Source organism: Oncorhynchus masou, chromosome 21 (genome assembly GCF_036934945.1).
Source record: "Oncorhynchus masou masou isolate Uvic2021 chromosome 21, UVic_Omas_1.1, whole genome shotgun sequence".
Classification (NCBI taxonomy): domain Eukaryota; kingdom Metazoa; phylum Chordata; class Actinopteri; order Salmoniformes; family Salmonidae; genus Oncorhynchus; species Oncorhynchus masou.
Window position 1 is genome coordinate 35,028,442 of NC_088232.1, and position 72,089 is coordinate 35,100,530.

The 72,089-nt window shown below is 43.0% G+C and overlaps 1 protein-coding gene and 1 pseudogene across 1 annotated transcript; one reads left to right on the plus strand and one right to left on the minus strand.

Annotated features, from left to right (window-relative positions):
• Positions 1–19,972: 19,972 nt before the first annotated feature.
• LOC135508227 (RAS guanyl-releasing protein 1-like) lies at positions 19,973–42,635 on the minus strand. Its single transcript, XM_064928274.1, is given in 18 exon segments — positions 19,973–20,963; positions 21,105–21,394; positions 21,397–21,459; positions 23,607–23,741; positions 24,362–24,398; positions 24,644–24,788; positions 25,162–25,271; positions 25,503–25,607; positions 25,901–25,981; positions 26,151–26,426; positions 26,554–26,670; positions 28,742–28,915; positions 29,081–29,234; positions 30,575–30,706; positions 31,212–31,272; positions 33,704–33,811; positions 41,108–41,298; positions 42,399–42,635. Coding segments are annotated over 18 exon segments (2,463 nt in total). The 5' UTR covers positions 42,539–42,635; the 3' UTR covers positions 19,973–20,819.
• Positions 42,636–48,698: 6,063 nt separating this feature from the next.
• On the plus strand, positions 48,699–52,378 carry LOC135508230 (piRNA biogenesis protein EXD1-like; annotated as a pseudogene).
• Positions 52,379–72,089: the final 19,711 nt, after the last annotated feature.

Here is a 72,089-nt window from a genome sequence, read left to right on the forward strand (position 1 = left end):
GTAGCTTATTTTCCATAGAAAAACAACCACATGCTTTACAATGTGTGTCTCTATGTCTGCCTCTACGCTGTCAGATGCGCTGGGTGAAGCAATACCATTCTGATGGGGACTTTTATGAGGGAAACATGAGGCTGCATTTACAAGCCTGTGGTCTCTGATGAGCTGTGTCTGTCACAGAGTCACCTTGTGTTTAGATGGACGAGGCGATGGGGCAAAACCAAACAAGTCTCTATGAAGGGGGGCTGGTCCAACTTGAGGCCAATTTGAGGTATCAAGCCCCCCCCCCTATGTAAAAAATATTTTCAAATTACAAACCCTTTGCACTGTAGAAAAATGCATACTCTGCCCCATAATTGAGTTAACTGAAAATAATGTTTAGGACCACAAATAACAGTAACCGTAATCGTTCATAAATGTGGACATCGACTTTGTCACTTCAGCATGCTTTTTATGGCACTGTCGATGTCACGTAGCGCTACTGGTCAGAAGGTTGGGTTCGCAGACTACCATGGACAGTTCACTCTCCCTGCCTGTTTTAATACATTATGATCAGAGCCGGCTGCACACAATGATCAGCTGTGTGTAAATCAGATGTAAATCAGATTTTAAATATGTGTTTATATTTATAATTATATTAAATATGTCCAACGTATTTTCCACCAACAGGTTTCTGTGCCAATGCACCACACAACTAATAGGCAAGGCATACCGAGTTCGGGCGCTTTAATATCATGGTTTGCGTTTTCAACACTACAATCAAGTAGACTATGTCAATCTCGACAAACAGAAAATACATTCGTCCCTGTAGGTGTACACGGTTTCAAAGGCTTGTCTTGACAATCTCCGAATGTCATTAAACTGTTTGCAACAGATGTCTCTTTCCTTTCATCAAATGTTCAGATGTTCAGACGGTTCAGATGCTGGAATTATATTTTGGACGAACGTGCGCAGGTAGTCTACAGGATACTTTTGAAGTAGCCTAATCAGATGAAAACACTTTGACTGGTTGTGTTTATGCCACATATAAAAGGTAGTGCATTTAAAAAGTTAAATGACAAATATTTGGGCGTTGTTGAAGCGTTCTAGGTGTGCGAGCCGCGAGGAATAGCCGCTACGATTGTAGAGGAGGCAGCGCGGTAAGCCTTCCTGAATAATTGGACCTGCCGGGGGCATTTGTGGCTTGTATGACGACCTGGGAGAATGATGATCTGCAACAGACAGCGCATATCCGTATCAGAAGTAGAAATACAGCCAGACTCGCCTGCTATTGAGCCTTTATAGACCTTAGAAACTGTTGAGACTAGACCCACATCTGATCCAAATGGAATGAAACATTCAAATCACAGGGCTCTTCAAATTACATTTTCACTGCAGCCTATGAATGGTGGATAGAGGGCAGGATAGGCAGTTAGACTGGTAGACTATATTGACTTGTTGTATAGTAATAGTTAGCCAGCAGAATGTATAGTGCATAAGGGAAGTACCAAACACCTTGATCTAGGGAAGGCACATGCAAGCAGATGAGGAAATGTGGCTAGGATGGAAGAAATTATATAGTAAAACCTGCAAAAGGGTGAATGTAAACCAAGGAAAAACACTGGTTTGGCAAAAATAATACATTTTTTGACAATCCTCAGCTAAATTGTAGATTTAAAAAGTTGACAATAAAAGACCCATTGCAGTAACACTTTGAAAACTACATGGCAATATTTGTCAATTTATCCATAATGTATAGTAGTAGTTCAATCTTTGCCATCTGGGTATAGCTGGACACTTGTTTGTGAAAAGGTATGGTGTTCAACCTTGGCCCCCTTCTCTGTTCCATTTTCTGGTCTACATTTATGTCCTGTGTCACCAAATGCAATTTGTCAAACCAATGTTTATGGTCTTACCTTGTTTCATAGTCTTCAAAGTAGGAAAATGGAGTTTGATTGGAACATGCTTTATAAACAGTTTTCCTAGAAATAAACAAGAAAATTCAAGAATATTTAATTGAAGCTGTGAGGCTTAGGACCTACCATATACAGTGTTTGTTTGATAGTGAGGCATTTGCCCACCTCTCTTTGATTTCCCAGCCAACACTGAGACCCTGGGCTGGAAGTCCTCCCTAACACCCATTAACGGGCTTTAATCATTTAAACACTGTTGGGAATTAATCGGCTTAATCCTCTTTGCAGAGGAAGTATTAAACCACTTAATTTGATCTGTTCTCGCCAGCTTTTGTCAAGAAAGGAGGGATTTAAGCCGCTTTCCTCAAGGATCATTCTGGGTATTATTTCCTCTGATTGAGCACTTTGACAAAGCACACCAATACCACCTCTGACCACTGAACCCACCTCAGGAATGGATAAAACAATCTAGAGTATTGAAAAGCTTCTGTCAGGACCTGTTTAAATGGCCAGAATCAAGGTTGGGTAATATTAGCAGAAGTCTAATAGCGTATTAGTGGTATAATAAATCTGTTACTGCATCTTCTATTCTAGAAACACCCTCAACTCATCTTCACTATATCAACTTCCTACCTTGGTACAAGTATCTCTGATCTATTTCTCTCCTGGTGATCACTGTGAACATTAGACACTGTCTGACTATATGATCCATTGAAGTAAAGAGGTGTCAGCCCTAAGAGAAGGTTGTGATCAGACTCAGGCCTCAGCCAGCCACTGCTGCAAGATTACGGACATTTGGCAAATGAGAAGACGTTTTGGCAGGAACAAAGTTAATCTCTCCTTCCAGAACCGGAGTCACAATACACAGCCACGCCCCCTAAAAAACACTTTCTGGTGAAGTCTATGTCATGGTCAAGCGTATCCTCAGATGCTGCATCTGTCTATTGATTGAGGTACAATGAGAGGACCAGGAAGTGAATTCGTTTTCTGTCTAGGCATAAGCAGTGGAGGTAGAGTGAGCAGATGGTGATTGGAAGAGGTGATAAGTCAATAAGGATCATGGGTTGTCCAATAAATAACCTATCCAGCTGTTTTATGGCCAAAGTGGCACTTTTCTCTTAACTAAGCAAGAAATCTTGTTTGGGCATTGGAGCTGACAAACAAACAAAAAACCAAACCATTTGGAAGTATTTCTGAATGAAGGATAAACATTTAATAACTTATGATTGTGATAGTAAAGCCAACCTGCATGTTATGAATGAAGCTGCTATATGGAGCATTTAGATGGATGGATTTATGGGCCTTATAAACATGGCAGGGAAATGAGTGTGTCTCTCCAGCTGTCATAATGAGAATGTATGAGTCAGAGAATGCCCAAGTTTATGAGAAGCAATTTCATTTAGCATCTGAAAGTTGTACTGACTCTTCAAGGTCTTCTCCGAAAATTAAATCAAAGCATTTATGGTTGCGCTGGATGGGGGCCCATGCAGGCACTTGAGAAGTATGTGAGTTAGAAAATGTGTGGGGAGCAGAGAAGGAGCGGCAGAGGCCTTTGGCAATATAATTATCTCTCGCACAAATGTATTAAGTGGTCCTGCAAGGAGAAAGCACTCAGAATTGAGGGGAAAGGTTGAGGTTTGTTATCCTGGATTTCAGAGAGGAGGACTGCTCACTAGCTCCTCTCATACAGTACCTGAGGCACATCCATATGGAGAGATGAGTCTAGACTAAGAGATAACCCCCTGCCTGAAACGAATCCGTCCATCAAGGACAATCTTGGGTTGAGTCACTGACATGATCTTCCTGTATGTATTTGAGTCCCATGGATCTCGTGCAGTGGGGAGATCTTTGTGGGGTATACTCGGCCTTGTCTCTGGGTGGTAAGTTAGTGGTTGGTCTTAAATGCTCTTAACTGCAAGTAAAACTAAATGCGTGCTCTTCAACCGATCGCTGCCCACACCTGCCTGCCCGTCCAGCATCACTACTCTGGAAAGTTCTGACTTAGAATATGTGGACAACTACAAATACCTAGGTGTCTGGTTAGACTGTAAACTCTCCTTCCAGACTCACATTAAGCATCTCCAATCCAAAATTAAATCTAGAATCGGCTTCCTATTTCGCAATAAAGCATCCTACACTCATGCTGCCAAAAATACCCTCGTAAAACTGACTATCCTACCGATCCTTGACTTCGGCGATGTCATTTACAAATAGCCTCCAACACTCTACTCAGCAAATTGGATGCAGTCTACCACAGTGCCATCCGTTTTGTCACCAAAGCCCATACGGTATACGACCCACCACTGCGACCTGTATGTTTCATATTCGTCGCCAAACCCACTGGCTCCAGGTCATCTATAAGTATTTGCTAGGTAAAGCCCCGCCTTATCTCAGCTCACTGGTCACCATAGCAGCACCCACCCATAGCACGCTCTCCAGCAGGTGTATCTCACTGGTCACCCCCAAAGCCAATTCCTCCTTTGGCAGTCTTTCCTTCCAGTTCTCTGCTGCCAATGACTGGAACGAATTGCAAAAATCCCTGAAGCTGGCGACCCATAACTCCCTCACTAACTTTAAGCACCAGCTGTCAGAGCAGCTCACAGATCACTGCACCTGTACATAGCCCACCTGTAAATAGCACATCCAACTACCTTATCCCCATACTGTTATTTTTTTGTTGCTCCTTTGCACCCCAGTATCTCTATTTGCACATTCATCTTTTGCACATCTATCACTCCGGTGATTAATTGCTAAATTGTAATTATTTTGCCACTATGGCCTATTTATTGCCTATCTCCCTTATCTTACCTCATTTGCACACACTGGTATATAGACGTTTTCTCTATTGTGTTATTGACTGTATGTTGGTTTATTCCATGTGTAACTATGTGTTGTTGTTTGTGTCACATTGCTTTGCTTTATCTTGGCCAGGTTGCAGTTGTAAATGAGAACTTGTTCTCAACTAGCCTACCTGGTTAGATAAAGGTGATTTTTTTGTTTGTTTAAATATCCCTTTAGTGGTGTGGGGGCTATGCTTTAGCAAAGTGGGTGGGGTTATAGCCTTTAGTCCCCAGTATCTATTCTGCAATAGTCTATGTGCTGGGGGTCTATGGTCAGTCTGTCCTATCTGGGGTAATTCTCCTGTCTTATCTGGTGTCCTGTGTGATTTTAGGTATGCTTCCTATAATTCTCCCATCTCTCTCCTCTCTCTCTTTATCTCCCCTCCCAGAGGACCTGAGCCCAAGGAACATGCCTCAGGACTACCTGGCCTGACAACTCCTGGCTGTCCCGATCCCCAGTCCACCTGGTCGTGCTGCTGATCCAGTTTCTGGTGTTCTGCCTGCCGCTATGGAACCCTGACCTGTTCACCGGATGTGCTACCTTGTCCCGGACCTGCTGTTTCAACTCTCTCTCTCTCGACCTCTGAATGCTCGGCTATGAAAAGCCAACTGACAACCACTGTTTATTTGACCCTTATTATTTGACCCTGCTGGTCATCTATGAACATTTGCTCTTTGGGGTTTTAGGCTGGGTATCTGTATCAGGACTTAGATATAACTGCTGATGTAAAAAGGGCTTTATAAAATACATTTCAATGATTGCTTGATCTTAATATAGGTTCATATGCAGTTTGTAGAGTTATTAGTCCAGTGAATGTAATCAAATATCTGGCTGTGGTGCAGTAGGAGTCCTGCCCTGGAGAATGGGATGACGACAGATTCATTATATTCTCTGTAGTGAGAGTTGATTGTTTCATTAAAGGTGCGCCAGTGAGAATTTATTTGGACAGCAGAGCTTTTCGGCATGAATAATGTGGTGCCCCCTGGATCATCAGTATGATAAATTCCTCTAAATACAGTAGCTAATGTCGTGTCAGCGACGCACTCGAAACACTATAACATTTCATCACATCTGATAAAATACCTAGGCCTACAGCCAAAAGTAGAATGTTATGGGTGATGTGTGAATATTTTAATGAAAGCAATTGAAGCCAGGTGTTTGACAGGGCTGTGCCCTCTTTCAGTCCAAATGTAACATGTGGGTGACCCAGGCCAAATCCTGATGCAGTGTCTCCACAGTGTGTATTCTCCTGACTAGGTCTAGTGCGTCAGACCGACAGACGGGGCCACCCCTGTCCCCCCGCTTCCACCTGGGCCTTGGTTTTATTCACAGCCCGAACTAATCAGCCTCAATAAAAACGTAAATTAAAGGTGCTCAGCCTTGTCAGAGCTGCTCTTTCTGATGTGTCATGGGGGCAGGCTGCATATATAAAAGATTGTAGACATTAATAGAACGTATTGTCATGTGTAATACTGTGTAAGATAGCTCTCAGAATACTCTGAACAAAATTATAAACGTTAAATGCAACAATTTCAAGGGTTTCAGTGAGTTACGTTCCACATAAGGAAATCAGTCAATTGGAATTCATTGATTAGGCTCTAATCTATGACTGGGAATAAAGATATGCATCTGTTGGTCACAGACACCTTAAAGAAAAGGTAGGGGCGTGGATCAGAAAACCAGTCAGTATCTGGTGTGACCACCATTTGCCTCACGCAGTGGGACACGTCTCCTTCTAATAGAATTGATCAGGATGTTGATTGTGGCCTGTGGACTATTCCCTCACTCCTCTTCAATGGCTGTGCGGATTTGCTTGATGTTGGCGGGAACTGGAACGCGCTGTCGTACAGTCGATCCAGAGCATCCCAAACATGCTCAATGGATGACATGTCTGGTGAGTATGCAGGCCATGAAAAAACTGGGACATTTTCAGTTTCCAGGAATTGTGTATAGATCGTTGTTGAAACATGAGGTGATGGTGGTGGATGAATGGCACGATAAAAGGCCATCACATAATCTCTGTGAATTCAAATTGCCATCGATAAAATGCAATTGTGTTTGTTTTCCGTAGCTTATTCCTGCCGATACCATAACCCCACCGCCACCATGGGGCACTCTGTTCACAACGTTGACATCAGCAAATCGCTCACACACATGACGCCATACACGTGGTCTGGGGTTGTGAGGCCGGTTGGACGTACTGCCAACTTCTCTAAAACGATGTTCAATTCTCTGGTGGACATTCCTGCAGTCAGCATGCCAGTTGCATGCTCCATCAAAACTTGATACAACTGTGGCATTGTGTTGTGTGACAGAACTGCACATTTTAAAATGCCTTTTATTGGTCACAGCACTTGGTGCACCTGTGCAATGATCATGCTGTTTTATCCTCTTCTTGACATGTCACATCTGTCAGATGGATGGATTATCTTGGCAAAGGAGAAATACTCACTGACAGGGATGTAAACAAATTAGTGCTCAAAATTTGGGATAAATAATTGTTTTGTTTATATGGAACATTTCTAGGATCTTTTATTTGAACTCATGAAACATGGGACCAACACTTTACATGTTGCGATTATATTTTTGTTCAGTATATATTTTCCACACACTGGACAATGGACTAAACATATTACAGTGGAAAATATTTTGGCATGAAAAGATTACATTTGAAAGAGGGTCACAGTCAGCTTGTATACGATTTGTTTTAGGGAAATCTGAATTTCGTGTCAAGTTATTTATAGAGGTCCTATGTGTTTTGGCTATCCTTAAAGGAGATTGGAGCACAAGAGCCCAGGTACATTGAGAAGGATGGCATGTCATGGGAAACTATTACTAGAGGCGGTGGAAGAGCTGGCATGGGTCATAAATAAGTGAACGTTTGGGGGGCTGCTCTGGGTCAAGCACACTGAGACACTCCCTGCAGGGGTGACTCATCACCCTGTCTATTTGAATCATGTCATGCCTGGGTCTTTGTGTTCCCATGGATGCTCACCACCTCTCTCTCTCTGACTGTGGGGGTCTGCATCTTCCCCTGTCCACCTTAGTGTTGGGTCTAGGGAATATTTTTCAGACACCCTCTCACCCACACACTCAGTCCTCTCCTGGAGTCCAAGACACATAATGCCTGTCAACTTTACGCGTGATGAAACGATCTATACGGTCAAGCAACCTGTCAGTTCCAAGTGGAAGAACACCTTTCTCCATGCACGGTAATTTACAAATTGATAAGAGTTAGGTCAATGGGTTAGCCATTTGTATAAGTGGATTGCTTTATGTCTATTTTATGTTTTAATCGCTGGAGACAAACGTAAAACCAGTCATATTGCAGCAAACTGAAGCATATCAAAATATCACCTTTTCCACAGTGAAGTTTATGAAATGGTGGCCTTATAATTTGTGAGGAAATTTGGAGTCATACGGAAATGACAATATAGTGCCAAACCTACCAAGTTGATTTATGATTTCTAGAATCATACATTTTCTGTATTTTTTTTCAACAATTTGTATCATGTTAAGTATTAGACACTATCGGCAGCCACCGTCAGTTATAATCACATACATTAATAACTGACACTGACTTGTGTTAGTTTCCTTACATTTTGCATCATTCAGATGCATCGTTAGTTTACCATACGATGGTTTGGTTGTTCCTGAGGATCGCTAGCATTATTGGATCATATTAGGCTAACGTATTACAAGTTATGCAAGGGACATGTAGCCTATTTGAATCATGATGGAACGCAGACCACATGTAGCAGTTTAAACCTGGAGCCGGGCACACCGCTATCATCAGAGTTCCATGATTAGTGAGAATTAGGGTAGATTTATAGGACTATTGTTCAACCCCTATTGTACACTTTTTTTTCTACCTTCCAATATTTCATGGATTAAACAGTTGAATATGGCAACTGTAAGGATGAATCAAACCACTGCATTTTTTAATCACCAATATATTTAATGCAGGCTCTGGGCACTATGCCTATCCCTGAGTCCCTTTACTCTTATCAGCAGCTTTGATTTGAAAGCAGTTTCAGAGACCTGAAGGATTTTCCATTTATGAAGCTTACGCAAAGTCAATGGAGGAGATGTAGAGAGTGCCATTACTTGACCAGCTGTTTTCGATCCAGACTGCCACTGTAGGTTGTGCTGTGACTAACAAATAGGGGAAGCGTCTCTCTCCATTCAAGGTTCACCATGGTGTTAGTACAGAGCAGCTACTTGTTACTCTATTTATAAATATTGCGCATTCTCCATGCCCCATGCTATAATCCATTATTCCCAGAAACATATAATGGGCAACAGAAGATTTGCCCAGTTTCCACGGTGATGCTCCATTCTTTCCATAATGTTCACGTCTAAAAATCCATGCTCTCTGTCACATGACCTTCAACTGTGTCAATACTAGCTCAGTCTCCCACGCAACCACTCAACATGATCTCTGTTTATTTGCTCAGGCTTTAAAAAAAATCTATAAACTCACATGCCCACAAATTGACCTCCAGAAAGAGATGTAAGCACTGGGGTCCCTGGTCAAAGAAGCTGGAGGCAGAGGAACATAATTCTTAACTGCTCATCCATTTCAACAGGCTGGTCAAAACTCTGTAAATTATAACCCTGCCCTTTCATGTTCACATGTTCATCTGTCTCCAGACAGCAAACACTGCAGTTTACTGACACAGTGAGAAGTACGATACCATTGTATACTTTATATCTCAGAATAGGATGACAGCCACACTACGGGTGATAGAATATAGGGCTGCTGTAGTCTTATGGCAAAATACTTATAGCCACAGTATTGGATGGAGAATTTGTAATGGAGCTGAGGGGTTCACAGACTCTTTAAGACCAACATAATAGGGAAAAATATTAATGTCATTTGGCAAAACCAAGGTATCGGTGCACGTATCAGGTCTCAAGAGACTTATTACTGGAAGTGTCTACATGGTCTGAGCAGAGATGATGCTTAACAACATGTTATTGCTGTGCTTTGACACATCTTCCTCTTGTTAAACTGAATAATACATGTATTCTATGCATAATTCATTAGCAAAGGAAGGTTTGCAAATAAATGAATGTCTATATACATTGTATAAATAGCTCAGTCATTTGTCATTCTGTTTTCTGGAGTTGAGCGGTTGAGTTGGCAAAGCATCACTATTGATTGTTTATCTTCAACCTGAGCAGAGCTACTGTCTATTGTCTGCCTGAGTGTTTAATAAGCTCACCACTTCATTTCACTGAGTGCATCCCAAATGACACCCTACTCCCTATGGAGTGTACTAGTTTTGACAAAAGCCTGGTCAGAAGTAGTACACGACAAAAGGTATAGGGTGTCACACCCTGATCAGTTTCACCTGTCCTTGTTATTGCCTCTACCCTCTCCAGGTGTCGCTTGCTTTCTCCAGTGTATTCAACCCTGTGTTTCCTGTCTCTCTGTGTCAGTTCGTCTTGTATGTTTCCAAGTCAACCAGCGGTTATCCCATTTGCCTGCTTTTTGCATTCTCCTTTTTCTAGTCCTCCCGGGTTTTGACCCTTTCCTGTTCTGAACTATGTGCCTCCCTGCCTCACCATTCTGCCTGCCTTGACCACGAGCCTGTCTGCCACTCTGTACCTCCTGGACTCTGATCTGGTTTTTACTTTTTTGCCTGTCCACGACCATTCTCTTGCCTACCCCCTTGGATTAACAAATATTGTAAGACTCCAAGCATCTGCCTCCTGTGTCTGCATTTTGGTCTCGCCTTGTGCCTTGATATAGGAAGCCACTTGGGACAGATTTGTGTTGTTGTGAAAATAATGTGACCCTGTTACGCTCAACACCTGGTGAAGTCCTCTGCAGCCAATGGTATGGTAGAGACAATACATCACTGTCCAATCACAAATGGACTGGCTTTTCATTTCAGTAGTGAGAAGTGAGATGAATACCTGTAACCAGAGTCTACGGAGGCTGATCAGGGTTTAAAAATTGTAATAACTTCCCAGCTAATCCATAAAGATACAAGACATAGCAGTCAAGTCCAGTCCAGTAGCACAGGGCCTTGTGAAAGTATACATATTTTATTGAAGTGTTCATTTTAGTGGTCAGAAAATTGAGTGATGGCTCGGCTAGAGATTTAATCAGCTCTTTTTTAAAAATCTCTCACTCACGGCATAGTGCCATATTTCCTTCTTGACATTGACTTCTGAAATCCTAGTATGCCGTTATAGAAAAGTAAGGAAAATGTACATAATGTCCCTATTGACCCCACAGTTTTCACCCTATCACTGGCAATAAAGGGGGAACAGATGTTTTATACAAGTTCTGAATCCACTGCTGTGACACCCAAGGACATTTATGTATTATTTATGGCAAGATCTCTCACCAGTTTTTAACCTCATACACACTCTGTTCATCTAACTATAGTAGAGGAGACATACTCGTGTAACTCAGGTTTCTATGTTAAAATAGTTTATTCACAATGTTAAAGAAATGTCCATCCGAATTTTGATTATAGACCCACCGTACAAATTGGTCAGAACAATTATTTGCAAAACCCTTTCCTGGTGTTAATATTAGTTACATAACGGCTGTAACAGAGCAGCACCCACACACATCCTCCTGCAGATGAAGTTGTGTGGTGCACTGTGCACTAATCTATGGGATGAAATAGTTTTCTTAAAATAGTATGACAAAGTGGGAGATGTGGTTTCCATGGTTACCCAGTCTGTGGGAGAGGCAACCAAAGCATTCAGTAGACCAACCTCGCCAGTAGAAGTTGGCCATCTGAATTACTATGGTATATCCACAATTATAGGAGACAGAATTATACTGGCTGTGTTGGCCATGTCTGTGTCCGATGTGACTAATACATGCTGTAAAATCACACAAGCTTCATCAGTAAACCAAGTAAACTAACTAAGCCAAATATGTCCTCCGATTTTCTATTTCCGAAATATCCGATGAGCAACATTCTGTGTGTATTGTCCTTCTCACCTTATGCTGGGTATTTGGAGCGTTGGAGAGTTTAAGAGTTTGTGACATGCTAGGTGAGAGGTTTCCAGGCGGTGTTATCTATAAATAAAGAGCTGGGACTGCTGTAGCCAGAGCTGTCAACTTACATTACCTGTAGATTTCTTTCTCCTCAAATGCTCTTAGCACTTCTGATGGCAGGGGGTGAAGGTCATGATTGGCTCAGGCATTCATTTTACAGACAACCTTGATCAACAACATTTAGGACTGTGACTCAGACTCATCCAATAATGATGATAGAATGTTCTATGTATCCACTGCAACTGTTTTAAAGCGTGACGATTGTCTATCAAGGCTATGATGGAAACGGTTTATTATCATGAAAATGCAGTATTTTTTCCCGTGTCTCTGTGATGTTACTGCTGGTATCATTTTCCTTGAGATCTATGCAGAGGGAGCCATCATGCCAAATTAAGGAGAACAGTTGGCATCTCCCTGTGGCTTGGAGGCTCACAGATGGCAGGGAGTTGTGTGGTGCTGTTTTAACTCCTTACTACTTGCCTCAAATAAACTTCGGTCCATCACGATGGTGACTCCAGGGATGTTTTTGACGTTCCTCAAAGATGAAGGAAAATAACAGAGAGGTGGGAAGCATATTTTTATGTCCACATGTCTGGTCGTGTTTTCTTTCTCTTTTTCTCTCAAGATAGTTTTTTTTTTAACGACATAGGTACATGTCCATCACAGACAGATATGCCATGATGAGTCCACCCACTCATGCAATTTAGATCCCATAGTCCTCAATGGCCTATAGGTATCTCCTTCCCGTTCAGGTGTGAATGTGTGGTAATGTCCTCTCCTGAGCAGTGATGGCACAGTCCTAGTGACAGTAACCCAATGTAACGCCTTGGTTATGTTCCACTGTGGGCTGCTGTATTACTGCTGTCAATGTGCATCACCTTCCCTATAAATCCAGCCCTTTGAAAAACCCATGAGTTATTGTGTTGGAATGAAGTCGAAAATTAGGTCTTTATTTGGCTGGGGCTTGTCTGGGACTAGAAGGCCACATTAAAATACTCAAATACAGCTTGTTAGGGGAGATACTGTGGGCATGATGAGCCTCCACAGTGCACTGGATTACACATGCTGAGGGGATGGAAGTGAATGTACAAAGTACAGTACAACACACAAGCTCATTTAACCCTTGTCTGTAATCATCACCTTTCTGTCACTCTCCTTACTCTTCAGTAGTTTAATGTGATATGACGCCGATCACGTTCAGTTGCTTGCTGTTTCCTTTTTACCCCTTTCAGTGAAGGACATCTGACCTTCTAGGACTAGAGATCCTATTCTGGATTCTACAACCCTACACACCCTACAGTCAAAATACCACATAGACTACTACATACCCTACATCTCATACAAACAGGCTGTGTCCTAGTTTGTGTCAGTAAAGAAGAGTAATTGCTTGCTGTATTTCATTAAAGGCCTGTGGCTATTGTAATCAGCCTCTGTGGAGAGGTGCTGTGCTGGGAAGTGAATGGCCTTCTCTCACCGTCCCCTGGAGAACTACCATGCCACTGAGACACTATGGAGGTGGAGCCTTATCTACTGGCCCAAGGTGGCACTGGGGCCAGCACTGCCCGTGGGTATAAAGAGGGCATGGGGACGTCATCAGCTGCTGCCCAGCTCGGTCATGTTCTGACCTGCATTGTCCAGTAGGTATTTTAGTAGCAATTTACATGTATATCATAGATTGGAGTGGCTTGGTCAGCATTGCAGTGTTAATCAAAGTTGTTGTTTTGTAACTAATGATAAGGGGTTGATTAATAGATTATTATCAATCACACTTTGTTTAATTTGTTTTACTTATTTGACTTTGGAAATCCATTATTGCTTGTCAATAAGTTGGCCTGGAACATTTTAGACCATGAATTGTATTAAGATACATGTATCTAAACATCTAAAGGGTTATTATGTAGGAACTAAAGTTCCAAGGGAGATATAATTCAAGATAATATGCAACTTGCTGCTGTGCAACATTTCACCTACTGTACTAAATTCAGACTTAAGTATTAAATTAACTCCAGAATCCATTTTGGTGCACATGCTACAGTTATTACAGATGATTCATTTTGTGTGGGAGCACATTATGCATAATGTATCCATATAAACACATAGTCAGGTAGTTAAGGAGTCTTGAGTTCTCCTTTTTCTATAGTTCTAAGGGACCCAGAAGCAATTACAGTGTGAGGCGGCTCTCTTGCTGTTGGAAACATGCAGATTTGGTCAAATTAAATATTAATATTTGAAATGTATGCTAGGTATGTACAGCTACTCAAACACAATTTGTCTTGATCAGCTGAACATACCATGTAAATGTGCTGACGTTAAATATCCATGGAGAATAACCATTTGAAGCCCTCAGTCTGGGTTTTTACAAGAGAAAGCGGAGGTTGGATACTTGTAGTGCACAGTACACAACAGCAAGCCCAGTAAGTATGGAATGTTACAAAATTATTTGAGGACATCTGGTTTACCAAAGGGGACTATGGCATACCTCTGTTCTGATAAACTGATCCACATAAATGTCAAATGATAAGATATGACACACAAGCCGCAGGGCCAAGCCTAACAAGGACCAATAACAATGGTCCTGGGAGGTGATTGCAGGCTGAACCAGTCCATCGATTGCTGGGAAGATAGTATATTCAGCCACTTACTTCTGACAGCTCCACTGATTGTGTGGCTTTACGACCTCTGACACTCTGGGCCCAGAGCTCACAGTGCATCAATCCAGTGATTTCACATCAGTTTATTGATACTCAATCCCCTTCAATAAACTTTAGTCTTTTATATTTTTATTTTTTATGCCTCAGCCAGGGACACACTTTAATCGCACCTGGAATCAAGCCATTTGTAAAAGGGATGGCTTCAGGATCAGATTAACACCTATTCCCATTAGCCACATCTCTTATGTGAGCTAGGCTTATTTGTAGAGTTGCTCTGCTGTCAGAACGCCAGCTACGACTAAAGCCTGTGTATGAAGTCACTCTGAGGGACTGTCATATCAGAGGAAATGTGTGAAAGACAGGGAGAGATATCCAGCTCTGACACCCTACTAGGACGTCTGATCTTTGGTTCAGAAATAATTTCAAACACAACGCATATTTCCACTATTTCCAATATAATGTTTCTGGTTGTTAACGTAGTGACACAGAAATGTTGATATTCTATCTCATAGCAGCACGAACATAAACACGATTTACCTCCCATTCCATTTGGGAGCATTCTAGTGTATAGTGGAGGAATGAGAGTGTGAAATAGAACAATGACACAAAGAATGGGTGTAACTGTGAGGAGAATGTCAAACGGCTGTTTATAGCATGGTCTGAGGGGATATATCCAATCTCCATAGCTTCATGCAGGTGTCGTGTCTTTACTATCATTAAATTGAAGACTTTTAGTTTTTATCAAAGATTCTCTGTAATTAGTATTACGCGATTAAACTGATTAATCATGTAACTGTAATTAACTAGGAAGTCGGGGCACCAATGAAAATATTCAGATTACAATGTTATAATTTCCCAATATAACTTTTCAGATATTTTATATCTGATCAATTAGTCTTCGAATTCATGAATGATTTACTTTACCTCACGTTAGTCTCATTCCAAACATTGTAAATTGTTGGTTATCTGCACGAACCCAGTCTTCACTATGAGTCATCCATACATCAATTTTCTTAAATCATTTATTTACTAACTAAGTCATTCACAGAAATGCATAAACAAACAAACAAAGTAAAAATGTTTACAAGAAATGATAGGGGAATGTGCCCTAGTGGGCTAAACCGGAATGGCGGCTTGTTGTACAAAAGGGAAGTGGGGGTCGACTGAGAAGTAAGGAATAATAATCATTCTGTCGGAGAAGACAACAGACATTTGATAATTATAACAATTGAAATGCTAATTCTTTGCACATGAAAGCTCACTCATTTGGGAACATTTGCAATCAATATTTATATTTACTCTCAGTGTGTCGTCTTGATCGCTGTTGAAAAGTTAGTTTCTGTTGGAGAGTTCTCTCTCTCTCTCTCTCTCTCTCTCTCTCTCTCTCTCTCTCTCTCTCTCTCTCTCTCTCTCTGTTGTGGTTAGGATGGACCGGTTCGTAACTGGATTCTTCACCGATCTCTTATACCTTCTCCAGAACATAAAGGTTGTTCGGACCTCAAGTTCTGTGAGGTGGAAGAAATAGTTGCGAGGCTATATACAGTAGCGAGGCTATATACAGTAGGAGCACTGGGTGGTCGGGCAAATTGAGGTAGTATGTACATGAATGTATAGTTAAAGTGACTATGCATATATGATAAACCGAGAGTAGCAGCAGCGTAAAAGAGGGGTGGGTGGGGGGGCATGCAATGCAAATAGTCTGTCTAGCCATTTGATTACCTGTTCAGGAGTCTTATGGCTTGGGGGTAAAAACTGCTGAGAAGCACAGAGCCACATCTAGTTAATCAGTTGGTCTTTAGGTACTGCTTTTATGTTCTCAACATACTTACAGCTGGACTTTTGATCTGGACATCGTGGATATTATGGACATTTGACAACCCTGTTCTGGCCTGTTTAACTGCAAGAAATGAGGAAAATAAGAGTCCTCTAAGACTGTATAAGAGGGCTTTCGCGCAGACATTAGGAAATGAGAGGGAAAGGCCAGAAAGATCATGGGAGTGATGAGTTTCTGCTCACTACCATCCACAAATCCCAATCTTCAATTAGAAAGACCTACGGGGCTTCACATTTCCTCTCAGACGCCTCCATATAGATGAATTTCCACATGCATTCAACGCTCTGCTCCTACACAGGGCTCCTTTGACCATCATTAGAACTTAATACGGTACTCTATATCCTAAGAATATTGTGGCATCCATCGTTTAAAATGTACCTTGATTGGGTGTGTTAATTCTTATGCTTTGATTTGGTTCTCAGTTTCCCACTCTTCTATAGGGACAATAATGAGATATTCCCACATCTTGTCCTAATTAGTTTCAGCCCCTGTTCGTTAGATCCATCTTGCATGGATCAATTCCCTGTAGTCCAATGATACCAGTGCCGTAAATCATCAGTGTCTCCTCGCCTGCTTGCCCGCCTGCCATGCCTCAACATATAATAAATCCTACCTCCTCCGTAGTTCAACTCTCATGCTTCTTTTCTTTTTGACTATACCATCTCATGGATGGAAGGATCATACTGTGTATGAATATGTGTTATAGTTCATATTCAGTCTGAATTAGGTGGATGACACCAGAATAATAAACAACCCACTTTCCTTTTTTTTGTAGATTCTGTTGTTATGGCTGTCTTTGGGCTTCAACATTTCAATGTAATTAAAAATGCCTTTAACACTCTTAGAAAAAAGGTATTATCTAGAACCAAAAAGTGTTCTTCGGCTGTCCCCATAGGAGAACCCTTTAAAGAATCCCTTTGGTTCCAGGCTGAACCCTTTTGGGTTCCATGTAGAACCCTTTCCACATGGAACCCAAAAGAGTTCTACCTGGAACCAAAAATAGTTCTACCTGGAACCAAAAATGGTTCTCCTATGGGGACAGCCGCAGAACCCTTTTGAAACCCTTTTTTCTAAGAGTGTCGGCTACATGTTTTATTTTATTTGTCATCAGTGACTTAAATACATTAAAAACATCCCATTTCCAGACACGCTGTCCTCTGAGTTTAATGAACTGTCTGTTAACTGTCCCTCTTTTTCCTTACTCAGCCATGTTATTGGATATGATCGTGTGAGGAACCTGGGTGGGAGAATGACTGTGACTTTCTGTGAGCTGGGTATCAAATATAAGAAAATGAACTGTCAGCAATGCTGCACTGTCTCAGACTGCTTTCTCCACACAAAGCAGCTGTAGTCAGGATTGGAACTCCTCTGCATGTGTTTGTGCAAAGGAGTTATGAACAAACGTGGAAGCTGACGCCACAGCGAGCTCAGGCTTCCACTGGGGCACAGTGACACTGAGACTGGGGATACATAACTTTTTCTATGAACTCCAAAGACATTTGAGAGAAATGAATGCATCCTATTTGCTATGAACAGATAGAAGATATTTTCTTATTTTTAAGAGACATAATAGTCTGTGTTGTACTGTCTGTCCTCAGTAAAGGTGAAGCCAGATGATTTGGTCTGAGATATGCAGTCGAAGTTGGAAGTTTACATACACTTAGGTTAGAGTCATTAAAACTAGTTTTTTAACCACTCCACAAATTTCTTGTTAACAAACTAAAGCTTTGGCAAGTTGTTTAGGACATCTACATTGTGCATGCCAAAAGTAATTTTTACAACAATTGTTTACAGACAGATTATTTCACTTATTATTCACTGTATCACAATTCCAGTGGGTCAGAAGTTTACATACACGAAGTTGACTGTGCATTTAAACAGCTTGGAAAATTCCAGAAAATGAAGTCATGGCTTTAGAAGCTTCTGATAGGCTAATTGACATCATTTGAGTCAATTGGAGGTGTACCTGTGGATATATTTCAAGACCTACCTTCAATCTCAGTGCCTCTATGCTTGACGTCATGGGAAAATCTAAAGAAATCAGCCGAGACCTCAGAAAATAAATTGTAGACCTCCACAAGTCTGGTTCAGCCTTGGGAGCAATTTCCAAACGCCTGAATGTACCCCGTTCATCTGTACAAACAATAGTATGCAAGTATAAACACCATGGGATCACGCAGCCGTTATATCGCTTAGGAAGGAGACGTGCTCTGTCTCCTAGAGATTAACGTACTTTGGTGTGAAAAGTGCAAATCAATCCCATGGCTCCAAAACCACAATAAAAAAACAGACTATGGTTTGCAACTGCACATGGGGACAAAGATTGGACTTTTTGGAGAAATGTCCTCTGGTCTGATGAAACAAAAATAGAACTGTTTGGCCATAATGACCATCGTTATGTTTGGAGGAAAAAGGGGGAGGCTTGCAAGCCAAAAACACCATCCCAACCGTGAAGCACGGGGGTGGAAGCATAATGTTGTGAGGGTGATTTGCTGCAGGAGGGACTGGTGCACTTTACAAAATAGATGGCATCATGAGACAGGAAAATGATGTGGATATATTGAAGCAACATCTCAAGACATCAGTGAGGAAGTTAAATCTTGGTCGCAAATGGGTCTTCCAAATGGACAATGACTCCAAGCATACTTCCAAAGTTGTGGCAAAATGGCTTAAGGACAACAAAGTCAAGGTATTGGAGTGGTCATCACAAAGCCCTGACCTCAATCCCATAGAAAATGGGCAGAACTGAAAAAGCGTTTGCGAGCAAGGAGGCCAAGAATACCTGACTCAGTTACACCAGCTCTGTCATTAGGAATGGACCAAAATTCTCCTAAGACAGGGAATTTTACTAGGATTAAATGTCAGGAATTGTGAAAAACTGAGTTTAAATGTATTTGGCTAAGGTGTAGAAACCACATTTGGCTAAGATAGGAACCACATTCACACTGCTCTATTGTTCCCTTGCAAATGCAATTTATTTCACTGATTGAGCCACCACCATCAGTGTTTGCTTTGTGGTGTGTTTCCTGTTTTAGCTTGATGTTGGAGGTTGATGTTTAGAAAAGCTACATAGCTAGAGATTGACTATAGCTCTAAATAGAATATCAATTTCCATCAATACTTTGTTTCTAACTGGCTTTTCAGTCTGTTAAGTCTGGTTAAAATAAGAGATTCATGCCATATAGGTAGTCACAACCTCACCTGTTTACTGTGGAGGCGGAGCCTTATTGTTCTTAACCTCTGATGGCGAGGGTGTCTATAGCTTTAAGAGCAGAACCAACCGGTCCAGGCTGATTTCTACAATCAACTACCCTGCTCACGTTCCCTGACATTATGGCAGGATTTTCTTATTTTCCTATTAGACTCCCCATTCATCTCCAACTGAGAGGTAATGGCACTGTTTCCACTGGTTCACAGCTATTGTGATGAGGTTGAATAGAGAAAGTGGAATACATTTATCCAGCAAATAGTAGTCACTGTGAGAAGCTATTTTCAATTATTTTAGCAAAGTTGGACAAAACAAAATGAAAACCGTCAAGCAATTATGAAAGCAGGCAGAGTGGTAGGCATAGATATAAAACAGTTATGTATTGGTGGTTGGCTATGCCAACATTCTAGAGGGATTCAGTGACACCTAGTGGAACTTATCGCACAGCTACTGTCAGTTCCATAGCAACAAAGACAAATTAGAACCCATTGAATTAGAAAACTCACCCAACATGACTAATAGAGAATATGTCTTTATTTTAACATTCATTATGACAGCAATACTGAGAGAGGACATCTTGAGAGAAATACTGGTACAATGGCACCACAATATATCATGCACTTAGGGTATTTACATGGTATGTCATTGGTGAAACATCTAATATTATGTTCATTGCTACTATGGACAACCCTGAGCTGATGAAATATACATGAGAAAACTGTGGTTGAATGTATTCTTTTGATAAAATGTCTTACACATACATTAAAACTATTATTTGTCTATATCTACCTGTATAAAAAAATGGAACAGCTTATCTTTTTCTAGAGTTTGTAGTGTTTTAACAATAAATATGGACAGTAACATTGAAATCACGAGGATTTACATGTTGTATACAATATGCATTCTTGTTATTACCTAAGGCAGGACAATAACTACACAGTCCACCTGAATGACCTTCTCCAGTTTCCTGGCCTTTCTGCCATACTGTGTGGTTTTCTGATTGTCAAAGTCCCAAAGCCGATGGCACACTGATTGGATATGTTTTGGCTATGTTCCATGATGGCTGGTACTGTACTTTGATTGTCTGTGTCCTATTCAGGACGGTACTTTCATTGGTTTTGCCTCATAACCCCGTTTTGGCTGTGATTGGCTGCAACTGGTGTTAAGACTGGCTGTATATACCATACTGTGAGTAACAGCGTCTCCTCACAGGGAGTTTTTGGTCCCTCTGTGTATCTTCTCGACTGTGTGGCACTAGGGTCCTCCAAGACGTACAGTACTGTCAGTGGCTCTGGAGACAGATGGCTGAGCATCACCTGTGATGTCATAGAGTGGGTGTGTCTGACCGGCTGAGGGGCGTTCCTGGCTAGGAGGAGGAGGAGGAGGAGTCCTCCACCACGGAGTGAAGGGCGTGCCTCTTTAGGAGTGTCTGCAGGACCTCTACCTCGCGCTGCGTCTCCCTCAGCTTCTTACGCAGCGTCTCGTTGTTCTTCTGAAGCTTCTGGTTCTCCTGAGAACAACATCATTCACTGTCATTGTTTATTTGTTTGAATTGTCAACCTTATGTTCAAAACTCTAGAAATTAGAATGTAGTACATTCAATGTACACAATTGAACACGTATCAGTAACCCAGTGGTGTCTGAATCTCACCATTTCTAGAGTATCATAGGTGGGTTTGTTGTCTTCATCCGGCTCCTTGGGCTGTAGCACTGTAGAGGCTCTGTTCTCCCACTTGGCGTAGGCCCGTCGTTTGCGTTGGGGCACCGGGCTGGGGCATGGGGTGAGGGAGTTGGGTACGGGGGCCAAGAGAGAGGACTGTACTGGCTGCAGCCGACTAGGCTCTGGAGGGGGGGCAGGGGCATGGGGGCCCTCTGTCTGGGTGCTGCGGTGGACTCCCACAGGAATGGCCAGCTCAGGGGGGAGCCTCAGATGGGAGGGGGCGGTGAGTCAAGGCTCCAGTCCCTACATTCCTCTGAGGGGTACGGGAAAGGCCCCTCTTCTGAGCCTAACACAAACAACATCATGAAGATAGTCAGTCAAATCTGATCTGTTCAACCCATTTCAATCAGTTTTGGGGTTTTGAAGTGATGTGTTTGCATACAGTCTGCATCCCATAAGGTTAAGAAAAAGTCAACAGAGTGATTATCTGACCACAGAATGTTATTTTTAGTAGTTCCTGAAAGCAAATCCAGTGTTACGGTAAGTGAGGCAGGTCCTTGACTTTAGCGAGCAGTATGACATTTTGAATCCACCTACACAGGGAAACTACCCAGGATGCTGTGCTACTTTTCCATAAAGTAGCTTAAACCTGCACTATCATCTGCAAAACAAACTGTATTTTTCAAGTAATGATTTGGCATTTTAAAGTTCCTGTGTATTTGCACTCTATATGACCAGTGTCAACAATGGTTGCAACATTGAATGGTACAGTTTAGGCCTATCTGAAACAAAATAGGTTTTAGTTTATATAACTGTAGTAAGCACAATGAGGATGTTATATTACTTATAGGCCAACAGATGGCGACCTTCTGTGGCCTTAGATTTCTAACACAAAGCTGCTCTGGCTGGTTACTACACTACATGTGGTTACCGCTATTTTAGATAAAGAACCTATTAAGTATGCGTGTACAGTGCAGTCATAAAGTATTCAGACCCCTTCACTTTTACACATTTTGTTACGTTACAGCCTTATTCTAAAAGTGAATAAATAAATAAAAATCCTAATCAATCTACACACAATAACCTATAACGGCAAAGAGAAAACAGGTTTTTAGAACTTTTTGTAAATGTATTTAAAAAAGAAGAAGATATATATCACATGTACATAAATATTCAGACCGTTTGCTATGAGACTCAAAATTGAGCTCAGGTGCATACTGTTTCCATTGATCGACCTTGAGATGTTTCTACAACTTGACTGGAGTCCACTTGTGGTAAATTTGGAAAGGCACACACTTGGCTATATAAGGTCTCACAATTGACAGCAAATGTCAGAGCAAAAATCAAACCATAAGGTTGAAGGAATTGTCCATAGAGCTTTGAGACAGGATTGTGTCGAGGCACAGATCTGGGGAAGGGTACCAAAACATGTCTACAACATTTTTTTATTTACCTTTATTTAACTAGGCAAGTCAGTTAAGAACAAATTCTTATTTTCAATGACGGCCTAAGAAGAGTGGGTTAACTGCCTTGTTCAGGGGCAGAACGACAGATTTTTACCTTGTCAGCTTGGGGATTCAATCTTGCAACCTTTCGGTTACGAGTCCAAAATTGAAGGTCCCTAACAACACAGCGGCCTCTATCATTCTAAAATGGAAGAAGTTTGGAACCACCAAGACTCTTCAAGATTCTCTGGTTTGATGAAACCAAGATTGAACTCTTTGGTCTGAATAGCAAGCATCATGTCTGGAAGAAACCTGGCACCATCCCTACGGTGAAGGTTGGTGGTGGCGGCATCATGCTGTAGGGATGTTTTTCAGCGGCAGGGTCTGAGAGACTAGTCAGGATCGAGGGAAAGATGAACGGAGCAAGGTACAGAGAGATCCTTTATGAAAACCTGCTCCAGAGCAGTCAGGACCTCAGACTGGGGCGAAGGTTCACCTTCCAACAGGACAATGCACACAACCAAGACAACGCAGGAGCGGCTTTGGGAAGGATCGGAATGTCCTTGAGTGGCCCAGCCAGAGCCCTGACCTGAATCCGATCGAACATTTCTAGAGAGACCTGAAAATAGCTGTGCAGCGACGCTCCCCATCCAACCTGACAGAGCTTGAGAGGATCTGCAGAGAAGAATGGGAGAAACTCCCCAAATACAGGTGTGCCAAGCTTGTAGCCTCATACCCAAGAAGACTCGAGGCTGTAATCGCTGCTAAAAGTGCTTCAACAAAGTACAGAGTAAACGGTCTGAATATTTATGTAAATATGATATTTCTGTATTAAAAAAACAAAAAAACATTCGCAACATTTCTTTCTAAAAAACTGTTTTTGCTTTGTCATTATGGGGTGTTGTGCGTAGATTGATGAGGGAAAAAAACAATTTAATCAATTTTAGAATAAGGCTGTAATGTAACAAAATGTGGAAAAAGTCAAGTGGTCTGAATACTTTCCGAATAAACTGTATGTTTGTGTGTTTGTGTGTGTGTCCCTCCTCACCTTCCGGGCCACATGTGGTGCCGGGTGTGGAGTCTGGCGTTAGTGGACCTGCAGAGGTGCTACTGCCTTTGGCATTCTTCTTACACTCAAACGCCACCTGATCCTTACACAGCCTATGGCAGTTCATACCACAGTCTGTGACCAGGCCAGAAGAATACAGACAATGTGTTAGAGCAAGCAGAGGTGGAAAGGAGGTAGTTAAACATGTATTCTTGCATGGTCTTGCTGGGTTGCACAGAGAATGCATGTTTATGTTTTGTTGTGATTTACTAACGGAACACTTCAGCACCCGACTAGCTAATGGAGCATCCATTCCCCCTCAGTAGCCTAATGCTGCTCCTCAGCCTGTGGAACAAAACAGTTCTCAGACCTTTACGTGCATGTTGCTATGAAAACTGTGTGTTTCTGACTGTTTCAAGGGGAAGAGGGTAAAAAGCAATGCTGTGGTTGTGACTCTGCAGACTCAAGTCTTTTATCTGTTGCAAGGTTCAGCAAGCAGTCTGCATGACAGAAACCACACAGCGCAGCTTCTTCTCAAGATAGCTACACTTCACTTGCTCCTCACAGCCTCCCCATTATCAAGAACATTGGCCTCCCCATTATCAACAACATCTGCTCACATTGTATTCTATCAACAATACAAAGTACTGAATACAACGTACTGAACTCTAAGCTACATACAGTATGACACGTATAGAAACACTATGGAATATTCCAGTCTAAACTCAGTGACAGTAAAAAAAAAAAAGAATCACCTCTGCATCTGTAGCCTTGTTTTATGACGCCCCACAACTGTAATGGAGAAGAGGAAGTTGCTAAGATTATTAATAGATAATACAGCTGATGCATATTTAAAAATGAGCATGTTTAAATATTGTAATTTATAGTCGTAACTGCATTGCTATTGTTGATGAGTAGTCTATAACTAAGGCCCACAGTTTTTCCTGTTCCAGTTACATGGTCTGGAAAACCTCCTGGCCCTATTAATGAGAACTACAGTCTAGCTGAAGACAGGCCAATATAGAGTAGTGAATTACAAATCCGGAGCAGTTGTCACAGAATGTGGGCTTCATGTAGGTGGTCTCCTGAAAGTTGTGGACAAAGCCAAGACCCAGTTTGGAACAGATGACACTAGCACGCATGAAATAGGCTGTGATCTCCTCTCTGCTGATGAGGCCTTCCCTGGAGCAGGACAACACAAAGCATATCTCATGTAAACAAACTGTCTGATAAGAAATGTTTGCAATGTGCTGTGTAGGCATTGGGAACCATTTCATAGGTCTTCATTGAAATAGGAGCAACCAAAACTAGCAGTTTTTTTTCACTTCAACAGTTAAAAAGTTTGTGGTTTCACCTGTTAGTTGACCACAGTGAGAATGGCTAGCTCATTGTTCTGATGCTATTTCTGTTTCCTGTTGCTACAGACCCTGCTAACAGATTCCACTTTAGTTTCCTTTCTCTGCAGTCACAAATGAACCCATGCAGTTACAATGAACTGTCAAATGTGCCAAAGGAGAGCCCATTCACCCACAAAGAAACCATACACTCCACTTACTTCTCTTTGTCCATGACACAGAAGGAGAATGGAAAGCTAGCAGCAATTTCCTCAAAGTCCCCTTGAGAGATGAAGCCATTCTCATCATGGTCATAGTTTTTAAACACGGACTGTTGAGGGCGAGAGACAAGAAATTGTAGTGGGATACATGAAGCACAATAGATCAACTAGGAGAGGTGGCGTAAAACCACAACTTCTAGAGAAATAATGTACATAGTAAACAATAATAGTCATTACATAACAGTCATGACATAACAATAATCATAACACAATTACTTTTTTTCATGAAACAGAATACAATGTGTGTAAGAATACAGTGTGATAGGTCATGGATAACTCACATCCACCATTCTTTGCACATGTTTGCTGATGGTTTTTGGGTCAGGTTTTGGGGGCACTCCTGAAGCCCAGTTCACAACCACTGGAGGTCTAGAGGGGGTGGTGGGCTGATGTCAAACAAAACAGATGATCAGAACACTGTCAGAAGATGTAGAATAGACCATACTGATGTTAAATGGGCCAATTTAAAAAAAGTGTCAGTGCTTATTCTCTTTCAATAGGTTTGTTCATGAGATATACAACATCCAATTTCCAGACATTCAGAAATGATTCAGTAAAGCTAACTGGGTCTTAATGAGTATTATTTTATGTTTTAAATTGAAAATACCCGTAGCCATAACACAGTGAACGTGATTTGGCTAGGGGTATTTTCAGTTTTTCATGTCCCTTTTTTACTCACGGGTGCTTTGCTGTTCTTGGGCTCCCTGGTGTAAGACAGCTCATAAATCTCATCCTCTGTGTAGTAGAGGTCCAGGGACAGCTGAGCAGTAGAGGACACCAGGGTCAACAGCTGATATATTCCAACGAACACAGTAGTGTGTACTAGCCTATGAATTTGATATTTTGCACTGATATTACGATTACATGTTTGTGTCATTTTTGCATTGCAGGTATAAACGTGTCAGTGGCATTTTTGAGTGTGTACTCACCGTGAGAAGGTGGACCAGGTCTTTGTTGGCATCGAGCTGTGGGGTGATCTGCTGTAGCTGGATCAGCTCGTTGATGTGGTTGTACAGAGCCTGGAGCTTCTGAACATTCACCTTGTTGTCCTCTACGTAGTCCGACATGGCCTCGTTGACTGAGATCAGGTCCTTGAGGTGGACCCCCAGGATGGGGATCTTAAAGCCTGCACACCTGCTGTACGCCTGACGGTAGTTGTCATAGTTCCTACAGGACGACAGGAGGTCTGTCATCTCATTCAGCACCTGCGGAGAGAAGAGACAGCAGAGAAGATATTGTAGATGATCACCTTGTACAGTATGCATATATTGGAGACAGTTGTCAACATACTGATCAATAGATCAAGTTATGATAATGTTATAGATAATGTACCTTGGTGACCTCGTGGGATACATGTGAACTGGTCTCTTTAAGTCTGGAGATAGAGCTGTGGCACAGGCCCCCCACCACAGCCATTAGTGTGTTGAAGTTGTGCATAAGATGAAGGCTCTGGTTAACACATACACAAACAATTAAATGAACCCCGGAGTTAACCAATAGTACACCCCACAAGTAGCACTCCAATATTGATTGCATAATGCACTCATAATACTGCCACACTTTTCTCAGTTCCTAATTGATGCTATATCCCTGCTGTGGGACACTGGAACCCATTGATGTGGAATACATTAAGAGAAGGTAGAGGAGCAGCATCTGACTAGAGCATTAAAGGGATACTTCAGGATTTTGGCAATGAGGATCTCTATCTACTTCCACAGAGTCAGATTCACTCGTGGATACCATTTTTATGTCTCTGCGTGCAGTTTCAAGGAAGTTGCTAACTAGCGCTAGCACAAATGCTACCTTGCGTTAGCACAATGACTGGAAGTCTATGGTATCTTCTAGCATACTAGCAGATACCATAGACTTCATGTCATTGCGCTAACGCTATGTAGCATTGGCTTACGAAACTACCTGTAACTTCTTTCATACTGGACACAGAAATCTAAAACTGATATCCACGAGTTCATCTGACTCATTGCCAAAATCCTGAAGTATCCATTTAAAGTAACCTAGAGATATTCTCCATACAACTCGGTCTCTCCATCCAACTCTCTCAGCTCGTCATCGCTTTTCAGGACACAGCTTTGCATGTGAATAAAGTGGTGAAGAGCCATAATAAATCTCAGAGAGAAATCAGAAATCCCAGAGACCAATTGGTAAACTCTGATTTACCACCCAAAGATATTCCTGAACAACGTCTATTTACGCCCCTACTGGATGGAAATTACAAATGTAATGGCTGTGCTCAATGCAATGGCACTTATAAATGTAGATCCTTCAAACACCCACGAACAGGGAAATCGATCCCAATGAAAGGTGTTATTACATGCTCCACTAAGGCAGTTATTTATCTTATCCTTTATCCTTGTGGTAAACATGATGTAGGTAAAACAAAGCGCTAATTAAAAGTACGTATCTCAGAGCATCGTAGCACCATTAGGTGTAAAAACTTTACTTATCCAGTTGCGGCCCACTTCTTGGAGGCAGGGCACTCGATTTCATCTCTGCGTTATATTGGCATCGAACATGTCACCCTCCCTAGGAGAGGGGGTGACCTTGATAATTTATTGTTAAAACGAGAGGCTGCCTGGATCTTTAATTTAAAGACCCTTGCACCCTTCGGTCTCAACGTAGACTTTGATCTGAAGCCATTCTTGTGATTATTGGGACTTTGCCATTTTAATTGTTTGTAAGCTTGTGTAGTCAAATTCATCTATGATTGTATGCTATCCATTTGTTGTTTGTATGCTGTTCTTTGTATGACATTTTATATTTGATTACTAACCAATGATATTAGGCCACTCTTGGCCATGATTACAGACACCTGTGTCTTTTGACACTATATAAACGAGTCATCCCGCAGTGTTTGTGATTATACCCTGATGAAGACAGCTTGGCTGTCGAAACATTGGTAATTACATTTTTGCATCTGAGCTCCTAGAGTGTGCGGCTCTCTTTTATTTTCAAGTTTTCTACTCCGCTATCCAGCACCTCATCTTAATAGGTGTGCGTTTCTTTTTCTTCTAGAAGAGCCATAATAAACCAGATTTCATCAACTAGAGCCACTAGTTATGTTTTCCATGGTACACTTGCTAGCACTTGAGTGTCAGTGTTTCACCTGATAAATCTATTAGTGCGGATGGCCTGTACTTTGTTAATATTCAGAGCACACATTCTCTGTTAGCAAGCATCTTTGACGCACTAAAAGCCCATCATGGAACTCTTGAGAGTCATTAGCAGCCCTCTTTTAATATGCATTATGTAACTACAAATGATGGTGCTTCTGCAGCTCAGCAGTAGGTAGGTCTCACTGCTGTATGAGATGGTAGACATGTATTCGCTTAAGCCGAGGAAAAGGCACTGGATATACACTATGAACAAACACTCTTTGAGAGGGTACAAAACATGGAACCTAAATACCTTGTATGTGGATATTTTGTTCTTTTTTACACATAAACTGTAGAGAGATTGTTAGTCTATGATAGATCTGGAGGAGCAGGAATAGTTAGGGCCATACCTGAGCCACATGGATGAACTTGGTGAAAACCTCTGCTCTCAGCTGAGCTGTAGGCCGACTCAGAACCATGAGCTGCACCCACTGTGAGATACCATTACACAATGTAATGGAACGTTCCATCATGGGGTTGTCCTTCATGCAGCAACTGCGGATGTAGTTCTGGTAGTCTGCAAACTGTCAGAAATAATAAAGCATATGCTGACTCATTTTGCTAAAAGGACAGAGGTTGGGGAACACATTTGGAATGCATTGCGATACCTAAAGTAGAACGCATGTGCTATGAGATTTTTCCCAATGTCATAGTGTTAATAGCGATCACATTCAGGTGAATTTACTCACTGATATTCTACAGAAGGACTTGAACTCCAGGTAGGTGAGGTGCTCAGCCAGCTCGATGGGCTCCAGGTGATCAAACAGCAGAGACACTTTCCTCTTCTTACTGCTGTTAGCCTTGATTTTCTGACTGGGCTTCTGAGACCAGTGCCTGTCATTTCTGTGACACAACATGGTGAACAACATCGACAGCAAATTTACATCTACACTACATTACCAAAAGTATGTGGACACCTGCTCGTCAAGCATCTCATTCCAAAATCATTGGCATTAATATGTAGTTGGTCCCACCTTTGCTGCTATAACAGCCTCCACTCTTCTGGGAAGGCTTTCCACTAGGTGTTGGAACATTTCTGCGGGGACTTGCTTACATTCAGCCACAAAAGCATTAGTGACGTCGGGCACTGATGTTGGCCGATTAGGCTTGACTTGCAATCGGCGTACCAATTCACCCAAATGGTGTTTGATCGGGTTAAAGTAAGGGCTCTGTGCAGGCCTGTCAAGATCTTCCACACCAATCTCAACAAAATCATTTTTGTTTCAACCACGCTTTGTGCACAGGGACATTGTCATGCTGAAACAGGAAAGGGCCTTCCCCAAACTGTTGCCACAAAGTTGGAAGCACAGAATCGTCTAGAATGTCATTTTGTATGATGTAGCCTTAAGATTTCCCTTCACTGGATATAATGGGCCTAGCCCGTATCATGAAAAACAGCCCCAGACCATTATTCTTAATCCACCAAACTTTACAGTTGGCACTATGCATTTGGGCAGGTAGCGTTCTCCTAGCATCCGCCAAACCGAGATTCGTCAGTCAGACTGACAGATGGTGAAGCGTGATTCATCACTCCAAAGAATGCGTTTCCACTGCTCCAGAACCCAATGGTGGCGAGCTTTACACCACTCCAGCCGACGCTTGGCATTGCACATGGTGATCTTAAGCTTGTGTGAGGCTGCTCGGCCAAGGAAATCCATTTCATTATGTTCCTGATAAACAGTTATTGTGCTGACGATGCTTCCAGAGGCAGTTTGGACTTGGTAGTGAGTGTTGCAAACAAGAACAGGCAATTTTTACGCACTATGCGCTTCAGCACTCAACGTTCCCGTTCTGCGAGCTTGTGTGGCCTACCACTTCGCGGCTATGCCATTGTAGCTTCTAGACATTTCCACTTCAGAAATAAAAGCATTTACAGGGTAGAAATTTGATGAACTAACTTGTCGGAAAGGTGGCATCCTATGACAATGCCATGTTGAAAGTCATTGAGCTCTTCAATAAGGCCGTTCTACTGCCAATGTTTGTCTATGGAGATTGCATGGCTGTGTGCTTGATTTTATACCCCTGGCAGCAAAGGGTTTGGCTGAAATAGCCAAACCCACCAACTTGAATCCTTATACTTTTGTACATATATTGTAATACACAGGCATGAAACCATTACATCAGCATGAATGTTAAGCCAGAGACATATTAATTCTGTTCAGTAATATACTGGGGATACTTACATCCATTGAGTCTGCAACAGAGGGCACAGCCTCTCCTGGCCCTGATCTCTGATAAGATCCTGGAACTGTTCCATGGAGTCAGACAGGCTGCTGTGCAACCGGAACATTGTCCAGAACTCCTGGATCCAATACCTGAAATAGATAGAAAATAGATTGTTCACTGCAATTAAATACTATACTTCTAACTCTAAACCTCAGTTGTTTAGTTATCTAATAAGAAATCAACACTGTAGTTTAATGCAAATGTAATAATAGCATGACCTAAACCAGTGTTGCCCAACCCTGGTCCTTGAGTAACTCTAACAGAACACATTTTGATTGTAGCCCTGGACAAACACACCTCATTCAGCTCTTTGAGGCTTGATCATTAGATTACAAGTTGAATCAGGTGTACTTGTCCAGGGTTACAATAAAAATGTGTACTGTTGGGGGTACTCGAGGACCAGGTTTGGGAAACACTCACCTAAACCATTAACCTCATTTCAGAATATTGTATAATTAGGTGACAAGTGGATTTCATAAGCTCTTTCATAAGAATGATTGGACAGTGAGGTATTGTGTGAAAGCTTTAGTGGACCCCAGCAGGCCCTGTGGTAGTGACAGGATCAGGACACCTGCACGGGGAACACACTGTTACCTGATGAAGTAGCAGATCCTCTCACATTCTGTGGACTGCTCATTCTCCACGGCGCTTTTAAATGTAACAACTCCAGTTAAGGATACATTATGATTCACTGGTATAGTAAAATGTGTGCACATTGTTTAGAGTCAGGGAAGAGACCAGGAACTGTATGCAGGATTTATTAGTGAATAAACGACCTGGATCACTATGCAGGACAAAGTGTCTATTCATTTCTGTTCATCTAAGTCACATGTGTCAAACTCATTCCACGGAGGGGCCGAGTGTCCACCTTTGTACTTGATCGATGAATTAAGGTCACTGATGTCACGTTCTGACCTTTATTTCCTTTGTTTTGTCATTATTTAGTATGGTCAGGGCGTGAGTTGGGGTGGGCAGTCTATGTTTGTTTTTCTATGATTTGGGTATTTCTATGTTTCGGCCTAGTATGGTTCTCAATCAGAGGCAGGTGTCATTAGTTGTCTCTGATTGAGAATCATACTTAGGTAGCCTGGGTTTCACTGTGTGTTTGTGGGTGATTGTTCCTGTCTCTGTGTTTGTGTTCACCAGATAGGCAGTTTAGGTTTTCTCACATTTATTGTTTTTTGTTAGTTTATTCATGTATAGTGTCTTTATTAAAGTACCATGAATAACCACCACGCTGCGTTTTGGTCCGCCTCTCCTTCAAGTAAAGAAAACCGTTACACTGATTAGTAAGGAACTCACCTCACCTGGTTGTCTAGGCCTTAATTGAAAGGATAAACCAAAAACCAGCAGACACGAGGCCCTCCATGGAATGAGTCTGACACCCCTGATCTAAGTAAACAATTCCAAATAGGTGTTTTTATATTTAGTGCAGGAAACAGATGTGATTATTTGGTGGTTTGGGAGGAGGCGATCACAAATGGTTCAAACTGGTTAGGAGCATCAGCAAATGAATCATTCTGGTGGTGTGTGGTTCCAATAGCTCATTTGGTTGAAACAGGGTTTTTATAGTGCTATGGGTTGGATTGCTTGGTTGCTTTGGATAAAAGTGTCTTAAATGTGCCCAACACACATTCACTATTCCTTCCAAAACAGACTGTGTATTACATTTGCTGGCAGAGGACCCTTTTAGTTAGTAAAAACATGTTCTCTCAACCAGCTAAAAACACAGCTTACATAATGTTACTTTTACCCCTCAATGGCTTTGAGTGTGAGAACAGTTTATTACCTAAGCTGCTGTGCCATATGCTCAGTAGGTACAGAGTGACCAGAATCCCTGGGGGATCGTATTAATCAAAATAAAAAAACATTTCCATTCTTCTTAGTATATAAAACGGGGCTAAAAATAGCCAGCACTGTAAGCCTCGCCACAGCACTCTATTGGCAGAAATCAGCTTGAAGTGATGCACATAAAAAGCCTAATTCCATCATGGGAGCTCGAGAGCCACCTCCACCATTCCAAAGCCAGATTGTGTTTACAATAAATGGCATTAATGGCTTCAGGGCTTTCCCTTGTTCCTAACCTGCTCTTAACAATATTTGATGCATGCTTCTGAGACCTTGGCTCAGAACGAGCCCAGGGGTTCAAAATAGAGGGCAGGACACATTGTGCATCTTGAGGTGTGATGTAGGTTTTTGGTGAGCAAGCCTCCTTGGTCAGTTGAGAGGCAGTGCTTATATCTGAAGAGGACTTCAGTCTGGGAAGATGTCATTAATACCTGAAGCCCCTAGCCTTATTGCCCTCCTCACTGGGCCAGGACTGCTGCTCCTCTAGACTTTGTGATGTCAGAGCTCTTTGTTGAATGGAGGCTTAGATTACACACCGCTCATTTGGTCATTTTGTAAATATATATTATGTTCTGGAACCATTACATGCACCCATCTCATTAGTATTTAATTATTAGAGATATACAAATGTTTTTGCACCCACCATGAGTCATGTCCGCAATGGTCATGTGAGGTGAACTGTGTATGTTTTGTTTGTGACCTGATGAAGATCCGTTTCGGATCGAAACGTTGTCAATAAATCGGTGAATTGGGAGCTTTAACAGTGTGCGGGCCTTCTTGTTGTATACAACTCATTTTAAACAGAAAATAGGCTTTGAGAGTGACCTTTAGAATCATGCTTTTGGAATGGTCCTGTGTAGCTAAGATGGTCATAGAAAAAAAAGTGTAAGGTACCCGGAAGACACTGAATTTGAAACAGAACATGGTGATGTGTACTGGAGCTAACAAAGACATGTAAAGAATCTACAGTAATAGGAAATTGGGGTGCACACATATTGGCACTGATAGTCACATTGATTGGAGGAGTGAGGCGTCGATGACATGGGACCTTGTCAGCCAAGTTGGATCTTAATTGGTCGTTGCTACTGACAACCAAATCACAAAGCAGTGCTGCACAGCCGGTAAAGATCCGGTGTTATGTTTGGCACAACAGATTGGTCAGGTCCTTGTGCCAACTCAATAATAGTTCTGACTGTAGTGGAGCAGCCGCAGAGCATTGGGTCTGCTTGGTAAAGGATATAGGGAGGTGAGTTTCTCCAGGAGGTCACTGGAGGACATGAGGAGTCGGTGCATGGTCAGGGTGATGTTCATCAGGTGGCTGCTCCCACATACAGAGCCCTCCACGTCTGGAAGAGAGCACACAACACATGGAGCACGTCAGCAGACATTCTGTTGCACATCACAATGCCAATACTGTACTGCAGATGGTTGAGAGTTCATATGGACAAGAAAATGATTTCTGAATATCAATGTCCAATGCTAATGTAGCTCTTGGATAACAAAATCTAGCAGTCATGTCATGCAAAGAATCAATGTCAACAAAACAAGGGGATGTAGCTATTAAAACTACCTAGATTCTTTCAGCCACAAGTCTGCAAAGGCATGCAATGACAGAAAAAGAATGATAGTAATCAACCACAAACACAATAATGTGCCAGTTATGTGTCAAATACAAAGTGTATCTAGTCACTGGGTAACAGACATGTATAAAAAGAAATGGCATGTATGATAGCATTGTCATCTAAGTACAACTACCATTACCAATTCCCCTACTATCTGAGGTCATGCTTGATATGCTGGTATACACCACACCTGGACGTCTCTGCCTTTCCTGTGGTTTACTTTTCTCTGTTGTGTCTCACTTCCTGTCTTTGTGACCACCACCCCTACCTCTGCTAACGCTACAGACATCACAGAGAACTGCAGCCACTAACACTGTCATCTACTCTAACAGCTTTGTCCCTAGAGGCACTGGAGATAAAAAAAAGGATATGACAATGTGGAAACCCACTGGGCAAAAACTGATTGAATCAATGTTGTTTCCACGTCATTTTAACAACAAAAAATCTATTTGATGATGTTAAATGAACATAGAAAATTGATTGGATTTGGAAAAAAATCATCAACGTAATGGAATTTTGTCTTTTTTTCCCACCCGATGTTTAACCTAAATCAAATGACATGATGACATTTTTTATTTAATTTCATGTTGAATTCTAGTTAGTTAGACAACTCAACCAAAACCAGATGACGTTGAAATTACGTCTGTGCCCAGTGGGAAAGATCTCAAGGAATACATTGTTACCTGTATCCACAAAGTAGCAATGGTGGAAAAAGTACACAATTGTCATACTTAAGTAAAAGTAAAGATACCTTAATAGAAAATGAGTCAAGTAAAAGTGAAAGTCACCCAGTGAAATACTACTTGGGCATCAAAAGTGAACGTAATTGTTAAACTATACGTAAGTGTCAAAAGTAAATGTAATTGCTAAAATATACTTAAGTATCAAAAGTAAAAGTATGAATAATTTCAAATTCTTTATATTATGCAAACCAGACAGCACAACTTTCTTGTTTTTACTTATTTACGGATAGCCATGGGCACACTCCAACACCGAGACATAATTTACAAACAAATCATGTGTGTTTAGTGAGTCTGACGGATCATAGGCAGTATGGATGACCAAGGATGTTCTCTTGATAAGTGCGTGAATTGGACAATTTTTGGTCCTGCTAAGTTAAAATGTAATGAGTACTTTTGGTAGTCAGGGAAAATGTGTTGAGTCAAAAGTACATTATTTTCTTTAGGAATGTAGTGAATTAAAAGTATAAGTCAAAAATATAAATAGTATAGTAAAGAACAGATAGCCAAAAACTACTTAAGTAGTCCTTTAAAGTATTTTTAATTAAGTACTTTACACCACTCCAAAGTAAAAATTGCAGACTCCATTCCTAACGACATTAGCCTTTCTTTTACAAACGATCTGACCTGAGAAAAGCTTTTGTTGGTCCGCTGTAACACGTTGTGCATCAAAGTTGAGACCGAGAGACTGAAAAACAGCTTCTATCTCAAGGCCATCAGACTGTTAAACAGCCGTCACTAACACAGAGAGGCTGCTGCCGACATACAGACTTGAAATCATTGGCCACTTTAATAAATGGAAAACTAGTCACTTTATTAATGTTTACATATCTTGCATTACTCATCTCATATGTATATACTGTATTTTATATTACCTATTGCATCTTGACTATGCCGCTCTGTCATTGCTCATCCATATATTTACATGTACAGTTGAAGTCGGAAGTTTACATACACTTACGTTGGAGTCATTAAAGCTCGTTTTCAAGCACTCCACAAATTTCTTGTTAACAAACTATAGTTTTGGCAAGTCGGTTAGGACATCTACTTTGTGCATGACAGAAGTAATTTTTCCAACAATTGTTTACAGACAGATTATTTCACTTATAATTCACTGTATCACAATTCCAGTGGGTCAGAGGTTTGCATATACTGTACTAAGTTGGCTGTGCCTTCAAACAGCTTGGAACATTTCCCAAAATGATGTCATGGCTTTAGAAGCTTCTGATAAGCTAATTGACATCATTTGAGTCAATTGGAGGTGTCCCTGTGGATGTATTTCAAGGCCTACGTCAAACCCAGTGCCTCTATGCTTGACATCATGGGAAAATCTAAAGAAATCAGCCAAGACCTCAGAAAAAAAATTGTAGACCTCCACAAGTCTGGTTCATCCTTGGGAGCCGTTTCCAAACGCCTGAATGTACCCCGTTCATCTGTACAAACAATAGTATGCAAGTATAAACACCATGGGACCACGCAGCCGTTATATCGCTTAGGAAGGAGACGTGTTCTGTTTCCTAGAGATGAATGTACTTTGGTGCGAAAAGTGCAAATCAAACCCAGAACAACAGCAAAGGACCTTGTGAAGATGCTGGAGGAAACAGGTACAAAAGTATCTATATCCACAGTAAAACGAGTCCTATATCAACATAACCTGAAAGGCCGCTCAGCAAGGAAGAAGCCACCGCTCCAAAAACGCCATAAACCTTTATTTAACCAGGTAGGCAAGTTGAGAACAAGTTCTCATTTACAGTTGCGACATGGCCAAGATAAAGTAAAGCAGTTCGGCACATACAACAACACAGAGTTACACAATGACCATAATGACCATCGTTATGTTTGGAGGAAAAAGGGGGAGGCTTGCAAGCCGAAGAACTCCTTCCCAACCTTGAAGCACGGGGGTGGCAAGGTGGCAACATAATGTTGTGGGGGTGCTTTGCTGCAGGAGGGACTGGTGCACTTCACAGAATAGATGGCATCATGAGACAGGAAAATGATGTGGATATATTGAAGCAACATCTCAAGACATCAGTCAGGAAGTTAAAGTGTGGTTGCAAATGGGTCTTCCAAATGGACAATGAACACAAGCATACTTACAAAGTTGTGGCAAAATGGCTTAAGGACAACAAAGTCAAGGTATTGGAGTGGCCATTACAAAGCCCTGACCTCAGTCCTATAGACAATTTGTGGGCAGAACTGAAAAAACGTGTGCGAGCAAGGAGGCCTTACAATCCTGACTCAGTTACACCAGCTCTGTCACGAGGAATGGGCCAAAATTCACCCAACTTATTGTTGGAAGCTTGTGGAAGGCTACCCGAAATGTTTGACCCAAGTTAAACAATTTAAAGGCAATACTACCAAGTACTAATTGAGTGTTTGTAAACTTCTGACCCACTGGGAATGTGATGAAATAAATAAAAGCTGAAATAAATCATTCTCTCTACTATTATTGTGACATTTCACATTTTTTAAATAAAGTGGTGATCCTAACTGACCTAAGACAGGGACATTTTTACTAGGATTAAATGTCAGGAATTGTGAAAAACTGAGTTTAAATGTATTTGGCTAAGATGTATGTAAACTTCCGACTTCAACAATATATCCTTATTCCATTCCTTTACTTAGATTTGTGTGTATTAGGTAGTTGTTGTGCAATTGTTAGTTTACATGTTAGATATTGCTGCACAGACAGAACTAGAAGCACAAGCACTCCCAATAACATCTGCTAACCACGTGTATATAACCAATAACATTTGATTTGATTATAAGTAGGTGGTTCACTATCATGCTTGTCTATTGGATAGGAATAGGAAACATCTTTGCTTCACTCTTAGGAAAAAAAGGTGCTATCTAGAACCTAAAAGTGTTCTTCGACTGCCCCCATAGGAGAACCCTTTGAAGAACCCTTTCCACAGAGGGTTCTACCTGGAACCAAAAAGGGTTATCCTATGTGGTCAGCCAAAGAATCTCGTTTGAACCCTTTTTCTAAGAGTGTAGACTTCCGATCTTTTCCAGTCCAGGTACTATTAAACAATTTGCCAGTAACTTTCTGGAAATCGAATCCTGGCTAAGAGGGAACCTTGACGAAACCATTAAAATGGTGTTTAACTTTGAACCTAAACAGCTGGCATTGTCTTGATGCCACACAAGGACTCCAGTTTCCATGGGTCCCCACTTATCCCATATCGCCTTGAAATACCACAGACACCATGGCAACATGTTCATTTCTAATCTTTGTTATCTATCTTACTGGGCCACTTCAGCAGGCAGCTAATCCTGTCCTCATATATCCTGCACCGCTGGTATGGGAGTGTTCTGTTTACTCGTTCAAACAATGGCTACAACACCCCAATGGTCAATGAAAAGTTACCTTCCCAGCTACAATATGACACACAGGCAATGTTACTGGATAAAAAACTGGCAAGAGTAAAAACGAAACATCTAGAAGATCAATAGGTTTGAAGCTTTATACTGTCACTGTACAGTATGTAAAAGGACTGTGATGCAAAACAAGCAAACTATCCTTCGTCTACTATAATAAACTGAACAGTGCTGTTTTTATGGCTGTAACAATTGCAAGCAAGTCATGCTCTAAAACAGGTGTGTCGAACTCATTCCAAGGAGGGCAGAGTGTCTTTTATTTTCTCCCTTTTAATTAAGACCTAGACAACCAGGTGAGGGGAGTTAATTAATTAGTGACCTTAATTCATCAATCAAGTACAAGGGTGGAGTTTGACACATGCTATAAAATGACCTAAAATAACAAGGAAGCGGTTTTGATTCACTACTAGGTAAACAATTGCTTCATCATTTGACAACACCTCCCTGCCAACCCAGACTTGGCTAATTGCTAAGGAAATCCCCTCCGTCTTACTCACTGTGGAAAGTTAGGAAAGCAGCAGCAGGCGGCACTGGGATAGGAGGAGGGATATGATGACAAATACAGCAAAGAGCTGGGAGTGTTGCCCTACTTTGAGTGTTTTTATTATCATAGGCATCATCAGCAAAGCCTCGGTGCAAGGAGTCTTTCCTTGTTTTGACAGAGAGGTACAGAAACTGGGCTGGATGATCCTTTTGTTTTGCCTCCGTCAGCCTTATGCTTATCTCTACTGTACACATGAAAGGACCGGTAAGGAACGGTCTAAGAGACCCCAGAGATTTCAATTTCATTATTAGTTGCACACTTTCAATAGTTCTCTTTCTACTGAATGTACCAGCAAGCTGTAGGTTTACATGTCGAACAATACATTCCTCAGTACAGGAACTTACTTCAATACCCCCAGACAGCCATGATGCCCCGTAAGTGTACATATATTGATTGCAATAGGCACATAAAGGTTTTTCACATTAGTGTCTACAGTACATCCGAGTCTGCAGTGGATCCTCTGACTCGTGGTTTATCTCTTTGTGACATTCACAGGTTCTGTGCCTGCATCATACATGATTTACATGCAATATGCATTTCATTAAAAATGTCTTCTACGATTGAGGCATTCAAATATATACACTGCCTATTGCTGTCCATCAACATTATGATTGCGTAGAGACTTCGGGCAATGTGGGTGAGTGGAATTGTGGAGCGTGAACTTGAGGTTGAATGATGATGTCAAACATTATTGATCCACGCCCCTTGGTCCTCTGCATTTCAAAGAGTGGTCAGCATCTGAGGAGGGCCGTTTGGAGAGCTGACCTTTGGGCTAGCAGCCGCCAGCTAATCCTTCAAATAGCTTGTGCGTATGCTCTCACATTTGAAAAAGGTGCCTGAGCCACAGGACCTGGGGGGTCAGCCTCTGATGTGAGACAGCAGCTGCTGGGAAACGTTCAGCCCTCTTAAACCCCTCTGGACTAGGTTCCTCCATTATGTCCCTTATAATAACCTGGATTTAAAAACCCTGCCTGTTTATTGGCAGACCAGACTCCGATGAGAGGATTTGAATTTCTTGCTCTCAATTGATTAACTTGGCTGATCTTTTTTTAAATCGGAATCCTAAATGAACAGCCAGCCATTATTCTGCTATTGTTCCCCCTGACAGATAGTGTAACTGTAAGTAGGGGATGCCACTTTCTGTATTCAGTCCATTGTACCTCCTCATCACTCTCACATCACTCCATTTGTGTCTCCAAGCAACGGTAATCTGAATGCTTGCCTCTTCATAGACATAATCACCATAACTTTGAGAGCACTCCAGACAACTTCGAGAACACATGATTCTAATTTGACAGGGTTTTTGACAGCATTGATAGTGCAGCCAACAGGGACGTCCTTAGCCTTTTGGGGCCCCTAGGCGAGATTTTCATGTTAAGTTAATGTATTACTAAGGTGATATTCCTAAATCAAATTCCACATCTACTGAATCAGTACTTCAGTTGTTGCATGATTGTGTTATCTCATATTCAGAGCAGGCATAGTTGGATACACATACAATTATACAGCCTTACAGTGATTGGTATAAAGGTTTGCACTATTGCCCGGGGCAAGTGACCTGAGCAGTCGCAAACATTGAACCTACAACCAAAATTGCAGTAGTCTGGTATTTCTGGTTCCTCCCGTATGTAGGTGAAAATAGGTACTTTAAATGTTTGGGCAAGTGATCATAATCTTCGGGCAACCAAAAATATTCCTGATTAGCGAGTGCCTTTCATACCTTAATGTCAATCCCTGACTTATCTCAAAAGCAAAGATTGATGACCATGTTTTTAGACAACAAATAGAGGCTAGTTCATATAAGTCTTCAAATATGGTCTGTTTGTGTCAACCGAGCACGATATGCGAATTAGAGATACCTTGTAAATGGTGACAGTTTAACGGAGACAGGGTCTCTTAACATCAAACAGCTGGACGCAGAGAAAAACAGGTGCTTCCAGGAAACACTCACCGTACTGATTTAAAATAAATTGAGGTTCAGCGACATTTAAAAATGATCAAATGAAGCGGATGCTTTAACCTAACAAGCAGAACTAATGACAATGATCCTGACCTGCACAACCATTTTGTACAGCTCAACAAACTAAAATATTAAACGTGTTTCTAATTTTACATGCAACAAAAACAAAAACATATTATATTGTGATTTAACAGATGCTTTTATCCAAAGTGACTTACAGTCATGCATGCATCAATTTTATGTAACGTGGTCCCAGCAGAAATGCAATCCTAGTGCCGTGCTCTACCGACTGAGCCAGAAATCATTTTAAATAACAGAGAGAAATATGCAGCACATTAGCTACCAATAGCATTGCTGGCAGAAACTCAAAAGCAACCCAGAGCACATAGACTCACCAAAGGACTGGATACAGGCCTGGATCACCTCCTCCCAGCTGGCCCCCTTTGTGAAGTTTCCTGGCAGAGACATTGTGACCTTGCCCTGGGTCATCTGGGCCTGGTTGGGCCTGTTGAACCGCTGAGGCCGGGCAGGCACCGGTGGACAGACCTTAGATCTGGAGCCACTACCCGGTCCCGGAGAGAGACGTCTGGAGGGGCAGTGGTGGAGAGAGGGAGTGAGATAGAGGGAGGTGTAGAAAGCACAGCTTTGTGTGTGTGTGTGTGTGTGTGTGTGTGTGTGTGTGTGTGTGTGTGTGTGTGTGTGTGTGTGTGTGTGTGTGTGTGTGTGTGTGTTTCTAGGGGACTTTCACACCATGCAGTGAACATTAAACTATTGAAGTATACAGAACCTTCACAGCATGCAGTGAACATTAACATATTGAAGTATACAAAACAATGAAGTCACACACTCAAATATAATGTAGGTTAAAGTGTACCAAAAATATTGCAACTAACACAATACTTGTCATGTTCATTACACAATAATAAACGTGTTTAATACCAGGTATCCTACAGTTACAGTAGCTGTGCTATTTTTTATTGTTCTCATTCAATTCCCTTTGGGGAAATCATTGATTACCGACTTCCATTATGGGAACCACTATATCAGTGTTTGTCCAACCCTGGTCCTCCAATCCCCCAACCGTACACATTGTTGTTATAGCCCTGGACAAACACACCTCACTCAGCTCATTGAGGGCTTGATGATTAGTTGACAAGTTGAGTCAGGTGTGTTTGCCAGGGGGTTACAATAAAAATGTGTACTGTTGGGGGTACACGAGGACCAGGGTTGGGAAACTGCACTAGATGAAGAGTTAGATGGCTGATAAACAGAGAGGATGCCATGCACTTGTTCTATACACTTTCCACACTATAGGCTACATTTGTAATTAAAAACACTCAACTATGCCATACAATTCGAAGGAGAGAACACATAGGCTAAAGGGAAGCTGTTTTGAGAGTGCACATTATGTGCGCTCTGGCCGATGCTTTTAAAAATCGCACTGAATTGTTGCACTCAAGTTACTTTACGACCAAGGACCACCAAACGTGTCTGATTTAAATTAGGACGACATTGGAAAAGTGTACAAGATTCAAATATATATTCAATAAAGGTTTTATAACTGCGTATGTTGCAAATTGACAACCATATTCGCTGTATTTAAACTGTGCACGTAACGCACTCCATAAACCTATTTAGTTTATTTTACAAACACAGGAAGGAGTTCGTTATAAAATAAAAACTTACGATTGTTCTTTTTCCTTTCCAATCGAGGCCACATTTTCATTTTGTCCATTTTCTTTGGATTGGCAGCCCATAGCGAGATACTGGGCAACAAGTGGTTGAACGAGACTATCCATCTGTGTCCGTTTCGATGAGAGCAACATTGCATGCTTGGTTCAGTGTGCGGCGATGCGCCGGCGGGGAGCTCACCATCGTCCTGACTTGTCAAAGAGAACGGCACAAATTATGCATCGTGCTGTGGCTGTGTGGGCGTCAACGCACTTGAACAAAAGTTATTTTGGTGATGCGCCCAATGTCACTCCTCAGTAATTTATGCATAGGGGCACATCCGAGCTCAAATGAGTAGAATGAGTAGGCCGCCTGACCTATTTCTTTATTAGTCTATTGCCATTGTATAGTGATTTGACATTAAAGCATGAGTCACGATTAAATTGCCATTTTTTGATATGACCAATTAACTATCAGAAAATGTGTGGTTTCATAGATTATTAGAACTACAAATGGATAGAGTTTTAAATACATTTTATCACATTTAAGTGTGCAATAACTAAATGGATTGCAGCACAGGTTTGTGTTAGTCTGCTAATAAGAGTTGTCAGGTTAATTCACAGTTACAGGTTAATACTACGCTGTATGCCAATCAAACCATGACTAGTGTCTTCAGGTTCCCTGGAATTACACTGCCACCATGACCACAGCTCCATGTGATGCTGTATTGCTGTGCCTGCAGAAAAGTAAAGGTGGGGCCTTCTTCTCCGTCAGAGCTCTCTACTATACAGTAGACTTTAGACCCCGATAAAGATGTTTCTGTGAGCCTGTTGAATTCCCCTAAGAGCTACACTATATATACAAAAGTCTGTGGACACACCTTCAAATTAGTGGATTCAACCGGTCAACTATAAGTGTTGTTATTGTGAAGTGGAAACATCTAGGAGCAACAACGGCTCAGCCGCGAAGTGGTAGGCCACACAAGCTCACAGAACAGGACCGCTGAGTGCTGAAGCGCGTAGTGCATAAAAAACGTCTGTCCTTGGTTGCAGCACTCACTACGGGGGCAATGGAAGCAATGTCAGCACAATAACTGTTCGTAGGGAGCTCAATTAAATGGATTTCCATAGCCGAGCAGCCACACACAAGACTAAGATCGCAATGCGCAATGTCAAGCGTCGGCTGGTGTAGTGTAAATCTCGCCACCATTGGACTCTGGAGCAGTGGAAATGCGTTCTCTAGAGTGATGAATCACGCTTCACCATCTGGCAGTCCAATGGACAAATCTGGGTTTGTTGAATGCCAGGAGAACACTACCTGCACAAATTTATAGTGCCAACTATAAAGGAGGAATAATGGTCTGGGGGTGTTTTCATAGGTTGGGCTCGACCCCTTAGTTCCAGTGAAGGGGAAATCTTAATGCTACAGCATACAATGACATTCTAGATGATCCTGTGCTTCTAACTTTGTGGCAACAATTTGGGGAAGGCCCTTTCCGGTTTCAGCATGACAATTTCCCCGTGCACAAAGCGAGGTACATACAGAAACGGTCAAAGATCGGTGTGGAAGAACTTGACTGGCCTACAAAGAGCCATGACCTCAACTCCGTCGAACACCTTTGGGATGAATTGGAACTCCCACTGCGAGCCAGTGCCTGACCTCACTAATGCTCATGTGGCTGAATGGAAGCAAGTCCCTGCAGCAATGTTCCAACACCTAGTGGAAAGCCTTCCCAAAAGAGTGGAGGCTGCTATAGCACCAAAGGGTGGACCCACTTCATATTAATGCCTAAGATTTTGGAATGAGAAGTTCGACGAACAGGAGTCCACATACTTTTGATCATGTAGTGTATGTTAGGACTAATCACACATGCCCAGACAGGGGGATAAGTAAACTGTTAATCAAAATATACATGTTGATATTAGTTGTCAGGGGTTTTACTTCAACATTATTCTGTTTGTATTTCTAATACCTTTTAAAACTTTTTATGCTAAATGTTTTTCTAAGGCGTCTTTTCCATCTGTTTGACCAGAAATCAAAGCCTTTGCTTATGATTGGTCCAGATTTGGTCCGTTCCAGACTGGACTGGACGTTGAAATCAAGGCCAGGGTGGACTGACCAAATTTCAACTAGTTTTCGACTTCCATAGACATCCTGTGTCGTTCAGTGCTCAGTGGGTAAGGAGAGAGAGAGGGAGGGGTTGTCTAGACTGTTTTCACACTTGCTTTGACCACCAGAGGACAGTAACATGAAGAAAACAGGATCTTCATTTGAGCCAGTTTGCCACAGCAGTTAAATAATCCTGCAGCAACAGGAAATGTGAATTATTATGTGGATTATAATTAATGAAATACGCAATATCTTCCTTTGCATATTTCCATTACTGATTTTAATTTACAGATTTGGTAAGAGAATTTGAGTTTTAATCACTTCATATTTCATAAACCAATTAGCAAAATCAGTGAAAACACTATAACTAATTGGTAGGTCTACCTTTGTTACTTTTGTGAACTTGTATTATCCCCCACCTCATGAGAGAAATAAACACATTTTCGGTTTCAGTAATTGCTTTCAAAGACATTGGGAAGTAGCCTAAGTATTTGGATTTTTTTTTTTTTAAACACAAGTAGTTTAATGTTGGAATGTATTTGGAGATACACTTGGAAAGTATTGGCATGCACTGTATATGAAAATACTCAACACTCATGCATTTGAACCCATGTCTGTTTGGTATTTAATATATTGTATTTGGAATATTTTTTTAAATAGTAGGCTTTTTATAGGAAATTATTTGAAATACTTACAACAGAAGTAGTTGATTCTGTACATATTATTTGAAAAAATGGAAATACACAGTAATAAAATACACATGTATTTGGACCCTGGTTTGCATCTAATATAGAACTATGCATGTGTTATCCAATACTTTATTTTTTTATCTTCATGGAGACATTGGTTGAGTCGGTTCTGGGGAAGCAGTCAAACATGACACAACCCAGTCCTCATGTTGACAAGCACTAGTCATAGCATCGTGTGGTCATAGACTGATACAAAAAAAAAAAAACGAAACTCAGGTTCTCTGTGTGCACTCCCCTGGCCTACTCCCATTACTCAGACTTCTCTCCCCCCATCCACCCTTAACTGTGTGATATGGAGTCTACCAGGCTGATATGGATGGAAATACTATACTCCCTTGTCTTTCTGCATTAGGCAAGATGGACTAAGGGTTGTTATCTAGTATAATTGCTAACACTGTAGGGCTTGCACTTCCTTGAAATCAGTTATTTTTTATGACTGAGAACATCATTCAACCATTTGCTCTCTGACTTTTGACAATGGGTTAGATTCACTGTTTACTTTTCTCACAGGGCTACATTCTGTAATATAATAAAAGGCCCAAAATGTCTCAGATCTGCCACCATGTGGTTGTAGTCAGCACACATGAAAGTATTTACCAGAATCTTTGTCATACATTCTAAACACTACTGAGCATGTTCCATCTATAGAAGAAATATTTGACATGTCAGCAAGTTGCTCAAACCTAAAGGAATGTTCTCCACATTATACAGATAATCAATATTCAAAAAACACATAACCATTACAGGTTGTTTTTTCTGGGGAAAGAGAGGCAGACCAAAATGTAGCGTGGTTAGTTTTGTGCATCTTTAATAAAGATGAAAGTACAACAATATACAAAACAAGAAACGTGAAAAACCAAAACAGTCCTATCTGGTGCCACAAACACAGGAACAATCACCCACAAAACAGGCTACCTAAATATGGTTCCCAATCAGAGACAATGACTAACACCTGCCTCTGAGAACCATTTCAGGCCAAACATAGAAATAGACAAACCAGACACACAACAGAATGCCCAACCAGCTCACGTCCTGACCAACAGTAAAAGGAAAACACACACGAATAATGGTCAGAACGTGACAGTAACCACCCCCCCCAAGGTGCGGACTCCGAACGGACAACCTAAACCTATAGGGGAGGGTCTGGGTGGGCATCTGTCCGCGGTGGCGGCTCTGGCGCTGGACGTGGACCCCACTCCATAATTGTCTTAGTCCCCCTCCTTAGCGTCCCTTGAGTGGTGACCCTCGCCGCTAACCTTGGCCTAGGAACCCTAACAACGGGCCCCACTGGACTGAGGGGCAGCTCGGGACTGAGAGGAAGCTCAGGCAGGTTGATGAATCTAGCAGATCCTGGCTGGCTGGCGGATGCTGGCAGACTGGCGGATGCTGGCAGACTGGCGGATGCTGGCAGACTGGCGGATGCTGGCAGACTGGCGGATGCTGGCAGACTGGCGGATCCTGGCTGTTCTGGCAGATCCTGGCAGACGGGCGGCGCTGGGCAGATGGGCGGCGCTGGGCAGACGGGCGGCGCTGGGCAGACGGGCGGCGCTGGGCAGACGGGCGGCGCTGGGCAGACGGGCGGCGCTGGGCAGACGGGCGGCGCTGGGCAGACGGGCGGCGCTGGGCAGACGGGCAGCTCAGGCGGCGCTGGGCAGACGGGCAGCTCAGGCGGCACTGGGCAGACGGGCAGCTCAGGCGGCGCTGGGCAGACGGGCAGCTCAGGCGGCGCTGGGCAGACGGGCAGCTCAGGCGGCGCTGGGCAGACGGGCAGCTCAGGCGGCGCTGGAAACTCTGGTAGCGCTGGACACCTGTGTTGATGGGACGGAGAGACAGCCTGGTGCGGGGAGCCGGCACTGGTGGTACCGGGCCGGGGACACGCACCTCCGGGTGAGTGCAAGGAACAGGACACACCGGGTTGTGAAGGTGTACTGGAGACCTGGTGTGTATAGCCGGCATCAAATCCCCCGGAACTCCAATACACGTTTCAGGCTGAGTACGAGGAACTGACACAGGTGGCATCAGACAGCTAACGCTCCTCAGGGCGAATGGCGTGCATACTATGCCAAACCAACAGCTTTCTCTCTACTCTGTCCAATACATCCTCAACACTCTCAGACTCAGCTTCGCCGACAGCTCCATGTCCATCCATGGCTCCTTACGGTAAACAGGGGGAGTTGGCTCAGGTTTGACTCATGACTCTGCCACACTCTCCCTGTGCCCCCCCCCCCAAGAAATGTTTTGGGCTGCCTCAGGCTTCCAGCCGCTCTGCCGTGCTAGCTCCTCATAATGCCGCCTCTCTGCTTTCGCTGCCTCCAGCTCGGCTTTGGGGCGGCAATATTCCCCTGGCTCTGCCCAGGGTCCTTTCCCGTCAAGGATCTCCTCCCAAGTCCATTCTTCCAAATAGTGCAGCCTCTCCCACTGCTGTTGCTGCTGCTGCTGCTCCTGCTGCTGCACCTGTTGCTTCTCCTGCTGCTGCTGTTGCTGCTGCCTCTGTTTACCACGCCGCTTGGTCCTTGGTTGGTGGGTGATTCTGTAATGGTTTTCTTCTGGGGAAAGAGAGGCGGACCAAAATGCAGCGTGGTTAGTTTTGTGCATCTTTAATAAAGCTGAAAGTACAATACTCTACAAAACAAGCATCGTGAAAAACCAAACCAGTCCTATCTGGTGCCACAAAGACAGGAACAATCACCCACAAAACCCAACACAAAACAGGCTACCTAAATATGGTTCCCAATCAGAGACAATGACTAACACCTGCCTCTGATTGAGAACCATATCAGGCAAAACATAGAAATAGACATCTGTTTGACTTACTTACTCAAGTAGTGTTTTACTGGTTGACTTTCAATTTTGCTTGAGTCATTTTCTATTAAGGTATCTTTACTTGTTTTTGTTTACTTTGCTCACATTGAAATTAATGTCCTATTAGTATTGCATGTAATAATGCAAGAAACTGACCCTGTATTCAATTTGTGGCAACAGATAACTCTAGTGACCACAGACCTGAAGGTGACCTGACTGTGGCAGTTTCAGCCATACAGAAAGAATCTCCTACTGAGTTAGTAACCTCATGTTTTATACTCTATTGTACACATTTAGCTAATTGAAGCCAAAGGTTTGCATCATTAGCTTTTTTCATTAGGTAGCTAGCTATATGATCGATGTAGCTCAACAAATAGATGTCTCCCTTCCTCAGATGATAATGAAATTGATGACAGCCATGTCAACATTGTGGTCATTGATGAGCTCCATGAGAAGCTTGGTCCTGCTGTGAGTACCTAACCCTCACAATCACTGTTTCATTTCACTTCGCCCCCTGTGCGTAAGCTTCACTTTACATAGCCTATTAGCATACAGACATGGATAACATCTCTGAAGAAAATGAAGCTGTAATGAGTCTAAGGAGGTGTGTGCCCTTTGTCCTGTGGGTGTACAGAGTGATCTCTAGTACCTTGCTTTATCATGCTCTCTCCACCTAGATGATGCACATCCGGAAGCAGCAGGTGATCGAGATAGGAGCAGACGGGGTTGGGACGTTCCAGCAGGAGAGAGTCTGTTGGCTGCAGGTGAGGAAAGAGAGACAGAGCTCTTAAGTAATCCTACCTAGGCTTTTGGATATGAATATGTTCATAATTTTCTATTTCACGTTATCTATTACTTGTCTTGAATGGAAATTTGAACTGCTGAACTATATCCAATCTCCTTTGTAGATTGCCACTAAGAACAATGTGTACCTCTTTGACATCCTGATGCTTGAAGCCTGGGCCTTCAAGAACAGCCTGTCCATGATCCTGGAAAATAACCACATTTTAAAGGTGAGTAATATATACATGATATTATTATATTAATCCATTTGACTTCTACCTTATGTAATTTCACCTCTGTCTGTGTATTTATCTTATTCAGGTCACCTATAGCTGCCAGAGGATTGCCGAATGTCTGAGGGCTCAGTTTGGAGTGAATCTCACCAATGTCTTTGACACGCAGGTACTGTATTGTAGAAAATGTATGATCCTAGAGTGTGCAGCCGAAGCTTTGTTTTTGTTCTATGAGTGTATTCTTACTGCCCTGTAGGCATAGACTGAGTGTTACCCTCCCAGCCTTATCACTGTGATGTGTTTGGGTTATTTCTCCATAGGTGGCAGGTATCCTGTGCTTCTATACAGAGACAGGTGGCTTCCTGCTAGGAGGTGGTGAGCCTACATCTGAAGATGCCCTCATCACGACTCTCCTCTCTCAAGATCAAGTCTCTGCTCACCAAGGTACATAAAGCAGGGAACATAGCACAAAAGTATGGATGTGGTCTGTGTGTGTCTGCATTGTAAGACTTGATTTTGTGTGTCTGTACTAGAGGTTGACCGATTAATCGGAATGGCCGATTAATTAGGGCCGATTTCAAGTTTTCATAACAATCTGTAATCGGCATTTGGAGACTGTGTGGCAGGCTGACTACCTGTTATGAGGAGACTGTGTGGCAGGCTGACCACCTGTTACTCCACGAGGAGACTGCGTGGCAGGCTGACTACCTGTTATGCGAGTGCAGCAAGGAGCCAAGGTAAGGTGCTAGCTAGCATTAAACTTATCTTATAAAAAACAATCAATCTTAACATAATCACTAGTTAACTACACATGGTTGATGATATATATTTTTTAAACCTGCATATTTAGTTAATATTGCCTGCTGACATGAATTTCTTTTAACTAGGGAAATGTTGTCACTTCTCTTGTGTTCTGTACAAGCAGAGTCAAGGTATATGCAGCAGTTTGGGCCGCCTGGCTCGTTGCGAACTGTGTGAAGACCATTTCTTCCTAACAAAGACCATAATTAATTTGCCAGAATTGTACATAATTATGACAAAACATTGAAGGTTGTGCAATGTAACAGCAATATTTAGACTTATGGATGCCAGCCATTTCATAAAATACGTAACGGTTCCGTACTTCACTGAAAGAATAAACGTTTAGTTTTCGAAATGATAGTTTCCGGATTGGACCATATTAATGACCATTTTGTGTGTTGTGTTATTATATTATAATTAAGTCTATGATTTGATAGAGCAGTCTGACTGAGGGGTGGTAGGCAGCAGCAGGCTCGTAAGCATTCATTCAAACAGCACTTTCCTGCTTTTGCCAGCAGCTCTTCCCTGTGCTTCAAACATTGAGCTGTTTATGACTTCAAGCCTATCAACTCCCGAGATTAGGCTGGCAATACTAAAGTACCTATTAGAAGTATATGAATAGTCAAAGGTATATGAAATACAAATGGTATAGAGAGAAATAGTCCTATAATAACTACAACCTACAATTTTCCACCTGGGAATATTGAAGTCTCCTGTTTAAAGGAACCACCAGCTTTCATATGTTCTCATGTTCTGAGCAAGGAACTTAAACGTTAGCTTTTTTTACATGGCACATATTGCACTTTTTCTTCTCCAACACTTTGTTTTTGCAGTATTTAAACCAAATTGAACATGTTTCATCATTTACTTGAGACTAAATTGATTTTATTGATATATTATATTATGTTTAAAGAAGTGTTCATTCAGTATTGTTGTAATTGTCATTATTACAAATATATCTAAAAAAAATTGGCCGATTTAAATCGGTATCGGCCTTTTTTGGTCCTCCAATAATCGCTATCGGCGTTGAAAAATCAGTCTGTCGACCTTTAGTCTGTACTATCCCTGTAGGAGGACAAAGAGGTATGGTACATGCGTCCCTGCCATGCGTCCCTGCTGAAGGTCATGGCCCTGTCGGTGATCCATCTGCAGCCTCTGAGGCTGGCTGACAACACAGACCTGGTGGACTCCTACCTTAGCAGCAGTCATGAGGAACCTGTCCACACCAAGTCAATGAGCTACACACACATGACCCAACACACAACCGCCCAGAGAAATAAAGGACTTACATCCTCAAACATCCAGACTCACTTACTCATTACTGTGCACATGTCAAATGGCAATATTGACGGAAAACATTGTAATAGAGTTAGTGACATAAAAAGAATAGATCTCAATGACAGTTATTATCTGAGATATACATGTCCCAGTGTGTTGAGATGATATAGATGCGTATGTGCTGCTTTGTGTATCTGTCTACAGAGCAGTGTTCTGGAGCTGCCTAGGGAGCTGCGGGAGTTGAAGCACATGCGGCAGGTGTGGGCCATCGACCGTTACCCTGTCTCTGAGCAGGGCCTGCTGGAGCGCTCCAACCCCAGACCCCTACCCCCATCACAGGATGGGCAGGGCCAGAACACCCAAAGACAACCTGACCCCCCTGTCCCCACAGCAGAGGAGCCTGTAGTCCCAGGACCAGTACCAGGGCTGCAGGCCCCAGCAGAGCAGAGACCCCCTGTCCCAGCAATACCCCGTGGGCATCTGACCTCCATGCTATGCCCAGTGCCCTGACCCCAGAGGTCAAGCAGAGCTCCAGGAAACAGCCATCTGGAGATGTCAGCCCAGCGGCTCCATCAGGTTCAGGAGAACCAGGACTCATGGAGATAGTGATGGTCACAATGGCAGGCAGAGGGAGGTCTCTGATGAAAGATGTAACACCAACAACCCTCCCTGCCTTCCCTCCCTGCCTTCCTCTTCCTAGGAAGAGGCCTGGTTTTCCCGATACCAGCGGCCCAGGTCCCTAAGGAGAGCCCCAGGGTTCTAAAGACCCAGGCCCCAGTGGGGAGGGTAGAGGTGCCTGTCCACCCAGGCCCAAGACTCAGCCCAGTACAGTGAGCTGTGCCCCAGCAGGCTGCCCTTTGTCCTGCCATGCCTGAAAACATCCTTAAGAGGACCACCTATGGTTGTGAAGGGTTGGTTGAAAATTACTTATGTAATTGTTTATTCTACAAAGACCACTAGATGGCAGTAAATTGTCCATTTTGTTTGCAAATGTAAATTGCATCAATGTTTGGGGGGGAAACAGTCATGTTTCAGTTAAATGGTTTTCTATTTCAAATGGAAAAACAACAGTAGATTCACATCAAATTAAAATTGGATGAGAGATATTTTGATAATTCTGTATCATGGCGACTAGTTTACGTTGGGTACATGGTTTAATTTGAGTACATTTTTTTGTTTATTCAAATTGCTGTTCACACTTGTTACAAATGTAAATTAAACACCAGTTCAGTACTCTGCTTATTGTGATTCTGTGTTTCTCTCTTTCTGGCCTGATTTGCGTGAGTAATGGTACATTCTGAATATGTTAATTGCAGTCATTTCACTTGGTAATAGGGTCCTCGGCGTACAGTGATATTCTGCTGGGTTACAGCCCAATAATGTCCAACTAATTCCTTTGATATGACTACATGCAGTGGTACTTCACCCATCAATGCATTGCAGCCGTCTAGGAAGACCATGTATGCAGCACTGGCAGAAGTATTCTAAATGTTTCTTCAAAGGAAACCTCATTATCAGTTAATTGTGGAAATAAAACTCATTTTTATGGTGTTAATCACACATTTTGTTTCTCCTGAAAAGTCCAATGGGAAGTTGTGTTGGGACATGTTAGAACAAAACACCCAAAAGCTAAATGCATTTAGCCTGTGATGATTAATTACCTAGAAACTTGGCTTCTTGGCTGCTATTAATTGAGGCTGAAAGCTAAGGAAAGCATTGATGGATTTGCTGTTAATTGAGGGAAAACATTGTTTATGGAAGGTTCCTTTGATTACAGATGACTGGAAAACCATTAGAGTTGGCACGGAATGAATGCAGGACGTTGACATTATTAAATTGATATTGCCTGTCTGCAGCACTAATCACTCAAAAAGTTCAGATGGTGATGATCACAAGTACCCAACACCTGCCATGTTTTACACAGCAAACAAAGCCTTGTCTTATCAATCTACTATCGGTTTCCTGAATAAGGATCCTGCAATGCGGATATTACACAGATGTTCCACAAACAGCCTCTTTGAATTAATTTTCAGAGGTACGGTTTGGGAACAAAACAGGATATTAAGACAAAACAATGTGTTCAAACAGCAGCAGGGTGCGCGGTACAAATGGGGCCCTCATTAATCACATCTTATTGCCATGGCTATCTAGATATAGCAGCTTGGGCCTGTGCCAGGACCCCTTATTGAAAGCATGAAACAGATAAAGTAGGCTTTTAATTAACTAGGAGGGAGCAGAGCACAAAGACCCATCTCGCTTAGCAACCTCAGCTCCTGCTGGCGACTGGATGAATAGATCCTGTAGCAACCTCAGCTCCTGCTGGTGACTGGATGGATAGATCCTGTAGCAACCTCAGCTCCTGCTGGCGACTGGATGGATAGATCCTGTAGCAACCTCAGCTCCTGCTGGTGACTGGATGGATAGATCCTGTAGCAACCTCAGCTCCTGCTGGTGACTGGATGGATGACCTGGATGGATAGATGGATGTAGCAACCTCAGCTCCTGCTGGTGACTGGATGGATAGATCCTGTAGCAACCTCAGCTCCTGCTGGTGACTGGATGGATAGATCCTGTAGCAACCTCAGCTCCTGCTGGCGACTGGATGGATAGATCCTGTAGCAACCTCAGCTCCTGCAACCTCAGCTCCTGCTGGTGACTGGATGGATAGATCCTGTAGCAACCTCAGCTCCTGCTGGCGACTGGATGGATAGATCCTGTAGCAACCTCAGCTCCTGCTGGTGACTGGATGGATAGATCCTGGCAACCTCAGCTCCTGCTGGCATGGATGGATAGATCCTGTAGCAACCTCAGCTCCTGCTGGCGACTGGATGGATAGATCCTGTAGCAACCTCAGCTCCTGCTGGCGACTGGATGGATAGATCCTGTAGCAACCTCAGCTCCTGCTGGCGACTGGATGGATAGATCCTGTAGCAACCTCAGCTCCTGCTGGCGACTGGATGGATAGATCCTGTAGCAACCTCAGCTCCTGCTCTCGACTGGATGGATAGATCCTGGAGCAACCTCAGCTCCTGCTGGCGACTGGATGGATAGATCCTGTAGCAACCTCAGCTCCTGCTCTCGACTGGATGGATAGATCCTGGAGCAACCTCAGCTCCTGCTGGTGACTGGATGGATAGATCCTGTATCCTTCTCATATGCTTCACCTCCTAGGCCTTTAAATCTTATTTTAGATATCAGAATCATCTTTATTCACCAACTACAATTTTCCTTAGTGAGAAAGAGCTGCCAGCAAGCAATAAACAATATACAGAATACTTAGTCTTCTTAGACATCATACAGAATATACACTATCACAACAGTCTTGTTTCAAGTGATGCAAATGAAAATACAAATCCAATCAATTTACCATTGAAACACTGACAGGGGCTGTAAATGCAGGAGCGTCCTCTAAGGGTTTCTCGAGGCTCTCTTCCCTGTTGGGTTGTGTCAGTCAGTCAGTATATATGAAGTGTACTGTATTTGGTTGGCAGAAATCACATGGCCCAGTCCATTGTGTGCCATACTCGTCCTGTTCCTGAAATTGCCAGTCTGTCATTGCCTTTGGTCATAAAACACTCAACATTCCCATTGTTTATCCATCATTTTATATAATACATGATGATGGGGATGTAGATTTGCAGGTTATGACTAAACACTCTGGTTCTAGTTGTTCTGTAGGCTATATTGTTACAGTAATGGACGTGCTCACCCCAGTCTCTGCTTCTTGCTGACGTGAAGAAAGAAAGAGGTGCGATAGGAGAGAGGTCTGCCACAGGGATATAGAGGGAAGGGACCTGTCATTGACAGGTAGAGAGGGACCTTATTTTAGAGGACACTGCATTTCCTGTCCGTCACAATAATGCATTATGAGCTCCGCTTCCTGTTTCTCAGGCCTGGGAGGAAGGAACAGGGCGCTTGTCACACGGTAGTCATGGCTTCCTACCTCCTCCCCCCTGGCCCCTAACTTCAGACAGTCTCTTTGCTTTTGAGGGGAGATGACTACACCTTGAACATCGCAGCAGGATGTGTATGGTTACTTTTAGTGTTAGGTCGCGAAGGTAGGACACAGACATAAACATAAACTTTAGAAATACCCGCTGTGTTTATTGGTTACAAGAAATTGTTGTTTCAATGTTGTGCCTCTTCTCCGGAGGAACGTGGAGTGGTCTACTGTTTGCTCATCGTGTCTAAATGTGGGTCAGAACAAACAATTCCTTCCACAGTTAAATAAACAACAACCACACAATGAACTCCTTCATACAGTTACTGTATGCTTTACCTAAACTATAAACTCCATACACAACCTTCAAAACAACTAATCATAATATAATGTGAAGTGATTACATACAGATGAAGTCGGAAGTTTACATACACCTTAGCCAAATACATTTAAACTCAGTTTTTCACAATTCCTGACATTTAATCCTAGTTAAAATTCCCATACACTCAATATAGTATTTGGTAGCATTGCCTTTAAATTGTTTAACTTGGGTCAAATGTTTCGGGTAGCCTTCCACAAGTTTCCCACAATAAGTTGGGTGACTTTTGGTCCATTCCTCCTGACAGAGCTGGTGTAACTGAGTCAGGTTTGTAGGCCTCCTTGCTCACACATGCTTTTTCAGTTCTGCCCACACATTTTCTATAGGATTGAGGTCAGGGCTTTGTGATGGCCACTCCAATTCCATCTATTTTGTGAAGTTCACCAGTCCCTCTTGCAGCAAAGCACCCCCATAACATGATGCTGCCACCCCTGTGCTTCACGGTTGGGATGGTGTTCTTCGGCTTGCAAGCCTCCCCTTTTTCCTCCACACATAACGATGGTCATTATGGCCAAACTGTTCCATTTTTGTTTCATCAGACCAGAGGACGTTTCTCCAAAAAAGTATGATCTATGTCCCCATGTGCAGTTGCAAACCGTAGTCAGGCTTTGTTATGGTGGTTTTGGAGCAGTGGCTTCTTCCTTGCTGAGCGGCCTTTCAGGTTATGTCGATATAGGACTTGTTTTACTGTGGATATAGATACTTTTGTACCCGTTTTCTCTAGCATCTTCACAAGGTCCTTTGCTGTTGTTCTGGAATTGATTTGCACTTTTCGCACCAAAGTACGTTCATCTCTAGGAGACAGAACACATCTCCTTCCTGAGCGGTATGGCGGCTGGGTGGTCCCGTTGTGTTTATACTTGTGTACTATTGTTTGTACAGATGGACGTGGTATCTTCAAAATTGTCATGTTCAAGTTCCATCCATGAAATATTGGAAGGTGGAAAAAAGTGTACAATAGGGGTGGAACAATAGTCCTTTAAATCTACCCTAATTCTCACTAATCATGGAACTGTCATCTTGAACCATATGCCAGGATCCAGTTTTAACCTGTGTGTGTGGTCTGACTTCCATAATGACTCAAATAGACTACATGTCCCAAAGATTGCACAACCGTAGCCTAATATGATCCAGTAAAGCAAGCGACCCTCTGGAACTACTTCAAGGACCTGACAGAGGAAAGAAAGGTAAATGGAATGGAATGATGCAAAATGGAGGCTACAAATTGAAGAAAACGAACACTAAAGAGACAATTATAAATGTATGTGGGTATTACTGATGGTGGCTCCAGATAGTGGCTAATATTTAACATGATACAAATTGTAAAATAAAAATGAGAAAAGTCCGGGCATAGGCTATAATTAAAACATTCTAAAGTGCATAGATTAACTCTGCAGGTACAGCCCCACAGAAGCCTATAGTTTGGGTGTCCAAATTTCATCCACCCAAAAATATGAGGGAACACTATTCAATTTCAGAATAATGGCACCTGTGGATAAGGGGCTGCAATACATGTGTCACGACTCCCACCGAAGTTGGCTCCCCCGCCTGTTCAGGTGATGCTTGGCGGCCTGCTAGCCGCCACCGATCCCTTTTTCTTTTCGGTTAGTTTTGTCTGATTTGTTACACCTGTTCCCATTTTATGAGGGCTTGATTTGCTTCCCTATGTAGCGTGTGGAACCCGCCCCTTTGTTGTGTGGAATTATTTTGATGTTCACGTTGTGCCGTTGGTGTTGTTTGTGCTCTGGACCGTGTTACCCGTTGTTTTGGGTTGGTCAGTGTTTTGCGCCCTGCGTGTTTGGGCATTTACTTTTGGTGCCGCATTAAAGTGCATCTTTCCCCTGGACCGCTCTGCTCTCTGTTCCTGATTCCTCTCTACACACCTAGCCAGCCGTGACAGAATCCCGCACCTGTACAATGGAATCAGCAGGAGCAGCCACACCTCCTCTCTCATCGTTGGAGGAGAGGGTCCTCCATCACACCACTGTTCTTCACCGGATTGAGTCCACCATGGATCAGATGATGAAGAGGATGGACCGATGGGAGAGGAGTGGCCTTCCCACCTCATCTCCAGTGCCCCCTCCACCAGCACCAGCTACCCCTGCTTCAGCATCCGGCTCCGGGACCCTGCGTTCCAGGGAGTATGATGGGACAGCGGCTGGGTGTCAGGGGTTCCTCCTCCAACTGGAATTATACCTAGCTACCGTCCGTCCGACTCCCTCAGGGGAGGAGAGCGTGAGCGTCCTCGTCTCCTGTCAGACGGGGCGAGCCCTGGAGTGGGCCAATGCAGTGTGGAATGGCCCAGACTCGGCGAGGGATCGCTACCCTGAGTTCCACAATGGCTGTTCCACCTGCGACAGGAGATGTGGAGGGCACAGGACTTTGCCCTGGAGTTCCGGCCCTTGGCCGCAGGGGCGGGGTGGAACGACAGGGCTTTGATGGACCACTTACGTTGTAGCCTCAGGGAGGAGGTCTGCAGAGAGGTACTTTGTCGGGACACTACTATCTCATTGGATGAACTGATAGACATGTCCATTCGTCTGTACAACCTCCTGGCTGCCTGGCGTCCGGAACGGGCCCTGTTGATTCCACCCGCAGGCCCTCCTGCTCCCATCCCCATGGAGTTAGGGGGGGCTGCATCGAGGGGGACCGGAGGAGGAGTTTCCTCCTGCACCAGTTGTGGTCAGCGAGGACACACGGCCGACCGGTGCTGGGGGAGCTCGTCTGGGAGTCGCGACTCACCCAGAGCTTCCTGTCGGCCATATGTTTGTGCTAACCTCTTTCCCTGGGTTTTCTCCCTCTCTACAGTATAAGGCGCTAGTCGATTCAGGCGCAGCTGGGAACTTTATGGATCATGGGCTCGCACTAAGGCTAGGGATTCCCTTGGTGTAGTTAGACCTACTTTTCCCCGTGCACTCCTTAGATAGCCGGCCATTAGGGTCAGGGCTGGTCAGGGAGGCCACTGTGCCACTGGACATGGTAACGCAGGGGGGTCATAAGGAACGGATTAGTCTATTCCTTATTGATTCACCTGCGTTTCCGGTGGTGCTGGGAATTCCGTGGCTAGCTCATCACAACCCGGTGATTTCATGGAAACAGGGGGCTCTTTGAGGCTGGTCAGGGGAGTGTTCAGGCAGGTGTATAGGAGTTTCCTTAGGTGCAACTACGGGGGAGAGCCCAGACCAGGTTTCCACCGTGCGCATTCCCTCTGAATATGCCGATTTGGCTATCGCCTTCTGTAAGAAAAAGGCAACCCAATTACCACCCCATCCTCGAGGGGACTGCGCGATAAACCTCCTGGAGAACGCTGCACTTCCGAGGAGTTACGTGTACCCATTGTCCCAGGAGGAGACAGTGGCTATGGAGACATATGTCACTGAATCTCTGGGGCAGGGGTACATTTGGCCCTCCACGTTACCCGTCTCATCGAGCTTCTTTTTTGTGAAGAAGAAGGAGGGAGGTCTGCGTCCGTACATTGATTATAGAGGTCTAAATTCAATCACTGTGGGGTTTAGTTATCCACTACTGGACCTGAGGAGTGTGTATAACCTGGTGCGTATCCGGGAGGAGATGAGTGGAAAACCGCATTTAGTACCACATCTGGCCATTATGAGTACCTCGTCATGCCATATGGGTTGAAGAATGCTCCAGCCGTCTTCCAATCTTTCGTAGTCGGAATTCTCCGAGACCTGCATGAACAGGGAGTGGTAGTGTACATCATTGACATATTGATCTATTCTGCCACGTGTCTCTGGTGCATAAGGTACTTGGGCGACTGCTGGAGCATGACCTGTATGTCAAGGCTGAGAAATGTGTGTTCTCCATACAAGCCGTTTCCTTCCTGGATTATCGCATTTCCACCTCCTGGGTGGTGATGGAGTGTGACTGCGTGAAAGCCATGCGTAATTGTCCGACTCCGACCACGGTAAAAGAGATGCAGCGATTTGTAGGGTTTACCAATTACTACCGGAGGTTTATCCAGGGTTTTGGTCAGGTGGCTGCTCCCATTACCTCACTGCTGAAGGGAGGACCGGCGCGCTTGCGCTGGTCAGCAGAGGCGGGCAGAGCTTTCAGTCGTCTGAAGGAGCTGTTCACCAATGCGCCAGCGCATCCGGACCCCTCTTTAGCGTTCATAGTGGAGGTGGACGCGTCTGAGGCTGAGGTAGGGGTTGTGCTGTACCAGTGCTCGGGCGTGCCACCAAAGCTCTGCCCTTGTTCTTTTTTTTCGAAGAAGCTCGGTCCGGCGGAGCAAACCTATGACGTGGGGGACAGGGAGTTGTTAGCTATAGTCAAGGCTCTGAAGGTGTGGAGACATTGGCTTGAGGGGGCTAAGCACCCTTTCCTCATCTGGACTGACCATTGTAATCTCGAGTATATCCGGACAGCGAGGAGAATGAATCCGCGTCAGGTTAGATGGGCCATGTTCTTTACCCGGTTCCGTTTCACCATCTCGTACCGGCCAGGCTTCCAGAACACGAAGGTCGACGCGCTGTCCCGCCTATATGATACCGAGGAGCGGGCCATCGAGCCGACCCCAATCTTTCCACCTTCATGTCTCATGGCAACGGTGGTATGGGAGGTGGACGCGGAGATTAAGAGGGCATCACGGTTGGAGCCTTCCCCCCCTCAGTGTCCAGCGGGGGCTCAGTACGTGCTGCGGGGTGTCCGTGACAGGCTGATTCGTTGGGCTCATACTCTACCCTGGCATCCTGGCATCGGGAGGACAGTGCAGAGTCTTAGGGGGAGATACTGGTGGCCCACGTTTGCGAAGGACGTGAGGTTTTACGTCTCCTCCTGCTTGGTGTGCGCTCAGAGCAAGGCTCCTCGACACCTGCCCAGAGGGAAGTTACAGCCCCACCCCGTTCCACAACGGCCGTGGTCACACTTGTCAGTGGACTTCCTCACCGACCTTCCCCTGTCCCAGGGAAGTACCGCGATCCTGTCATTGTGGATCGGTTTTCTAAGTCCTGCCGTCTCATCCTGTTGCTCAGTCTCCCTACGGCCCTGCAGACCACGGAGGCTCTGTTTACCCATGTCTTCCAGCAGGAATTGTTGAGACTGGCTTTGGAACGGCAGAAGAAGAGCGCTGACCAGCACCGCAGTGAGGCCCCCGTGTTCACACTGGGGGACCGGGTCTGGCTCTGACCTGAAACCTGTCCCTCTGCCTGCTTTTGGTGCCGCATTAAAGTGCATCTTTCCCCTGGACCGCTCTGCTCTCTGCTCCTGATTCCTCTCTACACACCTAGCCAGCCGTGACAACATGTCATGTTTATATGAGTTTCAGTTTGTTTCCATATGGCTGTTTTCACATTCATCTCCAGGGATCATAAGGAAATATAATCTAAAGCAATTGCGATGTGTATTTACAATCCCCTTCTCCAAACGGCTTACTCATTTACCTAGTTCTTATCAGCTCTTATCGATTTAGAAATTACAGTGCATGGAGAATGCTGTTATTTCTTTTGGAAAAAATAAACTTGATGCTTTTCCCACTTTGAACCGGCAGGTTTGCGTGACCTTATTCATGGTTTCCTCGCGCGTAAAGGTGTTGGTATTATCAGGGTGTTTAGACAAGGTCAGAATACGGCTTATCTTTAGACACACCTCTGCCACAGCTTCATTTCTTAGATCTCCACCCTGAACAAATAGTAGGTGAATAGCACGCTATTCACATGCTTAAGTTCAAGGTCAGAATACGCATAGAGAGACAAGTGCATAAAAAGGGAATAATGTTGCGTTTACAATTGGGGCCTATCTCTATACACATGCTCAAGCAGGTTCAGTGGAGGAATGCCTCAGATCCCAGAGGCATCCTGACACAACAGACACAACTGCATTATTGATCACCGAGGCTTGTATCCAGTTTGTGACAGGAGCCATCACAACTGTTATTGTTGTGGCCTGCTTTATTTACTTTCTACTGTATTACCACTATCCTGGGGAGGGTCTCATTAACAGCAACATTAAGGTGTAGTATTTAAAATGGGTCAATGTTCCTAGGCAACTAGCATCCCTCATGACTAGTGTTTGGTTACAGATTGGTTCATATTTAATAGGTTTTCATGAATTATTGACCATAGAGGGGGGATAAATTATCCCACCCTCTCCTTTTCTTTTCCTCTCCTTAGAACTGTCATTCCATTTGTTGATTGGCTACAATCTGCACACCTTGGCCAAAACCATCATTAATATTCACACTTGACTTAAGCTCTCCTGGGCAAGCTCTTATCTTGTCCACAGCTCGCCTGTCATTATGTAGATTAAGCAGAAAGGAGAGAGGAGCTGAGAGCGGTGTTCGGGTCATTCCCTGGATCATCGCTTTCCCTGTGTGTGTCAGGTCTTGATCATCAGGCCTGAGTGATTGTGACTCCCCAAGCAAGCACTTCTCTACTGTCAGATGTGATGACTGGCATAAGGTGTCAGCGAGAGCTTTGCTGTTGGCAGCCATCATCTCTCCCATGGGTGTCTGTGCTTTTGCCTGAGTGGCAGAGTCAGTCAGAGGTGGGTGATTTAATTGCCGTAGTGTTGGGGAGTTTTGATTTGTCAATCTTACCTGAGCACTGAGGCAAATAAGAGGAGATGAGCATTAGCTGGCATTTCTGGTCTGTGCTTCTCAAATGTGAAAACACAAGTCAACTAATAGTCTGAACTGCATTATCCCTGTCTATAGAGACATACACATCATCAATCATCAGCTTCTACATTCTACAGTATTTGTCTTCCATCTGTTCGTACAAAACAAATACACTAATCTGTTATCATAAGACCCATGTCATTCATCCTACATATAGTCCCTCTCTTTCTCTCCCTCATTCTCTCTCTCTAGAGTAACACAATTAGCTCCCACTATGCAGCACTGGTCGTATTCAACAGGGGAATGAATAGTTAACGTGAGAACAGCCAAGCTGCCCAGATGGCCACTCAGGTTGGCAATTTATTTTTACAAAACACCGCATTAATATTTCAGTATGTTCTCCTGAAGGAATGCTGTGTTTCCCTGTGATCACTAGTCAGGCTCCACATGGACAAGATGAGAGCTGTGACCAAACCTAATGACCAGCTCTCAGACATAAGGGCCTTAGAGGCAAAAGCAGCTTAATCTTGTAAATTTGGCATTTGATTGCTTCAGCCCTAACCTAAATGCTGATTCTATATCATGCCAGGGACCTTGAATGTTAATATCTGCACATGTTTCTCTGTAGGGCTCTCTCCCTCTCCTCTCCTGTGTACACAGGGAGGCAGCAGGCTGGAGACTAGGCTACGCTGGCTGGGGCCTTTGGTGGGTTCTCTCTCCACCAGAAGCCCACCGCCATATTGTGACCTTCAGCCAGAGCAGACTGAATCAGCAACAGTAGGAACAGATTGAGTGACAGGTGAGTAAACAGATGAGGCGTGTGTAACCGGGCAGAGGGCAGGCCCGCGGAATACCACACAAATGCCCCTGTGCCAATCTGTACAACTGGCATCAAATGGACTGTTTGAGGGCACATTCGCACCCAGGCCTTTAAGCTCCAGCAGTATGTTGTCCTGGCTTCGGTTCTGTGCAGCACTGTGCAACACGCTCTCCCTGGCTGCATTTACAGAATGCATTACATCCATTTATTGAGTGATAAAAATAACTTAAGAGACTTTGTGACTTGGCTTCATGTACGTATGTACATGGTGAGAGAATGAGGAGAGGTGGCTCTAGCCTTAGGGGATGTGAGAGGACAAGAGAGGAACCACCCATGTCTGTCACCTTGCCTGCTCTGGAGGGTTGGAGCGTGGGGTTTCACTGAGCCTTGATGATGAACCCCATGGCATAGCACAAAGACACTCCAGCACTGGAGGACTAGTGGAAGCCTTCCCAGCTCATCCTGTGCCCAGGGTAAAGGCCAGGGACACAGTGGGACGTCAACAGAGAAGATCTAGAACAATCAGAATGCCGGATTAACGCTTCAGAGCATTTTGAACATGAGTTTACCAACCGCTGACTAACTGGCCTCATTGCAGTCCCTTGGGTTCAGAGTCGTGTTCTTAACCACATGGGGGATAATGACAAAACGAGCAGGACATTCATTATTCACAAAGATGAACATGGACATGTGTCAAAGAGATCCATGAAAATGAAGGGAAACTCCACTTGCTGTTCCACACATCTTCAGTACAGCAACCAGAGACAGCACACAAATTCATCTCAGCATCAATGAAGATGCAAAGGCACATTTCTTAGTGAGGTTTTGTCCCTTGCTGCCTTTGAGAGCCTCATTGGCTTTGCCGTATCGAGAAGAGGGTAGTGCTGGCCAACAGAAGAAAATATGTTTATTCTCCAGATTCTCTGGTAATAAGACATCTGGATATTGGCACCATCATCTGTTACAACTGTATTTGATTTAAAAAATGGGAGATTAGGTTCTGGCAAGTTTGGCATAATTAAGGCTGATGTTGGGGGATGTGAGTCAGTTAGGTGTGTAAGTGTTTTTGTGTGGGAGGGTTGGTTATAGCCACAGGGAAGGGCTTAGGGGTGGGAGAAGGGCTCCCTGTGGCTGGCTGAATTAGTGCCTGCTGGTTTGGCCTGGCAGCTGGGCTCTGGTCCTGGCACACTGACAACCTGCCTGGCAGGATGATGCCATGTTGCCAGGGCCAACCAGCAGTCTGCCTGGTAGGCACCAACACTAGGCACACCAAACACAAACTCCTTCAGTCCCTCCGCCAAGCTTTTACTTCAAACCTACTCACCATTATATTTTACTTGTGGCAATATTATTGGATTAGTGGTGGATCATGTTTGGCAATTAAAAATATCAAATTTGATTGATCTCATGTGGGACATTGTCAGTGCCACTTTAAGCCTATCTGCCATTCAGCAGTAATGAACAATTTCACCATACTGTATTCTTCACACCACATTAATTTGTTCCAAGACAGATTGGTGCCAAGATATACCAATTAGTTATGCTCTGTCCTTCACACCACGTACAGCTGAATGTAATCCTAATGAACATGTCCTTATGATTCAATAAAAATGTACGTTTAATTCAATGTTAGATGCTTTCCTTTGTCAGGAATGCTTAACAAAAGCTCTAAATGGGAACTCAAATGTGATACAGAAAGGAATGCCATCTGTTTTAAAAGCTGTTTATAACACAGTTGTATTAATTACCAGCCATCTGTACCTACTGTTTCATTGAAAAGAAATGAGAGAATGGAAAATTGTCCTTTCACTTTATGGCAGGATTCAAGATTGCTACCAGCTAGTGAAACAAACACACAACATTTCTGTGTACAGTAGTGTCACAAGTGACTTCCTGTGTCAGCTGACTGGCCCCTAGAAGTGTCTGATTGAGTCTTTGACCTGCTGCGTGTAAAAGTTGTCAGCTATGGGGTTTGGGGAGCCTGGGCCAGGCAGGCTGGCTGGCCGTACCATTGGCCCAGATGCAGGGGCTCCTGTCCAGGGATGGCACTGGGATATCAGCAAAGACCAAACGCACCAGCTGCTATCTCCCTGTCACAGACAGCTGTGTCTGAATATTCATAAAAAGCACAGATTAATGTGTGTTTGTTTGGCCCCACCTGGTGTGCCTTCAAACAGGCCGGTGGACACTGTGTGCGGGTTCCCAGTTCCAGAGTAGACAGCCATAGTACACCACATACTGCATGGGCACCGCAAGCATAGATGTCGTCAGATCAACCCATAACACTTCTGAGATGGAGGGACAGTTACTGTGTTGCAGGAAGAACCAGAATGAAGCCTTGAACAAAGTGGCAGTGTCTAACTGTCTATACCAGGCACTGGCACAGTTAGAGTGGTTGTTCACCATCTGAAAGCTACGACAGTTCACCATATGAGCCCAGCTCATCAACTAAAAGTTTGTATTCCATTGAAGGCCAGTTCTAAAGCTGAACAATACATCCCAAGCCCAGCCTGCCCATTAGCTGTGTAAATGTTACTGCCCATTCCAAGCCTGGCGATGGGAAGAGAAGAGCAGCTGCCTGTCATGGCTGGTCCAGTGACACTGATGGCTGTGACCGTGCGCTGTCCAACTCTCTCTGCTGATGCCTTTCATTCTGCGCCAGTAGGAGATGAGGCATCAGAGACTCCCTGGCTCTCTCTCTCACACACACACACACACACACACACACACACACACACACACACACACACACACACACACACACACACACACACACACACAGAAATCCCCAATAACAGTCGCTTGACCAACCTTGGCTCCCATTAGGATAAATGGTTCCTGTGAGAGAGGGGGTATTTGGTCAAGCAATCTACTGGCCAATGGTAATGAAAGCGGTAAATGTGACTTGGGCAAAGGGAGGATTTTGAGGTGGGGTTGCTGTCTGAAAAGAGCAGATGGTCTTTACTTTCCTGCCTGAACAAGTTGAATGAACTAGTGAGCACACCAAGACAGATTTGTGGGTAAACTGTTTTACCTCCCCTCTCTTTTCTTTGTATTTGTATTTATTACGGATCTCCATTAGCTGCTGCCAAGCTGCTTCATGGGGTCCAAACAAGATTATGGCACTTACATACAAAATAAAACAGTACATTGCACAACACATTATTACACACTACTTTACCACAACATATCTACAATACAACATCCATAATACAGCAATGCAACAATATTACAATGTACGTATGTGTAGAGTGCGTGTGTTAGCATATGTGTGCGTATGCGTGTGTGTGCCTGTGTGTGTCTCTTCACAGTCCACACTATTCCATAAGGTGTAGTTTTATCTGTTTTCTTTATTAGATTTTACTGCTTGTATGAGTTATTTGATGTGGAATAGAGTTCCATGTAGTCATGGCTCTATGTAATGTAGTACTGTGCATTTCCCATAGTCTGTTCTGGACTTGAGGACTGTGAAGAGACCTCTGGTGGCATGTCTTGTGGGGTATGCGTGGGTGTCTGAGCTGTGTGCTAGTTGTTTATACAGATAACTTGGTGCTTTCAACATGTCAATACCTCTCACAAAGACAAGTAGTGATGCAGTCAATCTCTGCTCCACTTTAAGGAGAGATTGACATGCATGTTATTGATGTTAGCTCTCTGTGTTCATTTAAGGGCCAGCTGTGCTGCTCTGTTCTGGGCCAAATGAAATAAAAATACAAATAAAATGATTTGGGGGGGTAGATCAGTTTTAATATTGCTGATAGATTGTAGCTTCCATCAATGTAATTGTCTGCATCACTTCCAATCCACCATATATGTTTTTGCAAAAATAAAAATAAATAATAAGAAATATTTTATTTATTTATTTCACCTTAATTTAAACAGGTAGGCTAGTTGAGAACAAGTTCTCATTTACAACTGCAACCTGGCCAAGATAAAGCAAAGCCGTTCGACACATACATCAACACAGAGTTACACATGGAATAAACAAAAATATAGTCAATAATACAGTCGAAAAAAAGTCTATATACAGTGTGTGCAAATGAGGTAAGAAGAGGGAGGTAAAGGCAATAAATAGGTCATAATGGCGAAGTAATTATAATTTAGCAATTAAACACTGGAATGGTAGATGTGTAGAAGATGAATGTGCAAGTAGAGATATGGGGTGCAAAGGAGCAAGATAAATAAGTAAATACAGTATGGGGATGAAGTAGTTGGATGGGCAATTTACAGATGGGCTATGTACAGGTGCAGTGATCTGTGAGCTGCTCTGACAGCTGGTGCTTAAAGCTAGTGAGGGAGATATGAGTCTCCAGCTTCAGTGATTGTTGCAGTTTGTTCCAGTCATTGGCAGCAGAGAACAGGAAGGAATGGCAGAGAACAGGAAGGAATGGCAGCCCAAGAGGAATTGGCTCTGGGGTGACCAGTGAGATATACCTGCTAAGTGCGTGCTACGGGTGGGTGCTGCTATGGTGAGCAGTGAGCTGAGATAAGGAGCCAGTGGGTTTGGCGACGAGTAGGAAGCGAGGGGCAGCCAACGAGAGCGTACATGTTGCAGTGGTGGGTATAATATGGGGCTTTGGTGACAAAATGTATGGAATTGTCATAGATTGCATCCAATTTGTTGAGTAGAGTGTTGGAGGCTATTTTGTAAATGACATTGCCGAAGTCGCGGATCGGTAGGATAGTCAGTTTTACTTTACGAGGGTATGTTTGGCAGCATGAGTGAAGGATGCTTCGTTGCGAAATAGGAAGCCGTGGATCAGAGAATCACCAGCAGCAAGAGCGACATCATTGATGTTTACAGAGAAGAGAACCTTGTGAAGACTTACAGAAAACGTTTGACCTCTGTCATCGCCAACAAAGGGTATATAACAAACTATTGAGATAAACTTTGGTTATTGACCAAATACTTATTTTCCACCATAATTTGCAAATAAATTCATAAAAAAAATGTGATTTTCTGGAGAAAAAAAATCTAATTTTGTCTGTCATAGTTGAAGTGTACCTATGTCGAAAATTGCAGGCCTCTCTCATCTTTTTAAGTGGGAGAACTTGCACAATTGGTAGCTGGCGAAATACTTTTTTGCCCCACTGTATATATAAATATAAATACATTTTTACTACATTCTACATTGTAGAATTATAGTGAAGATGTCAACATTTTGAAATAACACATATGAAGTCATGTAGTAACCAAAAAAGTGTTAAACAAATATATTTTAGATTCTTCAAAGTAGCCACCCATTGGCTTGATGACAGCTTTTCACACTCTTGGCATTCTCTGAACCAGCTTCACCTGGAATGCTTTTCCAACCGTCTTGAAGAAGTTTCCACATATGCTGAGCACATGTTGGCTGCTTTTCCTTCACTCTGCAGTCCAACTCATCCCAAACCATCTCAATTGGGTTGTAGTTGGGTGATTGTGAAGGCCAGGTCATCTGATGTAGCACGCCATCACTCTCCTTCTTGGTCAAATAGCCCTTACAAAGCCTGGAGGTGTGTTGGGTCATTGTCCTGTTGAAAAACAAATGATAGTCCCACTAAGCGCAAACCAAATGGGATGTTGTATTGTTGCAGAATGCTGTGGTAGCCGTGCTGGTTAAGTGTGCTTTGAATTCTAAAAAAAATGACTGACAGTGTCATCAGCAAAACACCCCACACCATCACACCTCCTCCTCCATGCTTCACGTTGGGAACTACACATGCAGAGATCATCCATTCACCTACCCTGTGTCTCACAAAGACATGTGGTTGGAACCAAAAATCTAAAATTTGGACTCATCAGACCAAAGGACATATTTCCACCGCTCTAATGTCTATTGATTGTGTTTCTTGGCCCAAGCAAGTCTCTTCTTATTATTGTTGTCCTTTAGTAGTGGTTTCTTTGCAGCAATTCGACCATGAAGGCCTGATTCACGCAGTCTCCTCTGAACAGTTGATGTTGAGATGTGTCTGTTGCTTGAACTCTGTGAAGCATTTATGTGTGCTGCAATTTCGGAGGCTGGTAACTCTTCCCAACTCTTTTGAAATCTAAATTGCAAGCTGTCAATTTTTTGGTTCCTTAAAGTAAATTGGTAAACTTTTTATACACTGGTATACTGGGCCAACTGTAAGTTGCTTATGTCCCTCTTCGTGGCACTTGGCCATATGACTGGGCAATAGTCCAAGTGCGTCAAAACTAGGGCCTGTTGGACTTGTTTTGTTGATACCAATGTAAAGAAAGCAGAGCAACACTTTATTATGGACAGACCTCTCCCCATTTTAGCTACCGTTGCATCAATATGTTTTGACCATGACAGTTTACAATCCAATGTTGCACCAAGCAGTTTAATCTCCTCAACTTGCTTAATTTCCACATTGTTCATTACAAGATTTAGTTGAGGTTTAGGGTTTGGTGAATGAATTGTCCCAAATACAATGCTTTTAGTTTTTAAATAATTAGGACTATCTTATTACTTGTCACTCATTCTCAAGCTGACTGCAACTTTTTGTTAAGTGAATCCACTTGCTGTGGTAGCTGACGTGTATAGTGTTGAGTCATCAGCTTTTCTCAGTGCCAGTGGCAGGACATTAGTAAAGTTTTTTTAAAGAGGCCTAGACAGCTGCCCTGTGGAATGCCTGACTACCTGAATTATGTTGGATAGACTTCCATTAAAGGACACCCTCTGTGTTCTGTTATACAGGTAACTCTCCATCCATTATATAGCAGGAGATGTAAAGGCATAACATGTGTTTTTCCAGTAGCAGATTCTGATCGATAATGTTAAATGCTGCACTGACAAAACAGCTCCCACAATCTTCCTATTATCATGTTTAGTGCCCTTCCCTATAAGCTTGCTGAAAGTATGTTGTTAATTTGTTTACTGTGAAAGTATTGGTTGGCTGTTTGAGCCAGTAAAGGGTGCTTAGCTAATCTTGGGTAGCAAAATGACTTTTGCTTCCCTCCACGCCTGAGGGCACACACTTTCCTGTAGGCTTAGATTGAATGGATGGCAAATAGGAGTAGAAATATACACCATTATAATCCTCAGTAATTTTCCATCCAGATTGTCAGATCCAGGTTTCTTGTCATTGTTGATAGATAACAATAATTTGTTCACCTCTTCCACACTCACTTTACGGAATTCAAAATTACAATGCTTGTATTTCATGGATGTGTAGGTTCAGAATGTGTTGTTGATATGTCATGCCTAAATGAGCTAATTTGGCCAATGAAAAAATAATTAATGTAGATAGCAATATCAATTGGTTTTGTGATGAATGAGCAATCTGATTCAATGAATGATTAATCACTTTTTTTGTTGAAAATGTAATTTAAGGTGCTCCAAAGCTCCTTTATATATTGTATCTTTCTTTTATAGCACAGTTTCAGAGACAGTCAGTATATGAATGTCATCTGTTATAAGCAAGTTATTGATTTGATGAACCTTGTTTCTTAGGCTGGGGCGGCAGGTAGCCTAGTGGACTAGTAACCGAAAGGTTGCAAGATTGAATCCCTGAGCTGACAAGGTAAAAATCTGTTGTTCTGCCCCTGAACGAGGCAGTTAACCCACTGTTCCTCGGCTGTCATTGAAAATAAGAATTTGTTCTTAACTGACTTGCCTAGTAAAATAAATTAAAAAAGGCTGATGTGGGAAATTTTTTACCCTTTTCTGCAATGCTTGATTGTTTTTATTGTTTTCCTGGGAGATTTATTAGAAGTAGACATGATAGTGATATTTATGTTTGAGTTGATAGTACAGGTTGATTACTGCTGACATTTGGATTGCCCGAGTCATTCAGGGGAGTTAGAGGAACATAAATGAGGTTACTTACATTATAACTGCCAACACCCATGGGAGAATACACACCAAGGCAGATTTGTGGGTGAACTGTTTTACCTCTCCTCTCTTTGATTTTCCATGGGGATTTCAAAATGGCTTCTAAATGCTGGGGAACACAATGGCTGAGGATACTGAGATCACAGTGTTTTGGTGCTGAAGGTATAATGAGAATGAAGTGGTCAGGCGAATTATTACAAGTCATCTGAAGTCGCTAGGGCCCAACTGCATCTGCAGTCACCAACATGAGTCCATGCTGCTTGTTAATATTTGATTACCAAATACGTCACATTGGCCAAAGAAGAAATATGTTTTTGAGAATGGCGAAGGTAGATACTCAAAGAGTCGTTGTCATTTACTTCCATGCCTTAAATGGAAAAAAATCTACCAAGCCATTTCCCAGACAAAGTCAATAAATCAGCTCCAAAAGCAGGGCTGGACTACATTTAAGAATTTAAGGCTATTAAGCATGTCTTAATGTGTAATTTGAGTCTTAAGCTATCTGAGCAAACTCCTATCTTCATAATCATCAAAGTAAGCAGTACACTGGGAACTCGGAGAGAAGAAGAGTATGACTGATAGTAAATTGAGTGCTAGTTTTCAAAGCCTAGACACCCTGAAAGTTATGGTTCTTCAGCCAACCCTTATCACACATCTACAGTCATAACCTCAACTCCAGACATCCGACCAACCAACCTCATCAGCAGAAAAAAACATAGGCGGGATCAGAAGAAAGCCCCGCCAACCCTGCAGTCCTTGGTAACTTTCTCAGTTCTCCATCACAATCATAAGTCTCTAAATTAGCAGAAGGCTATGAGCAAAAAACAACGAGTCATTTTGACCATACAGTCACAAAGCACATGCACAGGACATTTCAAAAACTCCTGATGAGGATCTCCCCATCTAGTGTGGAAGTAGAGCAAGATTCTTCTCTATAGCGTACAGACTACATTGCTGTCATCAGAACAGATTGAGCACATTTAGAAGATGTTTTTGGAGTGTGCTCTGCTCATTAAGGAAACATGCTTTAACACAGACTGATAGGGTATCTTATCACTGCAATAAGTGGCCAAGGATAATCCATCTCCATTTGCAGAGGCGTGTAAGCCTGAGGTAATTTGCTGACTGTTTATTTGCACAAGCTGGTGCAAGCCTTTATCTGACGCTTTCAGTCTGTACGCTCACCTGAGACTATGTCTGGCCGAAAACAATACTTGACAAGAAACACCAGCTGTAAAATCACAGGTTGATGCAGTGCTTTGTTTTACACTATTTTATTTATTTAGCCTTTATTTAACTGGGCGAGTCAGTTAAGAACAAATTCTTATTTACAATGGCGGCCTACACCGTGACGACGCTGGGCCAATTGTGCGCCGCCCTATGGGACTCCCAACCACTGCCGGTTGTGATACAGCCTA